A 71,736-nucleotide genomic window follows, 5' to 3' on the forward strand; every position below is an offset into this window, starting at 1 on the left:
CATTGAACATCAAGGGGCGATGGTTGGATTCTCTCTTGCTGGAGATGTTCATTGCCTGGCACTTGTGTAGCAAGAATGTTACTTGCCACTGGTCAGCCCAAGCCTGGATATTGTCCAGGTCTTGCTGCATTTGGACATGGACTGCTTCAGTTTCTGAGGAGTCACGAATGGTGCTGAACATTGTGCAATCATCAGTGAACATCCCCACTTCTGACCTTATGATGGAAGGAAGGTCATTGATGAAGCAGCTGAAGATGGTTGGGCTGAGGACACTACCCTGAGGAACTCCTGCAGTGATGTCCTGGAGCTGAGATGACTGACCTCCACCAATCATGACCAGCTTCTTTGTGCTAGGTATGACTCTAACCAACGGAGAGTTTACCCCCTGATTCCCATTGACTCCAGTCTTGCTAGGGCTCCTTGATGCCACACTCAGTCAAATGTTGCCTTGATGTCAAGGGCAGTCACTCTCACCTCACCTCTGGAACTCAGCTCTTTTGTCCATGTTTGAACCAAGGCTGTAATGCGGTCAGGAGCTGAGTGGCCCTGGCAGAACCCAAACTGGGCATCAGTGAGCAGGTTATTGCTAAGCAAGTGCTGCTTGATAGCACTGTTGATGACCCCTTTCATTACTTTACAGATGATGGAGAGGAGACTGATGGGGCGGTAATTGGCCATGTTGGATTTGTCCTGCTTTGTGTATACAGGACATACCTGGGCAATTTTCCACATACCTGGGTAGATGCCAGTGTTGTAGCTGTACTGGAACAGCTTGGCTAGGGGCACGGCATGTTCTGGAGCACAATTCTTCAGTACTATTGCTGGAATATTGTCAGGGTCCATAGCCTTTGCAGGATACAGTGCCTTCAGCCGTTTCTTGATATCACGTGGAGTGAATCAAATTGGCTGAAGACTGGCATCTGTGATGCTGGGTCCTCCGGAGGAGGCCGAGATGGATCATCCACTCGGCACTTCTGGCTGAAGATTGTTGTGAATGCTTCAGCCTTATCTTTTGCACTGATGTGCTGGGCTCCCCCATCATTCAGGATGGGGATATTTGTGGAGCCTCCTCCTCCAGTGAGTTGTTTAATTGACCACCACCATTTATGACTGGATGTGGCAGGACTGCTAAGCTTAGATTTGATTTGTTGGTTGTGGGATTGCTTAGCTCTGTTTATCACTTGCTGTTTGGCACGCAAATAGTCCTGTGTTATAGCTTCACCAGGCTGCCACCTCATTTTTAGGTGTGCCTGGTGCTGCTCCTGACATGCCCTCCTGCACTCTTCATTGAACCAGGGTTGATCCCCTGGCTTGATGGTAATGGTAGAGTGGGGGCTATGCTGGGCTATGAGGTTACAGATTGTGTTCGAGTACAATTCTGCTGCTGCTGATGGCCCACAGTGCTTCATGGATGCCCAGTCTTGAGTTGTTAGATCTGTTTGAAATGTACTCTATTTAGCACAGTGATAGTGCCACACAATATGATGGAGGGTATCCTCAAAGTGAAGACAGCTCTTTGTCTCCACCAGGACTGTGCTGTGGTCACTCCTACTGATACTGTCAAGGACAGATGCATCTGCAGCAGGCAGCTTGGTGAGGATGAGGTCAAGTATGTTTTTCCCTCACCAGCTGCCGCAGACCCTGTCTAGCAGCTATGTTCTTTAGGACTTGGCCAGCTTCGTCAGTAGTGGTGCCACTGAGCCACATTTGGCGATGGGCATTGAAATCCCTTGTCCAGGGACCATTCTGCACCCTTGCCACCCTCAGTGCTTCCTCCAACTGATGTTCAACGTGGAGGAGCACTGATTCATCAGCAGGAGGAAGTTTCCTTACCCAGACAGAGAGGTCCAGAGTCAATGTTGAGGGCAACTCCCTCCCGACTGTATACCACTGTGCCGCCACCTCTGCTGGGTCTGTCCTACTGGTGGGACAGGACATACCCAGGGATGGTGATAGTGGTGTCTGGGACATTATCTGTAAGATATGATTATGTCAGACTGTTGCTTGACTAGTCTGTCAGACAGCTCTCCCAATTTTGGCACTAGTCCCCAGATGTTAGTAAGGAGGACTTTGCAGGGACGATAAGAACTGCAATTGCCATTATTGTTTCTGGTGCCTAGACTGATGCCAGGTGGCCCATCTGATTTCAGAGTCAACCACATTGCTGCTGAGGAAGGGCAGTAAATGGTAATCTGCAGGCAGTTCCCACATATAGACCAGACCAGTTAAGGACGATAGATTCCCTTCCCTAGGGCATTAGTGAACCAGATGAGTTTTTAAACAATCGGCAATGGTTTTATAGTCATCATTGGACTTTTAATTCCAGATGTTTATTAAATTCAAATTCCACCATCTGCTGTGGTGAGGTTTGAACTCAGGCTTCCCAAAGCATTACTCTAGGTTGCTGGATCACTAGTCCAGTGACAATACCACTACGCCATCACCTCCCCAAGCGGCAAGCGGTCTTCGTGTCACTCAGATGTGAATCCTTTCTGCACAAGATAAAGGCAGGTGTCTCAGTCCAGGGCCTCTTCCCTATGTCTGTGCAGCCTTCAGACCAAAGTGATGGTCCAGCCTCACACTCCCTGGACACATTACTGATCCTTGCACTTTGGTGGTGCTTGTCATTGCTGCCAGAATATAGTGGGCAGGCATCACAGAGTCCTCTCGTACTCTCTGTGTGGTCTCAGCACCTTTAAGGTGGGGCTGGCCTCCATCTCTTCAACATCTGTGACCAGTGATGTTGTGCTCCTGAAGGGGTCAGATGCTGAAGGCTGACAAAGGATCAGGTGCATTAAAAGTTTCATGGTTGCATCTTCATGATATGACCGTGATCACAGAGCACAAGCGAGCTGCCCTCAGCCAAACAGGAGTCAGACATTCACAGAGGCTATGCGAAGGTCTAGGAGTGTCCTCTCTGCATGTCACAGAATCATAGAATTGTCACAGTGTAGAAAGAGGCCATTCGGCCCATTGTGTCTGCACCGGCTTTCTGAGCATTTTAACTTAGTGCCAATCTCCTGCCTTTTCCCCGTAACCCTGCACATTGTTTCTGTTTAAATAATCATCCAATACCCTCTTGAATGCCTTAATTGAACCTGCCTCCACCACACTTCCAGACAGTGCATTCCAAATCCTAACTATTCGCTGTGTGAAAAAGTTTTTTCTCATCTTGCATTTGCTTCTTTTGTTAAACACTTTAAACTTGTGCTCCCTAGTTCTTGATGCATTTATGTGCAGGAACAGCTTCTCCCTATCTACTCTATCCAGACCCCTCATAGTATTTAAAACTTCTATCAAGTCTCCTCTTAGCCTCCTCCTCTCCAAGGAAAACAGTCCTAACTTCTCCAATCTTTCCTCATAGCTGAAGTGTCTCATCCCTGGAACCTTTCTTGTAAACCTCTTCTGCACCCTCTCCAATGCGTTCACATCCTTCCTATAGTGTGGTGTCCAGAACTGTACACAATACTCCAGCTGAGGTCTAACCAGTGTCTTTTTTAAGTTCATCATAACCTCCCTGCTCTTGTACTCTATGCCCCCATTAATGAAGCCTAGGATGCTATATGCTTTAGAAACAGCTCTCTCTACCTGTCCTGCCACCTTTAATGACTTATGTATATATACACCTAGGCCTCTCTGCTCCTGCACACCCTTTAGAATAGTACTCTTTATTTTATATTGTCTCCCTATGTTCTTTGTACCAAAGTGTATCACCTCACACTTCTCCGAATTGAACTTCATCTGCCAACTATTTGCCCACTCCATCAATGTGCCAATGTCATTTTGAAGTTCTACACTATCCTCCTCACAGTTTACAATTCTCCCAAGTTTTGTGCCATTCACAAACTTTGAAATTGTCCCCTGCACACCAAGATCTAGATCATTTATATATATCAGGAAAAGCAATGGTTCCAGTACCAGCCCCTGGGGAATTCCACCACAAACTTTCTTCCAGCCTGAAAAATACCATTAACCATTACCCTGTTTCCTATCCCTCGGCCAATTTTGTCCCCATATTGCTACTGTCCCTTTCATTCCATGACCTATAATTTTCCTCACAAGCCTGTTGTGTGGCATTGTATCGAACACCTTTTAGAAGTCCATGTACACCACATCGATGGCCTTTCCCTCATCAATCATCTCCGTTACCTCTTCAAAAAACTCCAACAAGTTAGTTAGACACAATTTTTAAAAAAAAATCCATAAGACCATTAGACATAGGAGCAGAAATGAGGCTATTCGGCCAATCAAGTCTGCTCCGCTATTCAATCATGGCTGATAAGTTTCTCAACCCCATTCTCCCACCTTCTCCCCGTTACCTTTGATCCCCTTACCAATCAAGAATCCATGCTGACTCTTCCGAATCAATCCACGTTTTTCCATGTGGCTATTAATTCGACCCAAATAATTGTTTCTGGAAGTTTCCCCACCAGTTAAACTGACTGGTCTGTAATTGCAGGGCAGATCTTTACAACATTTTTTGAACAAGGGCGTAATGTTTGCAATTCTCCAGTCCTCACCTGAATCCAGGGAATATTGAAAGGTTATTGCCAGTGCCTCTACAATTTCCACTCTCACTTCGTTCAATATTCTTGGATGGATCTCATCCGGTCCCGGTGCCTGGTCAACTTTAAGTACCGATAGCTTATCCTGTACTTCCTCCTTATCAATTCTAGTGACTGAGTTTCCTCCTCTGTTGGACTGGATACATACTGCTGTAGGAAATTCTCCTGAACACAATTTAGGAAAGCTTCTCATTGCCCCTTATGCTATCACTATCCCAGTCTATATACGGGTAATTAAAGTTCCCCCATTATAACTACTCTATGATGTTTACACCTCGCTGTAATTCCCTTGCAGATTTGTTCCTCTATATCCTTCCCACTAGCTGATGGTCTACATACTACACCAAGCAATGTAACTGCACCCTTCTCATTCCTTAGCTCTAGCCCAATTGATTCTTCCTTGAATCCTCTGACACATCCTCTTTCTCCAGCACTGCAATACTCTCCTTCACCAAAAAAACCACCTTCCTCCTTATTTCCCTTTCCTTTCTTTTCTGAACACCTTGTACCCAGGAACATTTAACACCCAGATCTGCACTTCCTTAAGCCCGGTCTCTGTTATCACCACAACACCATAATCCCACAAGGCAATCTGTGCCTGTAACTCCCCAATTTTACTAACTATACTCCGTACATTCACATGCATGCAAAGTAACCCTGATTCAGACTTCATTACTTGCTCCCTTACTCCGACTCACCTATTAACTTACTATTCCCTATTTTAGTGCTATCTGCCTCTCCCAGCATTCCGTGCACCTTGGTATTACTCTCTAATATTCTCTCCTGGTCCCCACACCCCTGCTGAGTTAGTTTAAACCCTCCCCAACAGCACGAGCAAAATGACCCACAAGGAACTCATTCCCAGCTATGTTCAGATGCAACCTGTCTGGCTTGTACAGGTGCCATCTCCCCCAGAGCCAGTCCCAGTGTCCCAGGAATCTAAATCCCTTCCTCCTGCACCATCTTTCCAGCCACACATTCATCTGCCTTATCCTCCTATTTCCGTACTCACTGGCACATGGCACTGGGAGCTATCTGGAAATTACTACATTAGAGGTTCTGCTTGCTAATTTTCTACCTACCTCCCTAAGTTCTGACTGTAGGACCATATCCCCCTTCCTACCTAAGTCACTGGTCCCAGTGTGGACCACAACCTGTAGCTGATCACCCTCCCCCACAAGAATGTCCTGCAGCTGCTCTGTGACATCCTTGACCCTAGCACCAGGGAAGCAATATACCATCCCGGAGTCACTTATACAGCCACACCCCTAACTAAAGAATCCTCTATCAATACTGCCCTTCGGCTCTTCTTCTTCCCCTCCTGTGCAGCTGGGCCACTCGTAGTGCCACAGGCTTGCACTCCTCCAAGGATCCATCACCCTCAACAACATCCAGAAAAACCGGTTAGTGAGCGGGACCTCTGGGGGCTCCTGCACTACCTGCCTGAGTCTCTTGGACTGCCTGGTGGTCACCCATTCCCTATTTGCCTGCTTGCCCCTGACTTGTGGTGTGACCACCTCTCCGAATGTGCTACCCATGTAGTTCTCTGCCCTATGGATGCACCTCAGTGACTCCAGCCGATGCTCCAGCTCTGAAACGCGGAACTCAAGCTGGTGCAGCCGGTGACACTTCCTGCACATGAGCTCCTCTGGGTCAGGATCAGTGTCCACGACTCCCCACATGTCACAAGACGGGCATTCCGCTTGGCTGAGCTGTCCTGCAGGGCTTTAACCTTAAACTTTTAAAACACTTTCATGCTTAAACTTTAGTTACTTTTACTTACTTTAACTTTACCGTTGTACTATTAACTATAAGCAGGAGATTAGTAGAAAGTAGAAATTCTTTGCCTTTACTCACAACACCGCTTCCTCTCCTGTGCCTATAAATTCTTACTTTCCCTGTGCTTGTTTAGAAATTTATGTTTCTGTACTCGCGCCGCTTTCAATCCCCCGAATGTCTCTCCACTCAGCTGTTCTATCTCCCAAACTCCCGCTGTTTTAACTCCTGAACTTTCGCTGTTTTAACTCCTGAACTTTTGCTGTTTTAACTCCTGAACTTTCGCTGATTTAACTCCTGAACTTTCGCTGTTTTAACTCCTGAACTTTCGCTGTTTTAACTCCTGAACTTTCGCTGTTTTAACTCCTGAACTTTCACTGATTTAACTCCTGAACTTTCGCTGTTTTATCCCCTGAACTCTAACTGTTTTATCCCCTAAACTCTCGCTGTTTTATCCTGTGAACTTTCGCTGTTTTATCCCCTGAACTCTCGCTGTTTAATCCCCTGGACTCTCGCTGTTTAATCCCCGGGACTCTTGCTGTTTTATCCCCTGAACTCTCGCTGTTTTATCCTCTGAACTCTCGCTGTTTAATCCCCTGGACCCTTGCTGTTTAATCCCCTGGACTCTCGCTGTTTTATCCCCTGAACTCTCACTGTTTTATCCCCCGAACTCTCGCTGTTTTATCTCCTGTCTTCATCATCCTCCTGCAATCGAGCGAATATTATGGTCTCCACTGCTTCTCCATGACAGGAGCATTATCACAGAGGGTGTGTGCACTGCCATAAGCCAGACTAGAGTCAAACGTTCACAGATGCAATATGAGGATCTATGGTGCCTCCTCACTGCACGTCATCATCATACTTCACAAACCTAGCAGCTGTGAGGGCCTCCTGAGCATGCCTGCTTTGCCTGGCCAGTGCGAGGGCCTCATTGTGCTCCTCCTCAACCAGCTCACCTCCCTGTTGCAGCACTAGGATATAAAGGGCACAGCAGGCGATGATGATGTGTGACACCCTCTGTGGACTGTATTGCAGGGCTCCACCAGACCGGTCCAGGCACCGGAACCTCATCTTCAGCATCCCGATGGTCTGCTCCACCAAGTTGTGATCTGCTGCATGAGCCTCATTATAGCGTCGCTCTGCTGCAGTCTGAGGCCTCCGCACGGGTGTCATCAGCCACGGCCTCTGTGGGTAGCCCTTGTCCCCGAGGAGCCATCCCTGCAGCCTCTATGGACCCTGGAGGACATCAGGGATCTGACACTTGCTATGGAGGTAGGCATCGTGCACATTTCCTAGAAACGGTGCACAGGCCTGCAGGATGCGCTTGTGGTGGTCGCACACCAGCTGCACATTCAGCAAGTGGAATGCCTTGTGGTTGATGTAGTTGACCGGTAGTTGCCATGGAGATCTGAGCCCCACGTGAGTGCACCCTGCACCGGTGGGAAACCTGAGATCTGGGCATATCCCAGCGCTCTTGTATCCTGGCTGCCCTGGTCCCGGGCAAAACGCACAAAGCTGTGTTCCTTCGTGAAGGTGGCATCCATGACCTCATGGAAGCATTTGTGGGTGGAGGCTTGTGATACCCCACAGAGGTCACCTGTGGAGCCCTGAAAGGAGCCACTGGGTAAACATTGAGCGCTGCGGTCACTTTCACAGCCACTGGCAGTGAATGGCCTCCATGTCCTTGTGATGCCAAATCCTCCAGCAGTTGGCAGATGTGACCGACCAGTTCCCTAGACATGTGCAGTCTTTGGCACCATTGGTTCTTGGTCATTTGCAGGGGCAAAAAGCTGGGTCTGTACACCCTGTGTCTAGCCAGGCACCAACCAGCCACAGCTTGCTTTTCAGCAGCGAGTGCAGGAGCTCCAGCCGTTCCTTCTTCCTGAGGGTGCTGCTCCTCCCTCTGCGCAGCCAGGTGCTTCCTTCACTCTATCCTCTTTAGTCTATGCTCTTTGTGAGCCACAGGGCATACAGCCAGGTCATCAGGCCCCACGATCCTGATGTACCCCTCCTGCAGCATGAAAGACAGAGATGTGTGGGTTAGCACGGCTGTACTAAGAATTTCTCTTGGTTATGTCTGAAGGACCGTTAATGTACCCGGAGAGTGCTGACTACCACTGGGATGGCCCGAGGTTAGTGCTCTGCACGGCTGCCCGAAACCCTGCTTTCCTCTACCCCACTCCACCCGACCAATTGGCAGCAGCTTTGCCCATTGGACTGCACACTGTGCTCTCAGCTCAGGCACAGGCATTCTCCTAACCCGCACTTCAAGGCTGCATTGTTGGCTTGAACCATAGGGAAGACTGGTCCAAACCAGGATGATGACATTGCAAGAGGCTGTGAGCACCTCCACCAGAGGCCTGACTCCACCCATGTCAAACAAAAACAGGAAACGCTGAAAAAACTCAGCAGGTCTGACAGCATCTGTGAGGGGGAGAGCAAAAAAACAGAGTTAACGTTTCGAGTCCTTATGACCCTTCTTCAGAGCATGTCCACCCATGTCAACGTGGCTGCGGCTGAACGGTCTCAGCTGCAGAGGGAATGCTCACTTTAGACAAGGTTTCTTTAATGCTTCCCTCCACTCCCACCAGCCCACACCCACCCTACATGTACTTCTGCGCTACCTTCAACTTGCCCCATCCCACCAAGTCACCTTCACCATGAAGTCCAACAGGTGACCCTGCTGAGCGCTGCACAATGTTACTGTGCGCTCACTTCCCAGCCCCCCTCAAAGTGCAGCCCTGCCAAGTCCACGTCTTATATATGCTGCTGTGAAACATGTTGGTGTGCAATCACATCGACGTGGGTGGATGACCCGGGGGGGCCTTGTAAAGATGTGCAGATACAATGAGGTTCCCGATGCCCGGCAGTGGGAAATGCCATTGGTGGGCGGAGCAGGCGATCGCCAACTGGTTTCGCAACATCATGAACCGGATTTCTGGCCTTCTCACCATATTGTCCGCTCACCTCGCCGGGCACCCCGATGCCAGTGGGCACGGAAAATTCCGCCCAGTGTCTCGATGCAAGTTCACATGATAACAGCGCACTCTGTTGCCATGTGATATCACATCACTGATGTAAACTGTCAATCTACATATTTAACATTAACACTTTAAACTACATCTCCCCCAAGTCTCTGACTCTCTTAGATACATTATATACATTATCCTACAGCTCTCTCCACAGCCTCTGCCTTCATCTATAGCTCACAGCGATAACCGCTGTGGTGGTTCCACCAATCTCCCCAACCTTGTTCTCCACTCGCTCAGAGGAGCTATAGAATTCAGCTTTTCCATGGGCAGAATTTGTTCCCAGTCACGAGGGAAGTTCAGGAGTGGGCGCGTGTAGGCGCCCCTCCGATTGGAGCCCCTGATCGGGGAGCGTGCCACCATTTTACGTGGGTGGGCCAACTAAGGCCCGCCCAGCGCGATGTCCGCCAGGAAGCGCTATGTGCGGGCGGAGGGGGATTCCCGAAATCGAGAGAGCACTCTTTCACGCATGTGCACGAAAGAATTCACTCACCTCCCTGTGGCTAAGAGAGCTGCCTCAGGGAGATCGGCTCCACAATAAAAAATGTTCACAGCAGAAACAAAACATTTCCCTGGCAGGTCCCCTCCTGTGACACTGTCACATGGAGTTGGGACATGTCCATCACTTTTGGTTACACTTTTAGTCACCTTTTAAAAACCTACATGAAATCTCATCCCAGTCCTGGATGAGCCTTCATGCTTTTTCTGAAGCCCGCCAGGGCTCCTGGCCTTAAGGTTGGACGGGCAGGTCCACCAATTACGTTAATGACTTTGCCAATGGCCTGAAGGGGTTCGGGGGCAGGAAGGATTGCAGAGCGGGGAGGGTGTCCGGGGGAGGAAGGAGTACAGGGAGGGGAGGGAGTAAGGCTGGAGGAAGAAGTAAGGATGGAGGAAAGAGGAATGGGGGAGAGGACTAAGGTTGGTGGAGGAAGTAAGAGTGTCTGAGGGAGTCAGGAAGGGGGAGGGACTAATCGGGGCAGAGTATGGGGTGGGGTTGGGGGAGGACCATGGGGGGAAGGGATCCAGAGTGGGGGAGGGGCCCAGACGAGGGAAGGGGTCTGGATGGGAGGAAAGGGTCTGGAGGTGGGGATGTTCAGGTGAACGTGCAAGGGAGGGATCTGGTGAATCCACGACTGCCTCATGGGGAGTGAACTGAAGGCGGCGTGGTGCGAGGGAATGGTGAGAATGGCCGAGGACAGAGTGAGGCGGTAGGGTGGGAGGGTGAGGGTGCGACAGTAATGGTAGGAGGGATGGCGAGAGTGGCTGGTGGGGACTTGGAGGCCGACACAGACTCTGGGGGTAGGAAGGAGAAAGCTGGGGACGTGAATGTGGATGGGGGTGAGATTTTCAGGAAGGCAAGGACCTCACCCATGTGAGGATCCTGCACCACATCTTCCCTCTCTCAATGTAACTGTGAGTCTGTCTCTCTTGCTTTTGACTCTGCTGCCTTCTGCTAATTATCTCTACTTTGGTTTAGACCATAAGACCATAAGACATAGCAGCAGAAATTAGGCCAATCGACCCATCGAGTCTGCTCTGCCATTCAATCATGGCTGATAAGTTTCTCAACCCCATTCTCCCGCCTTCTCCCCGTAACCTTTGATCCCCTGACCAATCAAGAACTTATCTATCTCGGTATTAAATACACTCAGTGACCTGGCCTCCACAGCCTTCTGTGACAATGAATTCCATAGATTCACCACTCTCTGGCTAAAGAAGTTTCTCCTCAAGTTTACAGGGAGTTCCACCAAGTGACCAACACCCTTAGGCAACCGGTCCCTCAGCTCCATCCAGGTTCAGCAAAGAACATCCCCAAAGGGAAAGGGATGTGGCTGGTAGGTCACAGAGGGGAGGTGGAAGGTAATGCCGGGGGTGGAGGGGGTGGTGGTTAACAGTGATAGGGGAGGAGAAAAGAAGAGGGAGCACACACAAAAGTGAATCCAGGCCATGCTGTCCAAATCGAAAGTGAAACGACAGTCGTGGTGGGAGAGATCAGGCTCTGCATAGGAGTGTGATCATTGGATGAGCAGAGGTGCAGGTCAGGCTCAGACGGACAACTGGAAGCGAACCCCAGCAGGCAGCATTCAGAATGCTCGGGACCGTGAGGTGAGTGTGATACGTGAAGGATCTACGAGGCTTGTACGAGGCTCCAAAAGGCCCTGTCACACACACGCTTCTCCCTCCAGAATCACTCACAGAGGACGAGGCTGAGGGGCTCACAGGCAAAGGGGACTCGGAGGGAGAGGGCGGCCTCTGAGATTCCTGAGTGGATGACCCAGGGGTGTCCAGCTGCTGCTCCTTCTCCCATTGGGCAGCCGGGGACCCCGGCCTGATTCTTTGAGGAGAAAGAGCACTTAGAGGGATGTCGAGGTGCCCCATTTCCCTCTCACGTTGCCACTGCAGGAACTCACCCATGATTACCACGATGGAGTGCAGGTCTGCACACATATTCGTGTTCTGCTGGACCAGGGTCTCCATGGTGTCCACTATCCTCCCCATGGAGACCTCCATACGCGCACATGTGAGCACCACTTCATCATAGAACAGGCGGACTCACTCCGCTGACTTGCATGCCAATCTGTTGACGGTTTCCAACAGCTCTGAGTGATGTTCCCCTGCCTTCTGCTGACTCTTCAGGATGAGTCGCAGGCCAAATCCAGAGGCTCATCATCTGACTTGGACCTTATAGATGCCTCTTCCCCAGCAGCCCTCCGAGTGCCGGGGAGCTCACACGAACCTGCCTCCTCCTGCTGCAGACATGTGTCCGTGTGGTGACCACCAGATTGTGAGCCTGCTCTAGATCTAGGTCCCACCGCAGTGTCTGTCTCTGCGCTGGTGGAGGGTGTGGGTAAGGCTGCTTATTTCCAGCTCTTCAATGGAGGAGGTGTCCTCTTGGCTGGAGGTGAGGACCTGGATGGATCTGAGGGACTGGCTGGCTGAGGGTGTCGGTCACTTGGCAGAGCTCCCTGTGAACCAAAGTAGAGATAATTAGTGCCTGGCAGCAGAGTCAGAAACAGGAGAGACAGACTCACAGTTACATTGAGAGAGGGATGATGTGGTGCAGGATCCTCACGAGGGTGTTCACCGCTGACTTCACCGTCACCACAGGCACGGTCCACACCCTCACCAGTCAGCGCGATGGCACACTCCTCAAAGTGAGTGAGGGGCCTAATGTGGGCCACTCTACCCCCCGGGTCTGGGACCTCTCCCTGCTGATGTGAGCCAGCTTCTCCTGCATGAAAACAGATGGAGAGAGTGTGAGCAGGACGCATGGCACTGAGGGGATGTTTGTGTGGTCAGCAGAGACATGGGCAGGATGGGTACCCGAACTCCAGAGGTTATGAGCCTGGTGGAGATGAGAGGGTGTGGGTAAGTGAGAGTTAGTGGTATCTTGAGTTGTGAGATCCCTGTGGGTGTGTGATGGGATTGTGAGTGTGTGAGTTGAGAGTGATGAGAAGAGTGAGTTACCCTGGTGGAACAGATGAGACCATTCATCCTGTAGCGGCACTGGGTGGCTGTCCTCTTTTGCGGGGCATTGGCACTGACCACCGCTGTCACCGCCTCCCCTGGTGGATTGGTGATGCTGCTGCCCCTCCTGCAGCCAGAGCGGGGGCAGAGGACATCACGATGGGACTCAATGGTGATCAAACGGCGCTCGGGGGGCGTGTCACTAAAGTGGGAGGCTGTAGCCTTTTCACCTTGCTGGGCCATCCTATCCTCCCTGTGACAGTCCTGTGCTAGAAGCACTGAGATGTGTGCAGGCGGCTGCACTTTAAATGTGACGCCTGGCATGATGAAGCGGCGAGGTGATGCCTCCTGGACCGTGGAGCTGTACGGTCGATGGCTGGAGGAAGTCTTGCTTTAGCCACTGTTCTGCTCCCGAAAGAACTGAAACTCCTGTGCCGGTGTTTAATTTGAAGTTTGATTTTTGCTTATTGACCATAATATCTGTGCTCCAATAGTTCCCATTAGCTACTGTAATTTCTCCCAAGAATGGCACTTCACTGTCTTTATCATCTTCGATTTCTTGAATGCTACTTACTTTAATTGGTTTCTCTTTAAATTTCTGAGCTGGGAGCTTTTTGTCGTGGCAAACATACAATTTTAAAATGTCCTCTCATCTTACAGGAATGGAGCCTGGCATTTTTGGCAAGGCATTTTTTTGTGTTGGTACAGCCTTCTACCACCACAGCAAGAACACTGAGTAAAGGCAACGACCACAGCCTCTTTACTCTTTCTCTATTTCTGAGTAGGTGCACTGCTTCTTCTGTGGCCTGCAAACTGCACCATGTCAGTTGTTTTCCTCTATGAAATCTCCCTGTCACCTTGGATACATTTACCATTTTGCTTCCCCATTTCTGCCTGCCTTATTCACTGCACAGCCATCGATAGTGTTAAATCCTCCCCCGACTGCAGAAAATCTGATCAAGTTTCCTCTAAGAATCCTATAGCAAAATGATCCTGGGTTAAATTGTCTTTCAGAGCTCTATATTCGCAATCTCCAGCTAGCTGATATAAGTCACTGGTGAAGGTGTCTATGCTCTCTCTCCAGTTTTTGTGTTCGTCTATTGAATGTCACCCTTTCTACGCTGGTGTTCTTTCTAAGGCTGAAATAAATATCAAGGGCTTTTACACCCTCTTCATATATTGCCATCTCTTCTTTTATGCCCTGACTATTACATTGTCTGCACTACTGCTTATGGTGTAGAGAAGGGTACTGACCTGTTCCTTGCTAGGCTTCTTTGCTAGTCCTGAAGTTGCTCTGTACCTGATAAAGTGAGGCACCAGTTCTGCCACTTGTCGGCTTGATCCAGGCCTTCTGTGTGTTTGAAGCACCCTGGTAGAGGAAAGATTTCCTCAGTGGCTTTTCTTCACTCTAGCCTTTCTTTGAGTCCTGTTGGAATTTTTCCCGCACTGTCCTTGTCCCGCAGTCTTTTCTTCTGCTGTTTTTTCCGCCCTTTGGTTCTTAACTTGGTGCTTTCTCTGTCATCTTTTCCACTGTCACCATTCATTATCCTCATTGTGGGTCTTAGATGAGATAGTCCTTAGTCAGGATTGACAGGCAAGGCTGTTGGTAAACTTTACCTTTTATTGGACATTCTACTGACTATATACAGGACAAGGCTTAGCACGAGGCTTCACATAGAACTATCTCTCATCATACTCTGTTGCCATGTGATATTACATCACTGATGATGAAGACTGTCTATTACACATTTAACATTAACCCTTTAAACTACAGGACTTGAACCCATGAGCTACTGATGTGACAGCAAGAACCCTGCCATAAGAGCCATGGTGACGCTTAGCAGATGGCACTGCTTAGTTCCACTATTCCGCAATACTGCTCTTTCTCACTAATTCTCAGTCGTCTACTGATACCAATCCAACGTCACATACATTTCATTTTCCCAGTTTCCTCTTTTGCTTGACGGACTGATTGTTGCTGAGGTATAGGATTTACCTCACTGCGGCCCTGCACCAGGCTCACCTTGACCATTCTTCATGGGTGAGCCTCAGAAATGAAGGGTGAAATATTATCAGACTCTCAGTTCTGCTGAAGGATCATGAGGACTCGAAACGTCAACTCTTTTCTTCTCCGCCGATGCTGCCAGACCTGCTGAGCTTTTCCAGGTATTTCTGTTTTTGTATCAGACTCTCCTCCCTGTGTGGAACCTGTTCGGAATTATAGAAAGCCATTAAGGCACAGAAGAAGGCCATTAGGCCCATTGAGTCCATGCCAGCTCTCCATGGAGCAATCCAGTCAGTCCCATTGCCCACTTTTCTCGGTAGCCCTATAGGTTTATTTCCTTCAAGTTCCCATCTGATTTCTTTTTGAAATCATTGATTGTCTCCACTTCCACCACCCTGGCAGGCAGTGTATTCCAATTCATCACCATTCGCTGTGTAAAACAATTCTTCCTCATATTCTGCCGGCACCCCAGAACCTTAAATCTGTGCCTCCAAGTCCTTTTACCATCCGCCAGCAGGAAGAGTTTTTCCCTTTGTCTACGTTATCCAAACCTCCCACAATTGCCTTTGCTCCAAGAGCAACCCCAGCTTCTCCAACTTAACCTTGGAGCTAAACTTACTCATCCCCGGAACCATTCTGGTAAATCTTCTCTTCCCCCTCTCGAGGGGCTTGATGACCGGCGCGGATATGATGGGCTAAAGGGCCTCCTTCTGTGCTGTAAGACTCGATGACTCTATGACTGTCAAAGACCCTCAGTCTTCCCTAAATTGTAGTGACCAGAACTGAATGCAATTCTCTAGCTGTGGTCCAGCCAGAACTTTATAAAGATTCATCATAACGGCCCTGCTTTTAGACCCTATACCTCCATTTATGAAACCCCAAAGTCCCATATGCTTTTCAAACTACTCTTTTCAATATGTCCAGCCACCATCAAGGATCTATGCCCATGAACCTGCGGTCCCTGCACATTCTTCAGGACTGTGCCATTAAATCTATATTACCTCTCCCTTCTGCCAAAATGCATCCATTTACACTTTGATGCACTAAATCCCGACTGCCCTTTTGCCTGCCTATTCTGCTAGCTTAACTGTGCCTTGTTACAGTTTGTCGGTAGCATTCTCACTGCCTGCCACACATCCAGATTCGGCATTTTTAAAAATAACTCTTTTTCCATGGGATGCTGGCCAGGCCAGCGTTTATTCCCCATCACTAATTGCACTGAGCAGCTTGCTGGGCTATTTCAGAGGGCATTTAAGAGTCAACCACATTGCTGTGGGTCTGCAGTCACATGTAGTCCAGACCAGGTAAGGATGGCAGGTTTCCTTCCCTAAAGGACATTAGTGAACCAGATGGGTTTTTACAACAATCGACGATAGCTTCACGGTCACCATTAATGAGACTAGCTTAATATTCCAGATTTATTAATTGAATTTAAGTTCCACCAGCTGGCGTGATGGGATTTGAACCCGTGTGTCCCAGAGCATTAGCGTGGATTACTCGCCCAGTGACAGTACCCTTGTGTCACCCCGTTTGGCAAATTTTGAAATTTAATTTCTAATTTCCAGTGTCCAAGTCATTTATAAAAATATATAAAAAGCAGTGGCTCGAGCACTGATCCTTGTGGAACATCACTGACCACCATTGACCAGTCTGAAAAACAGCCATTTATCACAACTCGCTTTCCCTGCCCTTAAAAACAATTTTGTCAAAGAAGGAAGCACAGGTCAGGGATCCAGTTGGTGGAGTTACAATCCTCCCATCGTCTCTGCCCTCCATATCTCTGTAACCTCTTCCAGCCCTGCTACGCTTCAAGATATCTGCACTCCTCCAATTTCAACTTCATAAGTATTCCCGATTTTAATCTCTCCCCCATTGGCAGCCGTGCCTTCAGCTGCCTGGGCCAGAAGCTCTGGAATTTCCTCCCTAAATCTCTGCTCCTCTCCACTTCTCTTTCCTCCTTTAAAACACTGCTTAATACCTATCTCTTTGACCAAGCTTTTGGGCATTGCCCTAATAAGCTCTTATGAGCCTTGGTCTCAAATTCTCTCCGATAACCCTACTGTGAAGCACCTTGGGACATTTTACTATGATAATGACATGAGATAAATGCAAGTTGTTATTGTTGCAACACTATAGGAGTCATTCTGCAACCCATATTCTCATCGAACAAGGTTTCATTGATAGCTTATAATGTAGATTAATAATAGTACCCAATTTCCCTCCTAATTTTTAATTCTATCGATTTGTGTTCCCTAGGGCACTCTGATCACTGAATGTAGTGTTGTCCAATAAGCTCAACACATGTGGCTAACTGGGTACCTTGATGTGGCAAACTGAATTTCAGATTATGAAATAAAAATTCAGAGTTTGATGCCAGATTCATATTAAGACTGTGTGTGGGAGTTTGTGTGTATACATGTGCATGTGCATTTGAGAGTGTGTGAGTGAGTGTCTGACAGTGTGAGCAAGTGTGTGTGAGTGTCTACACGTTTGTGTGCATGTGTGTGTGTGTGAATGTGTGTGTGAATATGAGTGTGTGCATATGTGTGCGTCTATGTGTGAGAGTGTGTGTATGTGTATGCGTGGATATGGTTGTGCATGTCTGTTTACAAGATAAAACTCCCTCTACACTGTCCCCATCAAACACTCCCAGGACAGGTACAGCACGGGGTTAGATACAGAGTAAAGCTCCCTCTACACCGTCCCATCAAACACTCCCAGGACAGGTACAGCACGGGGTTAGATACAGAGTAAAGCTCCCTCTACACCGTCCCATCAAACACTGCCAGGACAGGTACAGCATGGGGTTAGATACAGAGTAAAGCTCCCTCTACACTGTCCCCATCTAACACTCTCAGGACAGGTACAGCACGGGGTTTGATACAGAGTTAATCTCCCTCTACACTGTCCCTTCAAACACTCCCAAGACAGGTACAGCACAGGGTTAGATACAGGGTAAAGCTCCCTCTCCGCTGTCCTCATGAAACACGCTCAGGACAGGTACAGCACGGGGTTAGATACAGAGTAAAGCTCCCTCTACGCTCTCCCATCAAACACTCTCAAGACAGGTACAGCACAGGTTAGACATAAAGATAAACCCCTTCTACTTTGTGCTGTCAAACATGGAAATGTCTACTTCCAGTTAAATGGGGATTAAAAATCCTCTTCCCTGTTCAAATAATACCTTAAACTCAGGAACCACTACAGGAATTCCCCAAGGCTCCTTCGGCAGCACCTTCCAAACCCAAGACCACTACCATCTAGAAGGTCAAGAACAGCTGATAGATGGGAACACCACCATCTGGAAGTTTCCCTCCAAGACACATACCATCCTGACTTGGAAATATATCACCGTTCCTTCACTGTCGCTGGGTCAAAATCCTGGAACTCCCTAACAGCACTGTGTGTGTACCTACACCACATGGACTGCAGCGGTTCAAGAAGGCAACTCACCACGACCTTCTCAAGGGCAATTAGGGATGGGCAATAAATGCTGGCCCAGCCAGTGAAGCCCACATCCTGTGAATAAATAATGAAAAGGATGGCGTCCCCAGCTGAATCACAGTGACAATTCCGTTACAAACACCAGAAATTGTGGTCTTTCTAATTGTTCCTGGTGACTTAATTCCCTCAACAACAGCCCAGTGTTGCGGATTTGCCCATTTTGAGAGGATGGTTCCCCTAACACAATCTCACAAGCAGCACACGGGGACAAAGCCTTGGGTCTGGGTCTAAGGATGCATGCGCAGGGGTCTCAGTGGTGAAGGAACAGCCCGTGGGACGCAGAGCCAAGTTACACAAGACTGACGAGCCCATTCTCCAGTCTGGCTGCAAGATTCCAGGAGTTAATCTTTCTACCGGGTCGCAGCCATCTCACACTGTGAAACCAGCCCCAGCCCAAACCAAGCAAGGGATAAAATGCGACTGCGGAGGATGATTACAGAGGCCCTGAGAAGGAAGCTGTAATAAATAGCCTCCTGCTTCCTCGCAATATTCCGGACTTTGCCACTTCTAAAGGTTATTTGTGAATGGCATAGATCTCTTCTTTCTGAGTCTAGTATTTTGCTGAAACCACTTCCCCCATTTGATAATTCTATTTTAACCCTTTGATGTGTTACGGGGTTAAATTAATTTCTTTTCTTCCCTCTTTCTGCAAGTTTTTGACATTGGGCCTGCATCAGTTGGAGTTTAGAAGAGTGAGAGGTGACCTTATTGAAGCATATAAGATCCTGAGGGGACTTGACAGGGTGGATACTGAGAGGGTGTTTCCCCTTGTGGGAGAGACTAGAACTCAGAGCACAATTTAATAATGAGGTCTCCCTTTTAAGATGAAGACGAGGAGAAATATTTTCTCTCAGAGGGTGATTAGTCTGTAGAAGTCTGTTCCACAGAGAGGGGTGGAGGCAGGGTCATTGAATATCTTTAAGGCTGAGTTATATAGATTCTTGATTGACAAGGGAGTTAAAGGTTATTAAGGTTAGGTGGGAATGTGGAGTTGAGGCGGAGCTTGCTTGAGGGGCTGAAAGGCCGACTCCTGCTCCTAATTTATATGTCTGTCTGTATGTCTCCCCTCCCTCCTCAGCCACACTCACCCCCACCACTCCTGCACATCCCCAAATGAGCAGCCACTTAGTTGGACATTTTCCTGGAGGTTTCTTCACATGCCCTCCTGTCCTTGCCCCCCTCACCACCACCTGCACCGCACCACCTCCCCCCCACCCCCGCCCCACCCCAATCTGCCCAGCCACCTCTACCTGTGTCCTAAGTCACACCAAGTTCTGCTCAATAAAAACCCTTTGCGCACACTGGGCGATGCTGGCTCCTGGTTCCATCATTTGGGGCATTCTTCCCTCTGAATCATAAAGATCGGGGTTCAAATTCTGCCCCAGGGCTTGAGCACAAAAATCAAGGCAGACACCCCAGTGCAGTACTGAGGGAGTGCTGTACTGTCAGAAACGCTATCTGTTAGATGAGGTAAGTTTGTTAAAGAACCTATGGCACTATTTCAAAGGAGAATAGGGAGGGGAGTTATTCCCAGTGCCCTGGCCAATATTTATTCCTCAATCTGCATCAGAAAGATGGAGTATCGGATAATTATCACATTGTTCTTTGTGGGATCTTGCTGTGCACAAAGTTGCTGCTGGATTCTCTACATTACAACAATGGCTACACTTCATATGTACTTCATTAGCTGTAAGTGCTTTGAAACATCTACTGGTTGTGAAAAGCACACTATAAATTCAAATCTTTCTATTTTCTGGTTAAGCATTACCTGAATTTGAAAATTCTCATCCCTGTTTTCAAATCGCTCCCTAGCTCTGTAATTCCTTCCAACCCCCTGTAACAGCCCTTGTTACAAATGCGAGAGTTCATATGACAGTTATGTTTTAAAATGTCTCTTTTAATTTAAGACGAAATAGAATTTCCTGAATAGGGGGACAGGGATTATGCAAATTCTGCCCAGAGACAGGCCCAAGTGATCTGTAACCGAAATCTATTGAAAATCAAATTTCACACCTTGACACAAAAGAAGGGCAGTTGTTTTTGGACGCATAGAGACTCAGGGAGAGAGAGCCCTGTGGGAAGCAGGTAGCAGCCACTGCTGTGAAGAGAATGATGAACTGTATTTGTTTTAAAAATGAAGCAAAAAGCCTGGCTAATTTGGTTCTCTGTTTGAACAGATGAGACTTGAGAAGATTTAAAGGACAAAGAGTCACATGAGTGGGCTTTGCTGCTCAAAATCAGTTCAGGGATATCCAGAAGACTGAGTAGAATGATCTTTAGAGGACATTGGAAGACTTGCCCTAGTCTGGTAGGGAGAAGGGAGTCAGTTGAAAAGGTGGAAGGAGTTTGCCAATTAATCATTCAGGTTACATGTCTGCTGCTAGCATGGTGTAAAGTAAAAACAGGTCATAAAGAACATTGCTGATGTGTTAGTATTTTTTATTTGTTCATGGGCTGAAGGCATCGCTGTCAAGGGCAGCATTTGTTGCCGATCCCTAATTGCCCTTGAACTGAGTGGCCATTTCAGAGGGCAGTTAAGAGTTAATCCCATTGCTGTGGGTCTGGAGTCACATGTAGGCCAGATGAGGTAAGGACGGCAGATTTCCATCCCTAAAAAGATATTAGTGAACCAGATGGGTTTTTACAACAGTCAATAATAGCTACCATGGTTACCAGTTTTATTAACTGAATTAGTAGGATTTGAGCTTATGTCCACAGAGTATTAGCCAGGGTTTCTGGATTACTAGTCTAGTGGTGCTACCACTACATCAACATTGTCCCGTTATCAGGCAATGCTTTGCCTGTAGTTTGGTGTATTAGATGCCTGTTAAGTAATGTTCAGCTGATTTTGATTTGAGTTTGTTTGCTGCAGTGAAAGTCTTAAAATGTGAAATCTGTCATTTAGTCATTTCTGTTGGTCGCTGGGGAATTCATCCCTTTTTAAAGGTCATTGGTCTGTTCAGGGATTATAAGACTCTTGTGACCTTTTTTATTTATTTATGGGACGTGGATGTCGCTGTCTGTGCCAGCATTTATTGTCCATCCCTAGTTGCCCTTGAGAAGGTGGTGGTGAGCTGCCTTCTTGAATTGCTGCAGTCCATGTGGTGTAGGTACACCCACAGTGCTGTTAGGGAGGGAGTTCCAGGATTTTGACCCAGCGAAAGTGAAGGAACAGTGCTATATTTCCAAGTCAGGATGGTGAGTGGCTTGGAGGGGAACTTCCAGGTGGTGTTCCCATCTATCTGCAGCCGTTGTCCTTCTAGATGGTAGTGGCCATGGGTTTGAAAGGTGCTGTCTAAGAAGCCTTGATAAATCCTGGCACTGCATTTGTAGATGGTGAACATTACTGTTACTGTGCGTCGGTGGTGGAGGGAGTGAATGTTGTGCCAATGAAGTGGGCTGCTTTGTTGTGGATGAAATCAAGCTTCTTGAGTGTTGTGGGAGCTGCACTCATCCAGGCAAGTGGAGAGTATTCCATCACACTCCTGACTTGTGCCTTGTAGATGGTGGACAGGCTTTGGGGAGTCAGGGGGTGAGTTACCCAATGCAGGATTCCTAGCCTCTGACCTGCTCTTGTAGCCACAGCATTTATATGGCTAGTCCAATTCAGTTTCTGGTCAATGGTAACCCCCAGGATGTTGATAGTGGGGGATTCAGTGATGGTAATGCTATTGAACGTCAAGGGCCGATGGTAAGGTTCTCTCTTGTTGGAGATGGTCATTGCCTGGTACTTGTGTGGTGCGAATGTTACTTGCGACTTGTCAGCCCAAGCCTGGATATTGTCCAGGTCTTGCTGCAAATGGACATGGACTGCTTCAGTATCTGAGGAGTCACGAATGGTGCTGAACATTGTGCAATCATCAGCAAACATCCCCAATTCTGACCTTATGGTGGAAGGAAGGTCATTGATGAAGTAGCTGAAGATGGTAGGGCCTAGGACACTACCCTGAGGAACTCCTGCAGTGATGTCATGGAGCTGATGTGATTGACCTCCAAAAACCACAACCAGCTTCCTTTGTGCTAGGTATGAATCCAATTCTGCCTTCTTGAGCCTCCACAGTTATAATTATTTTTCCATTGGCAGCCACACCTTCAGTTACCTGGGCTCAGGAATTCCCTCCCAAAACCTCTTTGCTTCTCTTTACCTCTCTATCTTCCACCAAGCTTTTGTTCCGTTGTCCTGATATGTGTAGTCAAGTTGATGTCAGATCTATTTGAGAATGCTTGTGCTAAGCAACAGCCTGACATAGTCATCCTCATGGAATCATATCTTACAGATAGTGTCCCAGACACCACTATCACCATCCCTGGGTATGTCCTGTCTGCTGGCAAGACAGAGCCAGCAGAGGTGGCAGCACAGTGGCATACAGTCAGGAGGGAGTTGCCCTGGGAGTCCTTAAAATCGACTCTGGACCCTATGAAGTCTCATGGCATCAGGTCAAACATGGGCAAGGAAACCTCCTGCTGATTACCACGTACCGCTCTCCCTCAGCTGATGAATCAGTCCTCTGTGCTGAACACCACATGGAGGATGGCAACACCACTGAGGGTGGCAAGAGTGCAGAATGTACTCTGGGTGGGGGAGTTCAATGTCCATCACCAAGATGGACACCTGGCTCAATGAAGAGTACAGGAGGACATGCCAGGAGCAGCACCAGGCATACCTAAAAATGAGGTGTGCCAAACAGCATAAGCAGCAAGTGATTGACAGAGCTAAGCCATCCCATGACCAATGGATCAGATCTAACCTTTGCAGTCCTGTCACATCCAGTTGTGAGTGGTGATGGACAATTAAACAAAGCACTGGAGGAAGAGGTTCCTCAAATATCCCCACTCTCAATGAAGAAGAAACCCAGCACATCAGTGTAAAAGATAAGGCTGAAGCATTTGCTACAATCTTCAGCCAGAAGTGCCAAGTGGATGATCCATCTCGGCCTCCTCCAGAGGTCCCCAATATCATAGATGCCAGTTTCCAGCCAATTCGATTCACTCCACGTGATAACAAGAACGGGCTGAAGGCACTGGACACTGCAAAGGCTATGGGCCCTGACAACATTCCAGCAATAGTACTGAAGACTTGTGCTCCTGAACTTGCTGCGCCCCTACCCAAGCTGTTCCAGTGCAGCTACAACACTGGCATCTACCCGGCTATGTGGAAAATTGCCCAGGTATGTCCTGTACACAAAAAGCAAAACAAATCCAACCCGGCCAATTACCGACCCATCAGTCTAATCTCGATCATCAGTAAACTGCTGGAAGGGGTCATCAACAGTGCTATCAAGTGGCACTTGCTTAGCAATAAGCTGCTCATCGATATAAAGGCAAAATACTGCAGACGTTGGAAATCTGAAACAAAAACTAAAATGCTGGAAAAGCTCAGCAGGCCTGACAGCATCTGTGGAGAGAGAGACAGCATTAACACTTTGAGTCCATATGACCCTTCTTCAGAGCTAAAGGGGAGTAGAAATGTGGTGAAATTTATACAGTTTAAGGGGGGTAGGACAGGTGGAGCTGGAAAGAGGGTCAGTGTTAGGTGGAGGCAAAGGAGAGATTGCAAAAGATGTCATAGATAAAAGAGTTGTTAAAAGTGCCTTAAAGATATTCAAAGGCACTGCTTCCACTGTCTTTTGAGGAAGAGGTTTCAAAAGGCTTGGAGAGAAAAAAATTTCTCCTCATCTCTGTCTTAAATGAGCGACCCCTTACTTTAAAACAATGGCCCCCAGTTCTAGATTCTCCCACAAGAGGAAACATCCTCTCCACATCCACCCTGTCAAGACCCCTCTGGATCTTATATGTATCAAATCAAGTCGCCTCTCACTAAACTCCAGTGGATACAAGCCTCACCTGTCCAACCTTTCATCATAAGACAACCCACCCATTCCTGGTATTAGTCTGATAAACCTTCTCTGAACTGCTTCCAGCATGAGCGGTATAAGAATCTGAGGGGATTTGATAGGGTGGATACTGGGAGGATGTTTCCACTTGTTGGGTGGACCGGAACTAGGAGGGGGGGGGGGTACAGTATAAAAATAGGAGGCCTCCTTGTTCAGGTGGAGATGAGGAGGATTTTTTTTTCTCTCCGAGGGCCATTGGTTTGTGCTATTCCCTTCCCCTAAAAGCAGTGGAGGCTGGATTGTTGAATTTATTCAAGGTTATGTTAGACAGATTTTTGATAGACAAGGGTTATGGGGCCTACACAGGGAAGTGCAGTTGAGACCACAATCAGATTAGCTGTGATCTTATCGAACGGTAGAACAGGCTCGAGGGGCCGAATGACATGCTCCTGCTCCCATGTCCTTAAATTCCTATGTTAATCTCACCATGGTAGCCGGTGCAATATAAATTCATCTAATTAAAAAATAGTCTGGAATTGAAAGCTAGCCTCAGTAATGACTAGTTTTAGTTATTGCTAAATGGCTAGTTAAAAACCCATCTGGTTCACAAATGTCCTTTAGCAGAGGAAATTGGCCCATTCTTACCCAGTCTGGACTACACGTGACTCCAGGCCCACAGCAATGCGATTGACTCTTAACTGCCCCCTGAAATGACCTAGCAAGTCTTTCAATTCAAGGGGCAATTAGGAACAGGCGGCAAATGCTGGCCTTGGCAGCGCTGCCCACCTTTCATGAAAGAATTTTTAAAAAATGTGTACAATGTTTTAAAAATGAAGGGGTGTTTAAGCAGTGTTTGGAGCTGGCTTTGGTTTCAGGACTGACATTGACCCAGTCATTAGCTGTGAAAAGAGTTACCTTCCGCATTGAGGGGGTCTGGTGACGGGAAGCCATTGTCTAAGCAGAAACTCTGACTCTTCTAGAAGGGTGAGCTTATCAGATAGAAATAATGCTTCATGGGCACTTTTACTGGTCGCAGCATTTTGCTGTCAGGTTTATTTTTTGACCGAATTCCAATTCTCAAACTGTCCTGGCCGGACTGAAACTCCCATTCCAGAAGGATTATTAGCCCAGACCTCTGGAGACAAAGTTATATCACACCTCCAGCCTTCGAAACATAGTGAAAAAAACATCCTGCACCCCCGCATGCACATGTCAGCTTCTTGAGGCAGAATCATTGAATGTTCTGAGTGGGCACTATAGAGCCTCCAAAATTAAATATAGACCAGCAGCAATAGTTTATATGCTGAGAAACCATCCCTTTAATATAAATATATTCTCCTTTTCATATTTTAATACCTGTTGGGTTTCTACAACATGAAAAGAAATCCAAAGTTGAATGTTCAAAACTTTATTCTTTTTGTTATGTTTTAAGTGAATTTTCTGCTGAATGGAAAACGATGGCTGCTACAAATCACATGAGCACAGGGTCTGAGAATGACCACCAAGAGTTACAGGAACAAACTAATTCTTTTCTCAGCCAGTGGAACCTCACACCTCATTGTACAGACTTCTTATAATCACAAAAATCAGGCCACATCAAAATTTGTTATGCCTGATGAGCTGCTAACAGACTCATCTCACACCTGGGACTGTCCAGGTCCATTTCAAAAGGAGACCAAGGGACATTATTTATATCTGATAAGCTCATCCTTCTAGAAGAGTCAGATTGTCTGCTTAGACAATGGCTGTCAATGTCAGTCCTGAAATCAAAGCCAGCTCCAAACACTGCTTAAACATCCCTTATGAAGTCATTGTGGTGAAGGAAGGTCACATGACACGAGTGGCCATTTTGAAATCTCAATATGGCTTTGAGAAGTGAGGAATCCTCAGTCTGCTGTTTAATATGCAACCAGCGAGCCACCAAGAAGCAGACCTCCAGGTAGAACAACAAGTCTGTTCCAAGCGCCTGCCTCTGCTGGAAGGTTTCCTGCAGAGCTGTTCCAGTTTCTGTGTAGTTACTTCACCTGCGGTATCAGCACCGACGCTACAGCTTGGAATTTGAGTTCTCCATGAAAGAACTCCTCACTGGACTCTGACTCTGGAAATCACGTGAACTAATATTCATTTCTGTGGTTCTTGTACTGTTATTGTCCAAAGTTGGAAAACTCCTTTTTTTAAATCCACCACCGCTCCCCACCCCGTGACTGTGTCCGCATGTGTGTGGAGCGAAGTGTGGAGTCGGAATTTGTGAGTACTCCTCCTCCGGGTTTTGAATGTGAAATAACCTCCTGAGTTAATCATATTGTGAGCTTGCTGCAGGTTATTAGTAAATTGGATCACACACCGAAGGTTTGGGAAATCACGCCACTCCATATTTTAAAAATAATTCAAAACACCTTCTCCTTTCGGACAGCTAGTGAGAGGAATTAAGTACAGTTTGCGTGTCTCCCCTGCCCGTAACATACTCCTTTAATAAGGATCCTATACCATTATTGCAAGGCAGTGCATCTTCAATCCACTGACCCTACTCCTGTCTTTCAGTGAGACCATTTTTGACACAGTAGCTCTGCCCCTTTATTATCAACAACGGGCAGACACCATCCAGGAAAAGGCAGTTCACTTGATCGGCACCCTATCCACCACCCTCTGCCACCGACCGCAAAGTAGCAGCAGCGTGTACCATCTACAAGATGCACTGCAACAATTCGCCAAAGGTCCTTCAACAGCACCTTCCAAACACATGATTTCCACCATCTAGAAGGACAAGGGCAGCGAACAGATGGGAACACCAACACCTGGAACCTCCCCTCCAAGTCATTCACCATCCTGACTGGCGCTGGGCCGGGATCCTGGAACTCCCTTCCCAGCGCTTTGGGTGGACTGCGGCAGTCCAAGGAGAAGAACAGTCACCACCTTCTCAAGGGGACAATGAGGATGGGCGATAAATGCCAGCCTTGTCAGTGACACCCACATCCTGATATTGAATATTAAAATCTTCCCCCTATACAAGGGAGGCTGCCTTTAAGTCCCTGACATTGCCTTTTAACTGTGTTTAAAAATGATTTTTTTTTCCAATTTTCCAACATTCCCCAAGCGAAGATAATGATAAAAAAAGGGTTCGGATTTAATTTGCTGAGTAGAGCTGTTCAGCTATATTTTTTTTAACTGGGCTGAATTCCTAACAGTTAGTATGGTAGGCCCTAGAGGCTAAGAAATTACTTTCGTTCACAATGTGATAATAAAACAGTGGCTCCCAGTGGAGCTTGTACATGACTTCCTCACCTGAGGTCAGGACTGAGAGTTGAGGGCCAAGTAAACAGACAAGGACTTTGAGGGGGGCGGGGGGGGGGGGGGGGGGGGGGAGCGGGGAGAAAGGGCGAGGGATTTGGAAATACAGCAGGGCCCCAGCCAACTCCAGAGGCTGTAAATTTAGTCACGCACTCCACTAAACCGTGAGCGCTAGCTGTCTGCTTGAGAAAGTCAGGCCCAGTGATACCCTACTCTCCACCCCCAAGGGGAGAACGTATAATAACAGCAGTAAGAGTAGAGTCAGGCCCAGCTGTTGCACTCCAGCATAAAAGTCAGACCCCCACGCCACGGCTCAGCGAGCTCTTCACTGCACGCCCCTGTGTATTTCCCATATCTGACAGGTGGTGAAGGAGTCCGACACTGTGAGACAAATCTTTTGCAATGGCGATTCCAGACCTCTGCCTCAACAATCTGCTTTACCCATTAATTTTATTCTGCTGCCTCTCCCGTGACAGCCGTTTTTGGGCAGAATATTGCTCGATATATAAAACTCTGGTGAGGCCCCTGCTGGGGTGCAGCGTCTAAATTTTAGCTGCCGCGCTTTAGGAAGGAGGCCGAGGTCGCGACCTCAAGGTGCAGTGGTGATTGGTTGGGATCGTATCCGAGGACATGGGGCTTCAGTTACATGGAGGAACCGGAGAAGCTGGGGTTCCTCTCCTTACCACCCCCGCAACAAAGAGCAGATTGAATAGAGGTGCTCAAAATAATGAGACGATTTAATAGAGGGTGAATAAGGAGAAACTGTTTCCAGTGGTAACTAGAGACAGGATTCAGATAGTTGGCAAGAGGACCAGGGCAGACATGAAGACAAGGTTTTTAATGTCGTGAGTTAGTGTGATCTCGAATCAGCTGACTAGAAAAGTGGTGGAAGCAGGTTCAATAGTAACTTTCAAAAGGGATTTGGATAAATACTTGGAAAGAGAAAAAAAAATCAGGGCTATGGAGGAAGAGCGTGAAGTGGAATTAATTTGACAGCTCTTTCAAAGAGCCAGTTCAGGCATAATGGGCTGAATGGCCACCTTCTGTACTTTACAATTTCATGAATGTCCCATCATTCAGCTCATACTAATATTCATAGAATCACACAGTGCAAAAGAGGCTCTTCAGTCCATCGAGTCTGCACCGACAAGTGAGAAACACTTGACCTATCTACCTAATCCCATTTACCAGCACTTGGCCCATAGCCTTGAGTGTTAAACATTATCCTGTGCATTCCATATAATTGTTAGATATAATTCACACAAACACAAACACACACATACATACTCACACATGCACACACTCATACTCACACACACACACTCACACACAAACACGTTCACAAACACACACACAGACACACACATACACATACTCACACACACGCACACACACGGACAATCACACACATACATACACACACACACGTACACACAAACACACACACACACACACACACAGACAAACACACACATACTCACAGTCACACACACATCCACACAAACCCACACACACACACACACACCCACACAACCCACACACACCCACACTCACACACACCCACACACACACACTCACACACACAACAGACAAACATACACATACTCACACACACACCCACCCACACAAACACACACACCCACCCACACAAACTCACACACACACACTCACACAGACCCACACAAACCTACACACACACACACACAAATCCACACACAAACACACACACCCACCCACACAAACTCACACACACACACTCACACACACACACATACAAATCCACACACAAACACACACACACACACACACAAACCCACACACACACACACACACACACACACACACACACACACAAACCCATACAAACCCACACACACACACACACACACACACACACAAACCCACATGCACACACATGCACACACGCACACACACACAAACCCACACACAAACATACTCACACACACACAAACCCACACACACAAACTCACACACACACACACACACACAAACCCACACACACAAACCCACACACAAACCCACACACACATACTCACACACACACACACACACACACACAAACCCACATACACAAACCCACACAACAAACCCACACACACATACTCACACACGCACACACATACACATGCACACACACACACACACACACACACACACACACACAAGCATATTAAACTGCCAGCTGACATTCATGTCATGTCTAAAAATTCTTATATCTATATATAAAAACAAAAAAACTGCAGATGCTGGAAATCCAAAACAAAAACAAAAACAGAATTACCTGGAAAAACTCAGCAGGTCTGGCAGCATCGGCGGAGAAGAAAAGAGTTGACGTTTCGAGTCCTCATGACCCTTCGACAGAACTTGAGTTCGAGTCCAAGAAAGAGTTGAAATATAAGCTGGTTTAAGACACACACCTTAAACCAGCTTATATTTCAATTCTTTCTTGGACTCGAACTCAAGTTCTGTTGAAGGGTCATGAGGACTCGAAACGTCAACTCTTTTCTTCTCCGCCGATGCTGCTAAAAATTCTTATTCCTTGAGTAACAATTTTCACTCGAATGTTTGTTTGTTTTTTTATTCATTCATGGGATGCGAGTGTCTCTGGCTAGACCAGCATTTATTGCCCATCCCTAGTTGCCCTTGAGAAGGTGGTGGTGAGCCGCCTTCTTGAACCGCTGCAGTCCATGGGAGAATCGACTGTGCCCGCTGGCATCAGGCGTGTTGGGTGACGTGGGTGGACAATATGGTGGAAAGGCCAAAAATTGGTTTTGCGACATCGTTAAAACAGTTTGGAATTGTTCCCCCACAGTTGGATGTCAGGAACCTCACTGTAATACATCTGCATATCCTTATAAGCCCAGCCCACTGGACTCATCCCGTCCCTGCTGGGTTGTCCACCCACGTCAGCGTGATTGCACACCGACATGTTTCACAACAGCATTTAAACAGTGTGCACCAGAGGTCTGTGCACAGTAACGTTGTGGAGCGCTCGTCTGGGTTGCCCGTTGGGCTCCAAGGTTGAGGCCCGTTGAGGGGGAGGGGCAGGGGGCAAAGGCTGCCTTGGGGTCGAGGTGTGTTGAGGGTGGGTGGAGCTGGGCTGCCTTGCGTTTGATGGTAGTGTACAAGCACGGGCAGGGTGGGGGAGTGTGGGTGAGGGAAGCGGCCACGCATTAGGGGAACCTTGTATAAAGTGACCATTCCTCTGCAGAGCGTTCAGAGAGAGACAGAGGTGCCTGGCTGTGCAGAGGGAGGAGCAGTACCCTCTGGAATAAGGAGCGGCTGGGACTCCTGCACACATCGCCGAAGAGCCACAGCAAGCCATCACTGATCGGCGGTGCCGAGCTAGACCCAGGGTCTACAGACGCTGCCTTTCATCCCTGCAGATGATGAGGAACCAAAGTCACCAAAGACTGCGCGTGTCTAGGGAACTGGTCAGTCCCATCTACCTCTTACTGCAGGACTTGGCACCTTGGGGACATGGAGGGCATCCACTGCCAGCGGCTGTGAAAGTGACCGCGGTGCTCAATTTCTATGTCAGTGGATCCTTTCAGGGCTCCACAGGTGACCCCTGTGGGGTATCACAACCTCCACCCACAAGTGCACCCATGAGGTCACGGATGCCACCTTCACAAAGGAACACAACTTTATGCATTTTGCCTGGGACCAGGACAACCAGGATACAAGAGCGATTGGATTTTCCCAGATCTCAGGTTTCCCACAGGTGCAGGGTGTGAATGACTGCGCTCACGTGGCGCTCAGGTCTCTATCGCTATGCGCGGTCAACCGCAAAGGAGTCCATTGGCTGGATGTGCAGCTGGTGTGCAACCACCACAAACACATCCTGCAGGTATACGCACAGTTTCCAGGGAGTGTGCACGACACCTACATCCTGAGTCGGTCACAGATCCCTGCAGTCTCCCAGGGTCCACAGAGGCTGCAGGGTAGGCTCCTCGGGGACTAGGGCTACCTGCAGAGGCCGTGGCTGATGACACCCGTGTGGAGGCCTCAGACTGCAGCAGAGCGACGCTATAATGAGGCTCATGCAGCAGCTCACAACTTGGTGGAGCAGACCATCGGGATGCTGAAGATGAGGTTCCGGTGCCTGGACCGGTCTGGTGGAGCCCTGCAGTATAGTCCGCTTCATTGGCGTCTGCTGTGCCCTTTACAGCCTGGTCCTCCAATGGGGTGAGGAGCTGCCTGGGGAGGAGATGGAGCAGCTGCACGTCTCCTCCGATGAGGAGGATGTCGATGGGGATGAGGGTGAGGGGGTCCTCGGTGGTGACGATGTCGGGGATGAGGCCCTCGCACTGGTCAGACGAGGCAGGTGCCCTCGGGAGACCCTCATAGCTGCTAGATTTGTGGAGGATGATGACGACATGCAGTGAGGTGTCCCCATAGATCCTCACATCACAGTTGTGAACGTTTGACTCCAGTTTGGCTTATGGCAGCTCCAGTACCCTCTGTGTGAATGCTCCTGTTGTGGAGATGCAGTAGAAGCTCAATTGCAGGAGGATGATGACAACACGCAGTGAGGACACTCCATAGACCTTCACACAGCCTCTGAGAATATCTGACTCCTGTCTGGCTGAGGGCACCTCACTTAGGCTCCGTGATCAAGGTTATATCGTAGAGACACAGCCATGAAACTTTAGATGCATCTGATGTTGTGTCCACCTTCAGATCGTCAGCCCTTCACTGGTCACAGATGCTGGTGTGAAGGGGGCCAGCCCCACCTTCAAGGTGCTGAGAGCACACAGAGAGTATGAGAGAAATCTGTGGTGCCTGCCCACTACATTCTGGCAGCAATGACCAGCACTGCTGAGCTGCAGGTATCAGTAATGTGTCCAGGGAGTGCGAGGCTGGACCATCACTGAGATCTGAAGGCCACACAGACACAGGGAAGAGGCTCTGGACTGAGACACCTGCCTTTATCTTGTGAAGGAAGGTTTCACATCCGAGTGACAGGAACACTGCTCACCAGCACAAGGAGACACAGGCAGGGAGACATTGTTGGGGGTTTATTTACAATAGTGAACATTATGTACAAGTGATTAACACCCCTGCCCAGGCTGTACAGCTACATCTTCTTAACTTTCCTAACGCTGCCGCTACATCTTGGTGCTCCCCGGACACCCACAGCGGAGGTGGAGACAGCCTGCTGACTGTGACGTCCTATCTGTGCTGACCTTGACGGGCGTCCTCTGGAGGGCCGAAACCTGTAGAGCCCCGGCCTGCTTTCAGGGTCCTGCTGTGTGGCAGTGGCACCTTCCTTGGCCTGTGGAGCTGGAGCTGCCGAGGGCACAGGAAGAGGGAACTCAGATGGGCCGGACACTCCTGGAATCCCCTGGATGGATGGCCCAGGGGGATAAACTGGCTGATCCTCCTCCCTATGTGTGCCCAAAGGCCCCTGGCTGACTCCATTAGGCGAAGGGAGAGCTAGAGAGAGATCGTGATGCCCCACACCCCTCTCGTGTGCACACTTTGGGAGGCCAACTATGCCCTCAGCGATGGAGTTGAGCCCGTGAGGCTGTGCAGGACTGATGTCCTGGACCAAGATCTCCATGACGGCTGCCATCCCACCAGTGTTGGCCTTGGTGTGTTGGCATGACGATCCTACCACGTCAGCCTGAAGGTGGACAGACCCCTTCATTGTGCCTTGCAATCTGAAGAGTGCAGCAGACGTGCAATGTGCTCACCAGGTTGTGATGTCTCCAGGGAGCGTGAGGCTGGAGCATCACTTTGGTCCGAAGGCCGCACAGAGCATAGGGAAGAGGCCCTGGACTGAGACACCTGCCTTTATCTTGTGCAGAAAGGGCTCACATCCGAGTGACAAGAACACTGCTCATCAGAGAGAGTGAATGGTGATGTCCCTTGCACTGGCAGTGAGTGAGGGCCCTGTGTTTGTGAGTGTGTGAGTTGAGGGTTGAGAGTTGAAGTTGAGGAGAGTTGAGTTGAGAAGAGTGACTTACCCTGGCGGAATGGAGGAGATCATTCATCCTCTTGCGGCACTGGGTGGCTGTCCTCCTTTGCAGGGCATTGGCACTGACCACTGCTGCCACTGACTCCCAAGCCGGATTGATGATGCTCCTGCCCCGAAAGGCACCCCAAAAGAACCTGGGGGCTGCAGTATTTTTGCCCATCAGGGCAATGTTCTCTGTGCAGCAGTCCTGGGCTGGAAGCACTGAGAGGTGTGCGTGTGGCTGGACTTTAAACATGGCGCCTCGTGTGCTGAAGCGGTGAGGTGACGGTGTGGTGGGTGTTTCCTGGGAATTCATAATTAATGTGGCGTGTCTGGGATGATATGGAGTGAAAAGCTGTCATTGCAGCCGGTGGATTAAAAAGCCACTTTACCCGCCTGCTACCGCAAATCTGGGACGATTCCACTCCATGTGGTGTAGGTACACCCACAGTGCTGTTAGGGAGGGAGTTCCAGGATTTTGACCCAGTGACAGTGAAGGAACGGCGATATATTTCCAAGTCAGGATGGTGAGTGACTTGGAGGGGAACTTCCATGTGGTGGTGTTCCCATCTATCTGCTGCCCTTGTCCTTCTAGATGGTAGTGGTCGTGGGTTTGGAAGGTGCTGTCAAAGGGGACTTGGTGAATTCCTGTAGTGCATTTTGTAGATGGTACACACTGCTGCTACTGTGTGTAGGTGGAGGAGGGAGTGAATGTTTTTGGGTGTGGTACCAATCAAGCGGGCTGCTTTGTCCTGGACAGTGTCAAGCTTCTTGAGTGTTGTGGGGGCTGAACTCATCCAGGCAAGTGGAGAGTATTCCATCGCACTCCTGATTTGTACCTTGTAGATAGTGGACAGACATTGGGGGGGTCAGGCAGTGAGTTACTCTCTGCAGGATTCCTAGCCTCTGACCTGCTCTTGTAGCCAGAGTATTTATTTGGCTAGTCCAGTTCAGTTTCTGATCAATGGTAACCCCCAGGATGTTGATAGTGGGGGATTCAGTGATGGTAACGCCATTGAATATCATGGGGCGATAGTTAGATTCTCTCTTGTTGGAGATGATCATTGCCTGGCACTTGTGTAGTGTAAATGTTACTTTCCATTTGTCAACTCATGCCTGGATATTGTCCAGGTCTTGCTGCATTTAAACATGGACTGTTTCAGTATCTGAGGAGTTGCGAATGGTGCAGAACATTGTGCAATCATCAGTGACCATCCCCACTTCTGACCTTATGATGGAAGGAAGGTCATTGATGAAGCAGCTGAAGATAGTTGGGCCTAGGACACTACCCTGAAGAACTCCTGCAGTGATGTCCTGGAGCTGAGATGACTGACATCCAACAACCACAACCATCTTCCTTTGCGCTGGGTATGACTCCAATTCTGCCTTCTTGACCCTCCCCAGTTATAATTATTTTTCCATTGGCAGCCATGCCTTCAGTTGCCTGGGCTCAGGAATTCCCTCCCAAAACCTCTTTCCTTCCCTTTACCTATCTTCAAATAAGACAGTTCTTAAAATCTCTAAGTTCTACCAAGTTTTTATTCGGTTGTCCTGATATGTGGAGTCAAGTTGATGTCAGATCTATTTGAGAATGCTTGTGCGAAGCGTTTTGGAACATTTTATGTTGTCAAAGGCTCTATAAAAACGCAAATTATAGCAGTCCATGCAGTGATGACCTGGAGCTGAGATGACTGACCTCCAGCAACAACAACCATCTTCCTTTGTGCTAGGTATGACTCCAACCAGCGGAAGGTTTTCCCCATGATTCCCATTGACTCCAGTTTTGCCAGGGCTCCTTGATGCCACACCTGATCCAATGTTGACTTGGTGTCGAGGGCAGTCACCCTCACCTCACCTGTTGAGTTCAGCTCTTTTGTCCATGTTTGAACCAAGGCTGTGATGAGACCAGGAGCTGAGTGACCCTGGCAGAACCAAAACTGAGCGTCAGTGAGCAGCATATTGCTGACCAAGCGCTGCTGGATAGCACTGTCGACATCCCCTCCATCACTTTACTGATGATTGAGAGTAGCCTCACACCTGGAGCAGAGATTTTACTCGGGAGGGTTTAAACCAGTATGGCAGGGGGGGTGGGAACCAGAGCAATGGGTCAGCAGGTGAAATAAAAGACTGGGAACCAGCGAATATGGCCAGTAGGACTAAGAGGAAGGGCAGGCAGGGAGAAATTACTGAACAAAGTAGGTCTGGGGGTCTGAAATGCATTTGTTTCAATGCGAGAAGTATAACAGGCAAGGCAGATGAGCTTAGAGCTTGAATTAGTACTTGGAACTATGATGTTATTGCTATTACAGAGACTTGGTTGAAGGATGGACAGGATTGGCAGATAAACGTTCCAGGATTTAGATGTTTCAGGCAGGGTAGAGAGAAATGTAGAAGAGGTGGGGGAGTTGCACTGCTGGTTAAGGGGAATATCACAGCTGTACGACAGGAGGGCACCTCGGTGGGCTCATGCAGCGAGGCAATATGGGTAGAGCTCCGGAATAGGAAGAGTGCAGTCACAATGTTGGGGGTTTACTATAGGCCTCCCAATTGCCGGCGGGAGATGAAGGAACAGTTATATAGGCAGATTTGGAAAGATGTAAAAGCAATTGGGTTGTTGTGGTGGGTGATTTTAACTTTCCCTATATTGACTGGGAATCACTAAGTGCTAGGGGTTTGGATGGTGCAGAATTTGTAAGATGCATCCAGGAGGGTTTCCTGAGACAATGTGTAGATAGTCCAACTAGGGAAGGGGCAATACTGGACCTGGTATTAGGGAATGAACCCGGCCAGGTGGTCGAAGTTTCAGTAGGGGAGCATTTTGGGAAAAGTGACCATACTTCAGTAAGTTTCAAGGTACTGGTGGATTAGGATAACAGTTGGGTTCTGTTGAAGGGTCATGAGGACTCGAAACGTCAACTCTTTTCTTCTCCGCCGATGCTGCCGGACCTGCTGAGTTTTTCCAGGTAATTCTGTTTCTGTTAAGGATAACAGGAGACCTGGGGTTAAGGTGCTTAATTGGGGGAAAGCTAATTATAACAATATTAGGCAGGAACTGAAGAATCTAGACTGGAGATGGATGTTTGAGGGCAAATCAACAACTGACATGTGGGGGGCTTTCAAACGTCAGTTGATAAGAATTCAGGACTGGCATGTTCCTGCTAGGATGAAGGATAAGTATGGCAAGTTTCAGGAACCTTGGATACCGAAGGATATTGTGATATTAGTCAAAAAGAAAAGGGAAGCATTCGTAAGGGCTAGAAGGATGGGAACAGATGAAGCCCATGGAAAATATAAAGAAAGTAGGAAGAAATTTAAACAAGGAGTCAGGAGGGCTAAAAGGGGTCATGAAAAGTCACTGGTAACCGGGATTAAGGAAAATCCCAAGGCCTTTTATACATATGTAAAAAGCAAGAGGGTAGCCAGGGAAATGGTAGGCCCACTCAGGGACAGAGGTGGGAATCTGTGTGTGGAGCCAGAAGAAATGGGAGAGATACTGAATGAATACTTCTCATCAGTATTCACCAAAGAGAAGGACTTAGCACTTGATTTGTCTAGGGAAGAGTGTGTAGATAGCCTGCATCATGTTGAGATCAAAAAAGAGGAGGTGTTAGGCATCTTGAAGAATATTAAGGTGGATAAGTCCCCAGGGCCAGATGAGATCTACCCCAGAGTACTGAGGGAGGCAAAGGAGGAGATTGCTGGGGCCTTGACAGAAATCTTTATATCCTCACTGGCTATGGGTGAGGTCCCAGAGGACTGGAGAATGGCCAATGTTGTTCCATTGTTTAAGAAGGGTAGCAGGGATAATCCAGGAAATTATAGGCTGGTGACCCTTACGACAGTGGTAGGGAAATTATTGGAGAAGATTCTTTGTGACAGGATTTACTACCATTTGGAAGCAAATGGGTGTATTAGTGAGAGGCAGCATGGTTTTGTGAAGGGGTGGTCGTGCCTCACCAACTTGATCGAGTTTTTCGAAGAAGTGACAAAGATGATCGACGATGGAAGGGCAGTGGATGTTATATACATGGATTTCAGTAAGGCCTTTGACAAGGTCCCTCATGGCAGACTGGTACAGAAGGTAAAGTCGCACGGGATCAGATGTGAACTGGCAAGATGGATACAGAATTGGCTTGGTCATAGAAGACAGAGGGTAGCAGTGGAAGGGTGCTTTTTTGAATGGAAAGCTGTGACTAGTGGTGTTCTGCAGGGATCAGTGCTGGGACCTTTGCATTTTGTAGTATACATAAATGATTTGGAGGAAAATGTAACTGGGCTAATTAGTAAGTTTGCAGATGACACTAAGTTTGGAGGAGTTGCAGATAGTGAAGAGGATTGTCAAAGGATACAACGGGATGTAGGTCGGTTGGAGACTTGGGCGGAGAAATGGCAGATGGAGTTTAATCTGGACAAATGCGAGGTAATGCATTTTGGAATATAGGCTGGAATTATACAGTAAATGGCAGAACCCTTAAGTGCATCGACGGGCAGAGGGATCTGGGTGTACAGGTCCACAGGACACTGAAAGTGGCAATGCAGGTGGATAAGGTAGTCAGGAAGGCATATGGCATGCTTGCCTTCATCGGCAGGGGTATTGAGTGTAAAAGCTGGGAAGTCATGCTGCAGCTGTATAGAACTTTGGTTAGGCTACACTTGGAATATTGCGTGCAATTCTGGTCACCACGTTACCAGAAGGATATGGAGGCGTTGGAGAGGGTACAGAGGAGGTTTACCAGGATGCTGCCTGGTCTGGAGGTTATTTCCTATGAGGAGAGGTTGGAGAAACTTGGATTGTTCTCACTAGCGTGAAGGAGATGGAGGGGCAACTTGATAGAAGTTTACAAAATTATGAGTGGCATGGACAGAGTAGATAGTCAGAAGCTTTTTCCCAGGGTGGAAGAGTCCATTACTAGGGGACATAGATTTAAGGTGAGAGGAGAAAACTATAGAGGAGAAGTGCAGGGCAAATCTTTTACACAGGGGGTAGTGAGTGTCTGGAATTCGCTGCCAGAGGAGGTGGTGGAAGCAGGTACGATCGTGGTATTTAAGAGGCAGCTTGACATGATTAGGATGGAAATAGAGGGATATGGACCCCGGAAGTGCAAAATGTTTTAGTTGACAGGCAATATGATCGGCGCAGGCTTGGAGGGCCGAAGGGCCTGTTTCTGTGCTGTACTTTTCTTTGTTCTTTGTTCTTTGTTGTTCTAGTCTGATGGGGTGGTAATTGGCCAGGTTGGATTTGCCCTGCTTTTTGTGTGCAGGACATACCTGGGCAATTTTCCACTTAGCTGGGTAGATGCCAGTGTTGTAGCTGTGCTGGAACAGCTTGGCTAGGGGCACGGCATGTTCTGGAGCACAAGTCTTCAGCAGTACTGTTAACTCCCCACAAATGCACCAATGAAAGTCATAGCAGATGCTGGTCCAGTAGGATTTGGAGCAGCGCTGGTGCAAGCACATGATGAAAGCCCAAGAATCATCGCCTGTATGAGCAGCTCTCTAACAGATGTGGACTGAGGGAGGATCAAACACTTAGAACCTCACTAGAGAAGGGAGTTAAATCGTTCGCACAGTTTGTAGTGGTTGGTGCTACACTCAGAGCGATGACAACTAGACAGATTGAAAGAGAGTCAGGCAAAGATCCAGAATTGAGCGATATCAAACAGAAAATCCAAGCTGGGAACTGGAGAATTTCCCATTCAATGCACACATTGCTCTACGATATGAACTGTGTGTAATGGGGATGTGAGCTCTCAGAGGCAGCAGACATGTAGACCCCCAGTACTTTAGCCCATGCCCTCAGTACTTTAGCCCGTGCCTCCAGTACTTTACCCGTGCCCCCAGTACTTTACCCGTGCCCCCAGTACTTTACCCGTGCCCCCAGTACTTTAGCCCATGCCTCCAGTACTTTAGCCCATGCCCCCAGTACTTTACCCGTGGCCCCAGTACTTTACCCGTGCCCCCAGTACTTTACCCGTGCCCCCAGTACTTTACCCGTGCCTCTAGTACTTTACCCATGCCCCCAGTACTTTACCCATGCCTCCAGTACTTTACCCATGCCCCCAGTACTTTAGCCCGTGCCCCCAGTACTTTACCCGTGCCCCCAGTACTTTACCCGTGCCCCCAGTACTTTACCCGTGCCCCCAGTACTTTAGCCCATGCCCCCAGTACTTTAGCCCATGCCCCCAGTACTTTCACCCATGCCCCCAGTACTTTAGCCCATGCCCCCAGTACTTTACCCGTGCCCCCAGTACTTTAGCCCATGCCCCGGTACTTTTTTCTCTGAAAAAACTTGCTTTGACTTTGACCTTCAATTGAATTTTCTGTTTCATCAGACATGCCTGTCTGACTCGAAATCGGGTTTCAGACACAAATTGTGTTGGGGTAACCATTGTTATTCTACTTGTATTCCTATCCAATTCACCAGGCTCACTTTATCCTTACCAACTCTTGTCTTCTTCTTGAACCTCTGAAAGTATATGATCTATATGCACAAGTCTAACCTTTCCTCTACCAAACATCTTGACCAAATAGATGTGAGGACCACACATTTTCCCGACTCTTCCTTGTAACCACCCCAACCACTTATGATAAAGATCTTTCCCCTTAAACTTCTGGTTCAACTTCAGACTTCTTTCTCTCACTCTACCCCCGACCACGACTTGCTTTCTGCCTGGATTGTTGATCTTCTACTGACTGTGCTAAATGAGGCTTTCAGCAATGAAACCTCGTTCTTGGCTGTCTGCTAAGAACCAATTCGTCTGGCATTCTGCCTGCAGCAGTGTGAGGTGTGTTAAAGTAAATAAACAAAAACTTCGCCAGTTTATGATTCAATGGCATCTGATGTTTCTTTCAATTTCTATCTAGCATTTTCTCAAAAAGAGCACGCCTAAATGATTTAGGGGAGATGACGATGTAGTGCAAATGTCACTCAGCTAGTAATCCAGAGGCCCAGGCTAATGCCTTTGGGGCACAGGTTCAAATCTCGCTGCAGCAGCCGGTGAAATTTAAATCCAATTAATAAAATCTGGAATATGAAACTAGCCTCAGTAATAGTGACCATGAAAATATCATCGGTTGTTGTAAAACCCCACCTGCTTCCCTAAAGTTGTTTGCTACTTATTTCTATATCCCAGAGGAAATTGTGTCCGACAGCAGACCTAAACTTTGTTCAGAAGCATTTGTAAAATCAAGAGAACAAACGGAGTTCATCATATCATTCTGCTTCCAATAGAGCAGCAAGGACATTTTTTTCATTTCTTCCTTCCTGGGATCCAGGTATTACTGGTAAGGCCCAGCATTTACTACCCATCCCTAATTACCCTTGCTTTTGCTAGGTCAATGCAATTAGGAGTCAACCACATTGCTGTGTGGTCTGGAGTCACATGTAGGCCAGACCAAGTAAGGACAGCAGATATCCTTCCTTAAAGGACATTAGTGAACCAGATGGGTTTTTACATCAACTGTTACACAGTCATCATTAGGCTTTTAATTCCAGATTTTTATTGGATTTAAATTTCCTCTGTCTACTGTAGTGGGATTTGAACCCCGGTGCCTAGAAAATTACCCTAGAGCTCTGGATTACTCATCCGGTAACAATACCACTACACTATCACCTCCCTATCAAGCTATTGCATTGACTATGGGAGATAGTTCAGGTATAATATAAGTATTGATCTTTTCAGACAGAAGCCCAGAATGTATTTATTTATTTCTTTCAACTCGCCCTGTTTTACTTTAGTGCAAAATTCAATTCAAAATTCTTTATCTCACTTTTAAAACTTTGAGGAAATTGCTTTTTTGTAATATAAAACTGTGCAAACTTGTAAGCCCTTTCTGAGATCATTTTTATTTGCTCAGAAAGTCTCTAATAGAGGTACTGGATCTTGCAGGAATGCGGGATCAAGAAAACGTACATCTGCAGCTGGTGATAGTCTGCCTAAGTAATTTACTAAGTGGAAAACTGAAGGTTAGAAACGTGACAGTCTACATTGTTCTCAAACGGAAAGTGGCAAGAGTCTCAGGATAAGAAGCCGATCATTTCGGACTGAGATGAGGAGAAATTACGTTGCTCACAGGTCTGTGAATCTCTGGAGTCCTCTCGCCCCAGAAGGTGGTGGATGCTCTAACGTTGAATGTATTTCAGGCTGGGACAGACAGATTTTGGGTCTTTCAGGGAATGAAGGGATATGGGGAGTGGGTGTAAAATGGAGTTGAAGCCCAAGATCGGCCCTGATCGTACTGAATAGCAGAGCGGGCTTGACGGGCCGAATGGCCTACTCCTGTTTTTATTTATTGAATAGCAAATGTGGTGATTGGTGGGCAGGTAACCAAGATTGCACAAAGGGCTGAAGATCATACCATCAACAACGGTACAGGACAGAGCAAAGATATTTGGTCCATCATACCTCTGCCAGCCCTTTCTAAGGGTTCTCCAACCATTCCCACTTCCTCTGCTCTTTCCCCGGAGCTCTGTAATTTTTTTCTCATTTTTATTCACGTTCATTTTTTTCATTCCTTCCTGAATGCTACTGTTGAATCACCAGCCAGGTGAGGTGGTTAATGAGCAGAAGCGCAATGGGACTGTAAGGCTAAAAATCAGAAAGATGCCAGGAACTGCTTGGGCCTAGTTCCCCTGCCTGTTCTTTCCAAAATGACTACCTGGATCTTCAATCCCAAGGATCCCAAATAAAACCACATCCCACAAACCCAGTATGATCAGACCCCACAATCCCAAGATAAAAGCAAAATACTGCGGATGCTGGAAATCTAGAACAAAAATAAAGATACCTGGAAAAACTCAGCAGGTCTGGCAGCATCTGCGGAGGGGAACACAGTTGATGTTTCGAGTCCTCATGACCCTGATGAGACCCTGATGAAATGATCATACAGACTCGAAACGTCAACTGTGCTCCTCTCCCCAGATGCTGCCAGACCTGCTGAGTTTTTCCAGGTATTTTTGTTTGTGTCCCACAATCCCAATACTGTCAGACTTCACATTCCCACCGTGATCAGAACCCCTCCACTCCCAATATTATCAGACTCCACACTCCCGACATTAACAGACTTCACATTCCAAATATTACCAGAACCCACATTCCCAATTGTATCAGGTTCCACATTCCCAATACTATTGATTGTAACATTCCGAATATTATCAGGCTCCATATTCTCAATACTATCAGACCCCACATCCACAATATTATCAGACCCCACATTCCCAACATCATCAGTCTCCACATTTCCAATGTTATCAGGCTCCACATCCCTACTAATCGTCACATTCCCAATATTACCAGACCCCACATCCACAATAGTATCAGGCTCCACATTCCCAATATTATCGCGTCCCACATTCCAACGTTATCAGACCCCACAATCCAAATGCTATCAGATCCCACATTCCGAATATTATCAAGCCTCACAATCTCAATCCTATCACATCCCATAATCTCGATACCAGCCGTACTCTTAATCATCCACCTTCCGAATCGCCAGACTGTTTCTTTGTGCTCACTGTCCATTCTTTCTCATTCCCTGTGACCTCTGGGCCTACGTTAGTTGAGTTGTTGTGTTGCTGGATTAGTAATGCCAGAAAGCTGTTGGATTCTCATTAACAAAAAACCCAACGGGTACATTGACATTGAATGAAGCACTTCCTCAAGGATTCGAATTTTTCAGGTCAGTGGGCGGGCTTGGCGGGGGCAGGGACGGTTGCAGAGCTGATCGCCACCCGGGATCGGCTCCGTGCTGTCATTTTACGCGGGTGGGCCAGTTAAGGCCCAGCATAAGACATGAGCCGTAGCGCTCAGCGCTACCTGTGCGAGCAGTGGGGGGGAGGAGGGAGAGTCGGGGCCAGTGCTATTTCATGCAGGTGCGCGAAAGAGCGCTTCGATCGCTATTGTGATTAATGAACAAATGGTTGAAAAATGTATTTAAACATGTCCCCTCATCTGACTGTGTCGCATGAGATGGGGCATGTTTTTATATTTAGTAAAAGTATTTTATTTAATCGATCAAAGAATTAGGAAACCTCGTCCCGCTCGTGGATGAAGTTTCCTAAAAGATGTGTAGGCCAAGCCTGCCTGCCCGTCCAACTTAAGCTTGGACGGGCAGTGTTAACAATGACCTTAATCACTTCCTTAGCGGCCTTAATACGTATCGGCGGGCATCCAGCCAACACCAGCGCGTGCCCGCTGAAAGAAACATCGCGAGACAGCGCCGTGACGCCGGGACAGAAGCCTGACATCATCACGCACCATGTTATGTGTGGGTGTGTCGGGCCGGTGCCCCCACTGCAGGCCGACTGAAAAATTCTACCCGTAAGGGCAGTCTTTACAGAATAGCAGCTGAAGGAATAATAATTGCTCTTTCCAAGAGGCAGCAGAGGTATAATGGGCCAAATCGCCTCCTTCCATGCTGGATCATACTCAATTGTTTGATCTGCAGCGCTTTAGGTAAGAACAGCTGGAGAGGCCTAGTGGGTCACTCAGGCCTAGGAAAACCACACGTGATAGTTCAAGAAGAAGGCTGATTACCTCCTTTTGAGGACAACTAAGAGACGGGCAAAAAATGCTGGCCTTGCCATTTTGATGCCCGCACCCTGAGAATTGATCATACCTGATTCAGACAGACCAGCGCTAAACTCTGGGGAAAGGCTGTCAGATGCAGGGTGAGAAGAAGGGCATGAGAGAATTGGGGTATTCAAAACTGGAGGCAACAAAGATTCTTAAAAGGTCTTAAACGGAGCCTTGCCTCGACTGGTTCTGCTGACCATGAGAGTATAGTAGGATCTCCTCACATCCTGCCTTTTCCACACTAAGGATGGATGGTGCCTTTGGGGGACATTCGCAGAGCTGGTCTGAGGAGCCATTTGGGGCTTCTCTCCATGATCCATCTGCAGTACGGCACCCCTGCCGCTGTTTTATTGCAAGTACATCATGCTCCTAAACATCTGTTGAACCCATCACTAGGAAATAAGAGGCAGTGAGCTTGTGTGGTCTCACTTAACATCATAACATAGATCACACACTGAAGGCTCTCTGGGTAACACTGTGTACAGGATGGTGTCCTGTCCATTAAGTTAATTGCAGGTTCTCAAGGGCAATTAGGGTTGGGCGATAAATGCAGGCCTAGTCAGCAATGCCCACATCCCATCAAACAATTAAAAAAAAGATTGAAGGCACTCAACTATGGTGCACTACATCCTGGTTCAGAACTGCACAAACCCCACTTAGCTCAGTCATCCATTTCGACCTGCAGACTCTGAAAATCTGAAGTTATCATTGCCAAATTGCTAATGTTCTCATTGGCTTCATTTTCTCTCCAACTCAATTGAATCAGGCAAGTGTTGGTCTCTGAGATTTGAGTCTGTAACTCGCTCCTGGGCATTTGTTATTCTATACATCAACCACTCAAATCATTCAGTTAGAGTCCTGTCTGTAACTCACTCCTGGGTTTCTATACATAAACCACCCGAAGCCCTCGATTAAATTCCAGCCTGTAACTCACTCCGAGTATCTGTTATTCTATATATAAACCACACTGAACCCCTTGTTTAGATTCCAGTCTGTAACTCACTCCTGGCTATCTGGTAATCTATATATAAACCCCCGAATCCCTCGATCAGATTCCAGCCTATAACTCACTCCCGAGTATCTGTTATTCCATATATAAACCATCCCGAACCCCTTGATTAGATTCCAGTTTGTAACTTGCTCCTGGCTAACTGATAATCTATATATAAACTCCCAACCCCCTCGATTAGATTCCAGCCTGTAACTCACTCCTGAGTATCTGTTATTCTATATATAAACCACCCTGAACCCCTTGATTAGATTCCAGCCTGTAACACATTCCCAAATGTCTGTTATGCTACATATAAACCACCCTGAACCCCTCGATTAGATTCCAGCCTGTAACTCACTCCTGGGTATCTGTTATTCTATATATAAACCCCTAAATCATTTGATTAGATTCCAGCCTGCAGCTCACTCCTGGGGGTATCTGTTATTCTATATATAAACCCCAGAATCCCTCGATTAGATTCCAGCCTGTAACTCACTCCCGGATATCTGTTATTCTATATATAAACCCCAGAATCATTCGATTAGGTTCCAGCCTGTAGCTCACTCCTGAGTATCTGTTATTCTATATATAAACACCAGAATCATTCGATTAGATTCCAGTCTGTAGCTCACTCCTGGGGGTATCTGTTATTCTATATATAAACCCCCGAATCCCTTGATTAGATTCCTGCCTGTAACTCACTCCTGGGGGTATCTGTTATTCTATATATAAACCCCTAAATCATTCAATTAAATTCCAGCCTGTAGCTCACTCCTGGGGCTATCTGTTATTCTATATATAAAAACCCCCGAATCCCTCGATTAGATTCCAGCCTGTAACTCACTCCTGGGGGTATCTGTTATTCTATATATAAACCCCTAAATCATTCAATTAGATTCCAGCCTGCAGCTCACTCCTGGGGGTATCTGTTATTCTATATATAAACTTCTGCATATAAATAATCACCAACAACTGCTGACCAAATACTAAAATGGGGAAGAGTTTAGAACCTGAATGGTTGAACTCTAGTTGCAGACATCTGGCTTTGTTCCTGGACAATATTATGTTCTTCCCAATCTGTTATCTATAAGTGCCTGGTTCTTATTTGTTCCCAAACAAAACTTAACAAGCTCAGCGAGTATGTCAAGAGCTAGCACGTTACAAGAACATTTTAACTCGCTTGCACTTGGGCATGCTCTGCTGGGAAAATGGTTAATTAGGTCAATCAATGGTCAATGACACTGCACGATGATTTAAAAGAAAATTCTCCCCTGGCCACGATGGTGGGCAGTTGGAAACGTCCACACAATTCCTCCTGGCATATTGGGCGCTTACCAAGCTGTTTGCCACCTGAAATACAAGAACTGCCTGGCCAAGTGTATAGGCCAAATGGCCTGAAACCCTTCCCCCACTTGTGATTCAAGATTCAAAGCCACTCTCCACTCTTCTGGAAGACTTGATTGGACAGGAATTTGTGTTGAATCTTTAAACTGCTGTTATATTTTCCCTGGCAGAGAGTGGGACTGTTGCTGCTTTGCACGTAAATGGCACTATTTGTATCATTCATCAAGATTATTAACAAGTGTGGTTAAAATTGTTAAATTCATCCATATGGCATCAATCATCTGATTCCCTGAAGAGAGAGGGATAGAGACAGGCAAAGAGAGCCAAACAACTACATCAAGTTACTTATCCTCTTCATTGACATGGCCATCTAATTCCACCGTCACACTCACCCTTATCTCAGCTGCTGAAAGCCTCATCCATTGCCTTCTTTACCTCTACGTTTTATTATTTCAACGTGCTTCTGGACTGGCCTCCTATTTTCCACTTTCTATAAACTTTAGTTCATCCAAAAGTCTGCTGTTAGATTCAAAACGAGCACCAAGTCCCATCCACCCATCACCCTTGTGCTCACTGACCTACATTGGTGAGCCTCGATTTGAAAATTCTCATACTGCTGTTCCAATCCCTCGCTGGCCTCTCTTCTCCCAATCTCTGTAATCTGCTCCAGCTCTGTAACCCTCTGAGATATCTGAGCTTATCCAATTCTGGCCTCTTGAGTATCCTGCATTTTAATCCCCCCCACCACTGGCAGCTGTTCCTTTGGCTATCAGGGTCCTGAGCTCTGGGACTCATTCCCAGAGCCTCTCCACCTCTCTACTTCTCTCTTCTCCTTATTAAAACTCCTTATTATTTTTGACAAGCTTTTGGTCATCTGTCCTAATACCCCCTCATGTGGCTTAGTGTCAGATCTTAGTTGGTAATGTTCCTGTGAAGTGCCTTGGAGCATTAAAGGCAAGTAGGTGTTGAGTGAGGTAAAGGAGGTCAGGGACAGCCAGATCGATAGAGAGGAGTCTTCCACACAGCGAGTAATAGCAGGACAAACAATAAATACACAGAGAAGGACAGGGAGACAGGGTTAATAAGAGAAAGACAGAATTAGTGAGAGAGGCAGGCTGATAATGATAAAGAGAAACAGAGGCACAGATCGTGATAGAGGCAAGGAGAGCACACAATGGAGAGGTATGAGTGTAGCACCATTAATGTTTACCACCAACCTGCCCACTTGTTGTAAAACCCCATCTGGTTCGCTAATTTGCTTGGAAATCTGCTGTCCTTGGCCAGTCTGGCCGACACGTGACTCCAGACCCATTGCAAAGTGATTGACCCTTAACTGTCCTCTGAAATGGTCTAGCAAGCTATTCAGTGGTAGAGGGATGATTAACAAATGCTGGCCTTGCTGGTGACGCCTACATCCTGTCAATGAGTTATAAAGTCATACGGCAGGGCTTTTCAGAAGGCAGGGGGGTTTGTGCCCCAACTTTCGAAGGGTTGGTGGAGAGCACCTTCTGCTCAATCATGGCAGCTCCGCGGTCATTTAGCAGTGGCCGAGCCAGAGCTTTATGAATGTTCAGCAAATTTCCTTGATCTTTTGGGGAGGCGCTGGCATAGTATTATTGTCACTGGACTAGTATTCCAGAGACCCAGGGTAATGCTCTGGGGACCTGGGTTCGAATCCCCACAAAAGCAGGTGGTGAAATTTGAACTCAATAAAAAAAAATCTGGAATTAAATGTCGAATGGTAACCACGGAACCATTGCTAATGTCCCTTTAGGGAAGGAAATCTGCTGTCCTTACCTGGTCTGCCCTACATGTGACTCCAGACCCACAGCAATGTGGTTGACTCTTAAATGCCCTCTGAAATGGCAATTCGGGATGAGCAATAAATGCTGGTCTAGCCAGCAATGCCCAAACCCCATGAATGAATTAAAAAAAGTGCCTCTATTTATGAAGTCCACAATAACACGTGCTTTGCTAACCACTCTCACACCATGTCCTGTCGCCTTCACAGAGCAATGCCCAAGAATGCCCAGGTCCCTCTGTCTCTGCACATTCTTTTGAACTGTGCCAAGAAGTCTATATTACCTCTTCCTATCCCTTCTGCTAAAATGTATCACCGCACACTTCTCAATATTAAATTCCATCTGCCACTTGTCTGCCTATTCTGTTAGACTGTCTACGTCGCGTGGCTGGTGACAGATATCATCCCTACTGTTTGCAACTCCTCCAAGTTTTGGTATATGCGAATATACTCTAGCTGGTGCTTAACCAAAGCTTGATACAGATTCATCTAATCTTCCCTGCAGGCCTTCAATCAGATGGGTTGGTAGAAGTCTAGCTTTATGAGTCTTCAGCTGGCTGGCTCATGGAGTGCCAGTTTCTGACTAATCCTGGGTAAACGTCCAACACAGTAGTTCACACTTACGCCTCACAGACGAATTTCTGACAATTAACAAGTCAGCACCAGAGAGTGTTTGGGTCTTCACAGATGTTCCAGTCTGAGAGAAACAGTCTGCTACTATTAAACAGGCGCTTCCTCAGGACGTCAATAGTTATTCAGCTCAGAGTACCCACACCGGACGCTGGGGTCAAAGTGGAAAGCATTCATCCTCCACGAGCTGAAATGCAAAAGGAGCTGAGAGAGCACATGGGACACTTGGCCTGACAGCATTGAGCAGTGGGTGGCCTAATATTTTTTATTCTTTCATAGGAAATGGACAACACTGGCATGGTTAGTATTTGTTGCCCATCACTAAATGCTGTTGGGATGTTGTTCTGAGGTTGGAAGTGAGGCACAATGTTAGGATAGTGTAGAGGGAGCTTTACTCTGTATCTAACCCCGTGCTGTACCTGCCCTGGGAGTGTTTGATGGGGACAGTGTAGAGGGAGCTTTACTCTGTATCTAGCCCCGTGCTGTACCTGTCCTGGGAGTGTTTGAGGGGGACAGTGTAGAGGGAGCTTTACTCTGTATCTAACCCCGTGCTGTACCTGTTCTGGGAGTGTTTGATGGGGACAGTGTAGAGGGAGCTTTACTCTGTATCTAACCCCGTGCCGAACCTGTCCTGGGAGTGTTTAATGGGGACAGTGTAGAGAGAGCTTTACCCTGTATCTAACCCAGTGCTGTACCTATCCTGGGAATGTTTGATGGGAACATGTAAAGGGGGCTTAACACTATATCTAATCCTATGTTGCACCTGCAGTCCATGTGGTGTGGGTACACCCACTGTTCTGTTAGGGTGTGAATTCCAGGATTTTGACCCAGCAACAGTGAAGGAACAGGGATATATTTCCAAGTCAAAATGATGAGTGGTTTGGGGGGGGCGAGGTCTTGCAGGTGGTGTTCCCATGTATCTGCTGCCCTTGTCTATCCAGGCGGTAGAGGTCATGGGCTAGGAAGATGCTGTTGAAGAAGCTTTGGTGAGTTGCTGCAGTGCATCTTGTAGATGGTACACACTGCTGCTACTGTGCGTTAGTGGTGGAGGGAGTGAATGTTTGTGGATGTGGTGCCAATCAAGTGGGCTGCTTGTCCTGGATGATGTGAAGCTTCTTGGGAGCTGCACTCCTCCAGGCAAGTGGAGAATATTCCCTCACACCCCTGACTTGTGCCTTGTAGATGGTGGACAGGCTTTGGGGAGTCAGGAGGTGAGTAACTCTCCGCAGGATTCCCTGCCTCTGACCTGCTCTTATAGACGCAGCATTTATATGACTAGTCCAGTTCAGTTTTTGGTTCAGAAATGGTGTTTCCCTTTAAATAGCTGTCCCTCCCAGAAGTACTAGCCAATTCCTGACTGTGTGGATAATGCAGTTTTGGGATGAAAACCATCGTTGTTGTTGCTGTTGTGTTCACCGTGGCAGGAATGAAGAACGAACATGTCAAGGGGAGGACGATCCAGCCTGGAGTTTTGTTTGGTTTCTAGAACCTGGCAGCAAATCAGCAACTTCCCATTTTGTACATTCCAAATAGTAAAAGCAATCAGAGAAAATAAAAAAAAAGAGATGGACAGAGAGACAGAGTCGCACGAAGGGATGGAAACAGAGAGGAAGATACAGGTAGACACACACACAAAGAGGGAGAGATGGAGAGAGAGAAAAAGTGAGTGAGTGAGACAGAGAGAGACACATAGATGAGATAAGGAAAAATACAGAGAGCAATAGAGTAGGAGTGAGAAGGAATGAGAGAGAATGGTTGACATCAGAGAGAGGTACAGAGCAACAGAAACAGGTGGAGGGTGTGTAGGTGGACATACGGACCAAGAGAGAGATAGAGTGAGAAACAGAGAAAATCAGAAAAAAAACACAGGCGAAGGGATTCAGAGAAACAGAGAGAAGACAAGACAGGGAATCAGGCAGCCAGAGACAGACAGAGAGAGTAGGAATGAGATATAAAGAGTGAATGAGAGGGAGAAGCAGAGATACACACGAAGGAAAAGGGCTGGTTCGTGAGTGAGAGAGAAAGGCAGAGAGAGACTGATGGACATTAACTGTGAGAGAGAATTTGGAGTGATTCCAGCTGTTTTTTTTGAACTCTCTGGATTGTCCATCTGAGCCCGTCCAACTCCCACATCTGGAAATGTACCTGCCAACTCCGATTACAGTTTTAGTACAATGGTGCTTCTGTTTAGCTTTTCTCATTGTAGAATTCAACCAGCTCAACAGTCAGATGGCCTTAATAATTCACACAGGTTTGACACTGGCTGTTATATCACCAGCGTCAGCTTTAGCCTTGAAACAATTGCTTAAAATCCTCAAATATCCTCATGAAAACAATTCTGCTCGACCCTAAATCCAGCACATTCCTTAGTCTTTAGGCACTGTCACTGCAACCTCATTCTCAGTGTCCATTATACTGAATGTAACTCAGCACCTACCATCCTCCAGGGACCTCACTCACATTGTAATTCACTCAGTTACTATTCCACACTGTTTAACTTACTCTTAGAATCCATGGTCCTCAATATCTCCTCCCCTCTTTAGACAGTCCTTTGGGATCGAGGATGACGTTCTGATTTGGTGGGGTCTGAGGTGGCTGACAAGACCGATGTGTGACACGCAGATCCTGACACCTGGGGAGCGGGTGGTGCTTGAAGGGTTTGGGTAGGTGGGCTGTTTGCACACTCCATTCGATGCCTCGACTTCACCTCTATACGTTCTCGACAAAGCCTCTCCACGAGGTCAGTGCTTCCCCCATTTGAACCTCCTCTACTTTGGTCGGTCACAAGCCGGGGTCTCCTGTGAGCTAGCGGGGATGTTCAGCCTCTTCCGGGATGCTTTGAGGGAACTCCTAAAGTGTTTCCGCTGTCCTCCTGGGGGTATCCTGCAGCAACCGGGTAGAACAGCTGTTTTGGGAGTCTGGTGTTAGACGTACGAGCGACATGTCCCCCCCAGCGGAGCTGCTATTGAGTGATAAGCGTCTCAATGCTGGCCATGTTGGTATGGGAGAAGCCGCTGCTGTTAGGCCACATTACCAGATGTGGAGGATCTTGTAAAGGGCACTGTTGGTGATACTTCAGCAGTGCTTTGACGTGACTGGTGTAGGTTGTCCAAGTCTCTGAAGCGTATAGGGGCATGGTGGTCACTGCTGTCTGGTAAACCATGACCTGGGTCTCCAGATTGATATCCTGGTTCTCAAATACTCACGTATTGAAAGGAGTATTTGGAGTCCTCAGTATACTGACTCACGTCATGTTAACATTATAACAGAACTGATGCTGTAATGAAGCCTTACAGGCCTGAAATGTTGCCCGGGACTTGTGGGTGCGATGGGGGTCTTGGCTGCTCGTTGGAGAGCTAGTGAGAGGCCCTCATCGCCTGCTTCAGGGAAGGCTCACCAGATCCTGTCCCACTCAGGCATGTGACAGGTCAGTGACTGGCCTTCCCTGGGATCAAGGACCCTGCGGTCCAAAGTCCTGCCCTGTGAGAACAGCAGGCCAGTCAGAGGTGGGTAGCTCTATCCAATGGCAGCAGCCACCTCCTCCCTCCTGCTGGCTGCTGCTGGTACAACACCCTCCCGAGGCCTACGGACATCACTGGAAATCGGGCCACAAGTGATTAATGGCAGGAGGTGGTGGTGGGGGGTGTGGAGTTCCTCAGGTGGGTTTCACTGGGGCGGAAGAAGAGTCAGCAGCAAGTGCAGGAGAGCTGGCTCTTGGCAGGACTCCCCTACCAATGCTGGATCCCTCAGTCAGGCACTGAGTGCCTTTGAATGAGGGACCCTTGGCCCAATTCTGGTTGCCTGCAGGTAAACCCGCATGGCTTTGCTTGGTGTGTTCCCCACTGGGTGAGCCCTCCCACCCACAGCTGGGTTAATGCCAGCGGAAGCATTAATTGCCCAAATATGGGGCTCGACTGACAGTGGGCTAGGAAGGTCACCACGAGCCTTCATGACACAAACTTAGTTGGGATGGAGGTGGGAAGGTGACTGGATCCCAAAGGGGCTAGCCTCCCACCCGAGTAAATATCTGTCCAACAGCACCACCAAACTCCCGAAGGGGAAGGGTAATAGATTGCACCCCTTGATTCTCTTTCTGGCTCTAAAGATGCTACCTGGCCAGATGAATATTTCCAGCAGTCTCTCTATTTTAGTTTAGAACCTGCAGCATCTCAGGGTATTTTGATTTTATACGATAATCTGTAAACGCACTTTGCTTCCTGTTACGCTCACAATATTAATAATACTCTAGGTAACACATTATCTCAATGCTCTACCAAACGTCATCCCACTGTGGCCACAATTTAATGCATCACATGAAGTGCGACCAGAGTGAAAATTGCAGCAGGAGAATACCTGATAGGGTTGAAGGTGGGAGAATTGCTGAGCAGGAGGAATGTGTGAGAATTGCTGAGCAGGAGGAAGGTGGGAGTGTTGCTGAGCAGGAGGAATGTGGGAGAGTTGTTGAGCAGGAGGAAGGTGGGAGAGTTGCTGAGCAGGAGGAAGGTGGGAGAGTTGTTGAGCAGGAGGAAGGTGGGAGAGTTTCTGAGCAGGAGGAAGGTGGGAGATTTGTTGTGCAGAAAGAAGGTGTGAGAGTTTTTGAGCGGGATGAATGTGGGTGTTGCTGAGGAAGAGGAAGATGTGAGAATTTTTGAAAAGGAAGAAGGTGGGAGAGTTGTTGAGCAGGAGGAAGGTGGGAGAGGTGCTGAGGAAGAGGAAGGTGGGAGAATTGTTGAAAAGGAGGAAGGTGGGAGAGTTGTTGAGCAGGAGGAAGGTGGGAGAGTTGTTGAGCAGGAGGCAGGTGGGAGAGTTGTTGAGCAGAAGGAAGGTGGGAGAGTTTCTGAGCAGGAGGAAGGTGGGAGATTTGTTGTGCAGAAAGAAGGTGTGAGAGTTTTTGAGCGGGATGAATGTGGGTGTTGCTGAGGAAGAGGAAGGTGGGAGAATTGTTAAAAAGGAAGAAGGTGGGAGAGTTGTTGAGCAGGAGGAAGGTGGGAGAGGTGCCGAGCTGGAGGAAGTTCTGATAGATGCTGAGCAGGAGGCAAGTTGAAGAGTTGTTGAGCAGGAAGAAGCTGGGAGAGTTTCTTAGCAGGCGGAAGGTGGGAGATGTATTGAGCAGGAGGGAGGTGGGAGAGTTGCTGAGCAGCAGGAAGATGGGAGTGATGCTGAGGACGAGGAAGGTGGGAGAGTTGTTGCGAAGGAGGAAGGTGGGATAGTTGTTGAGCTCGAGGAAGGTGTGAGAATTGCTGAGCAGGAGGAAGGTGTGAGAGTTGTTGAGCAGGAGGAAGGTCGGAGAGTTGCTGAGCAGGACAAAGGTGGGAGACTTGATGACGAGTAGGAAGGTGGGAGAGTTGTTGAGACGGAGGAAGGTGTGAGAGTTGTTGAGCATGAGGAAGTTGGGAGAGTTGTTGAGCTGGAGCAAGGTGGGAGAGTAGCTGAGCAGGAGGAATATGGGAGACGAGCTGAGCAGGAGGAATTTGGGAGAATTGTTGAGCATCAGGAAGGTGGGAGAGTTGTTGAGCAGGATGAAGGTGGGAGAAATGTTGAGCAGGAGAAAGGTGGGAGAGTGTTTAGCAAGATGAAGGTGGGAGAGCTGCTGAGCAGGTGGAAGGTTGGAGAGTTGCTGAGCAAGAAGGAGGTGAGAGATGTGCTGAGCAGGAGGAAGGTGGTAGAGTTGCTGAGCAGGAGGAAGGTGGTAGAGTTGCTGAGCAGGAGGAAGGTGGTAGAGTTGCTGAGCAGGAGGAAGGTGGTAGAGTTGCTGAGCAGGAGGAAGGTGGTAGAGTTGCTGAGCAGGAGGAAGGTGGGAGAGTTGCTGAGCAGGAGGAAGGTGGGAGAGTTGCTGAGCAGGAGGAAGGTGGTAGAGTTGCTGAGCAGGAGGAAGGTGGGAGAGTTGTTGAGCAGGAGGAAGGTGGAAGAGTTGTTGAGCAGGAGGAAGGTGGGAGAGTTTCTGAGCAGGAGGAAGGTGGGAGAGTTGCTGAGCAGGAGGAAGGTGGGAGAGTTTCTGAGCAGGAGGAAGGTGGGAGATTTAAAAACAAAAAAACTGCGGATGCTGGAAATCCAAAACAAAAACAAAAACAGAATTACCTGGAAAAACTCAGCAGGTCTGGCAGCATCGGCGGAGAAGAAAAGAGTTGACCTTTCGAGTCCTCATGACCCTTCGACAGAACTGAGATTTGTGGGAGATTTGTTGTGCAGAAAGAAGATGTGAGAGTTTTTGAGCGGGATGAATGTGGGTGTTGCTGAGCAGGAGGAAGGTGGGAGAGATGCTGAGGAAGAGGAAGTGGGAGAATTGTTGAAAAGGAGGAAGGTGGGAGAGTTGTGGAACTGGAGTAAAGTGTGAGAGTTGTTGAGCAGGAGGAAGGTGGGAGAGGTGCTGAGCAGGAGGAAGGTGGGAGAGTTGTGGAACTGGAGGAAGGTGTGAGAGTTGTTGAGCAGGAGGAAGGTGGGAGAGGTGCTGAGCAGGAGGAAGGTGGGAGAGGTGTTGAGCAGGAGGAAGGTGGGAGAGGTGCTGAGCAGGAGGAAGGTGGGAGAGTTGTGGAATTGGAGGAAGGTGTGAGAGTTGTTGAGCAGGAGGAAGGTGGGAGAGGTGCTGAGCAGGAGGGAGGTGGGAGAGTTGCTGAGCAGGAGGAAGATGGGAGTGATGCTGGGCAGTTTGAAGGTGGGAGAGTTGTTGAGCAAGAAGAAGGTGTTAGGGTTTTTGAGCAGGAGGAAGCTGGCAGAGTTGCTGAGCAAGAGGAAGGTGGGAGAATTGTTGAGAAGGAGGAAGGTGGGAGAGTTGCTGAGCAGGAGGAAGATGGGAGTGATGCTGAGCAGGAGGCATGTTGAAGAGTTGTTGAGCAGGAAGAAGCTGGGAGAGTTTCTTAGCAGGCGGAAGGTGGGAGAGGTATTGAGCAGGAGGGAGGTGGGAGAGTTGCTGAGCAGGAGGAAGATGGGAGTGATGCTGAGCAAGAGGAAGGTGGGAGAATTGTTGAGAAGGAGGAAGGTGGGAGATTGCTGAGCAGGACAAAGGTGGGAGACTTGATGATGAGTAGGAAAGTGGGAGATTGCTGAGCAGCAGGAAGATGGGAGAGTTGCTGAGCAGGAGGCAGTTGGAAGTGTTGTTGAGCTGGAGCAAGGCGGGAGAATAGCTGAGCAGGAGGAATATGGAAGACGAGCTGAGCAGGAGCAATTTGGGAGAATTGTTGAGCATCAGGAAGGTGGGAGAGTTGCTGAGCAGGATGAAGGTGGGAGAGTTGCTGAGCAGGATGAGGGTGGGAGAGTTGCTGAGCAGGAGGAAGTTGGGAGAATTGTTGAGCTGGAGGAAGGTGGGAGAGTAGCTGAGCAGGAGGAATGTGGGAGAATTGCTGACCATCAGGAAGGTTGGAGAATTGTTGAGCAGGTGGAAGGTGGGAGAGTAGCTGAGCAGGAGGAATGTGGGAGAATTGCTGACCATCAGGAAGGTTGGAGAATTGTTGAGCAGGTGGAAGGTGGGAGAGTGTTTAGCAAGATGAAGGTGGGAGAGCTGCTGAGCAGGTGGAAGGTTGGAGAGTTGCAGAGCAAGAAGGAGGTGAGAGAGTTGCTGAGCAGGAGGAAGGTGGGAATGTTGTTGAGCAGGAGGAAGGTGGGAGAGATGCTGAGCAAGAGCAAGGTGGGGGAGTTACTGAGCAGGAGGGAGGTGGGAGAATTGCTGAGCAGGAAGAAGATGGAAGTGATGCTGAGCAGGTTGAAGGTAGGAGAGTTGTTGAGCAGGAGGAAGCTGGCAGAGCTGCTGAGGAAAATGAAGGTGGGAGAATTGTTGAGAAGGAGGAAGTTGGGAGAGTTGTTGAGCTGGAGGCAGGTGGGTGAGTAGCTGAGCAGCAGGAATGTGGGAGATTAGCTGATCAGGAGGAATTTAGGAGAATTGTTGAGCAGGATGAAGGTGGGAGAGCTGCTGAGCAGGAGGAAGGCGGGAGAATTGTTGAGCAGGTGGATGGTGGGAGAATTGTTGAGCAGGAGGAAGTTGTGAGAGTTTCTTAGCAGGAGGAAGGTGGGAGAGTTGTTGAGCAGGTAGATGGTGGGAGAATCGTTGCACTGGAGGAAGGAAGGAGTGTTGTTGTGCAGGAGGAAGGTCGGTGAGTAGCTGAGAAGTAGGTAATTGGGAATGTTGCTGAGCAGGAGGAAGGTGGGAGAGTTGCTGAGCAGGAGGAAGGTGGGAGAGTTGCTGAGTTGGAGGAAGGTGGGAGAGTGTTTCAGGAGGAGGAAGTTGGGAGAGTTTCCGAGCAGCAGGAAGGCATCAGATTTGTTGAGCAGGAGGAAGGTAGGATAGTATCTGAGCAGGAGGAAGTTGGCTGAGTTGCTGAGCAGGAGGAAGGTGGGAGAGTTGCTGAGCAGGAGGAAGGTGTGAGAGTTCTTGAGCAGGAGGAAGTTTGGAGAATAGCTGAGCTGGAGGAAAGTGGGAGAGTAGCTGAGCAGGAGGAATATGGGAGACGAGCTGAGCAGGAGGAATTTGGGAGAATTGTTGAGCATCAGGAAGGTGGGAGGGTTGTTGAGCAGGAGGAAGGTGGGAGAGTTGTTGAGCAGGATGAAGGTGGGAGAGTTGTTGAGTACGAGGAATGTGGGACCATTTCTGTGGAGGAGCAAGGCGTGAGGGTTGTTGAGCAGGAGGATGGTGGGTGAGTTGCTGAGCAGGAGGAAGGTGGAAGAGTTGCTGAGCAGGAGGAAATTGTGAGAGTTGTTGAGCATGAGGAAGGTGGGAGATTGGTTGGGCAGCAGGAATGTGGGACAATTGCTGATGTGGATGATGTTTTGAGAATTCTTGAGCAGCAGGAACGTGGGAGAGTTGTTAGCAGGAGGAAAGAGGGAGAGTTGTCGAGCAGGAGGATGGTTAGAGAGTTGCTGAGCTAGAGGAAAGTGGGAGAGTTGCTGAGCGGGCGGATGGGGGATTTGCTGAGCAGGAGGAAGGTGTACGAATTGCTGAGCAGGAGGAATGTGAGAGAGTTGTTGAGCTGCAGGAAGGTGGGAGAGTTGGTGAGCACGAGGACGGTGGGAGAGTTGTTGAGCAGGTGTTGGGAGCTTATTTAAGCAGGAAGAACGTGGGAGTGTTGTAGAGCAGGAGGAAGATGAGAGACTTGCTGAGCAGGTGGAAGGTCGGTGAGTAGCTGGGCAGGAGGATGATGGAGAGTTGCTGTCCAGCAGAAAGGTGGGAGATTTGTTGAGCAGGAGGAAGGTGGGAGAATATTTGAGCAGGAGCAAGCTGGTAGAATTGTAGAGCAGGATGAAGTTGGGAGAATAGATGTGCAGGAGGAAGGAGAGTTGCTGTCCAGCAGAAATGTGGGAGATTTGTCGGGCTGGAAGAAGGTGGGAGTGTTGCTAATCTGGGGGAAGGTGAGAGAGTTGTTGAGCAGGAGCAATGTGGGAGAGTTGCTGAGCAAGAGGAAGGTCAGAGAATAACTAAGCAGAAGGAAGGTGGGAGAGTTGCTGAGCAGAAGGAAGGCGGGAGAGATGCTGTGCAGGAGGAAGGTGGGAGAGTTGTTGAGACGGAGGAAGGTGGGAGAGTTGTTGAGCAGGAGGAAGGTGGGAGAGTTGTTGAGCTGGAAGAAGGTGGGAGAGTTGAGATGGAGGAAGGTGGGAGAGTTGTTGAGACGGAGGAAGGTGGGAGAGTTGTTGAGACGGAGGAAGGTGGGAGAGTTGTTGAGCAGGAGGAAGGTGGGAGAGTTGTTGAGACGGAGGAAGGTGGGAGAGCTGTTGAGCAGGAGGAAGGTGGGAGAGTTGTTGAGCAGGAGGAAGGTGGGAGAGTTGTTGAGCAGGAGGAAGGTGGGAGAGTTGTTGAGCTGGAAGAAGGTGGGAGAGTTGTTGAGACGGAGGAAGGTGGGAGAGTTGTTGAGCAGGAGGAAGGTGGGAGAGTTGTTGAGCAGGAGGAAGGTGGGAGAGTTGTTGAGCAGGAGGAAGGTGGGAGAGTTGCTGAGCAGGAGGAAGGTGGGAGAGTTGTTGAGACAGAGGAAGGTGGGAGAGTTGTTGAGCAGGAGGAAGGTGGGAGAGTTGTTGAGCAGGAGGAAGGTGGGAGAATGATTGAGACAGAGGAAGGTGGGAGAGTTGTTGAGCAGGAAGAAGGTGGGAGAGTTGTTGAGCAGGAGGAAGGTGGGAGAGTTGTTGAGACAGAGGAAGGTGGGAGAGTTGTTGAGCAGGAGGAAGGTGGGAGAGTTGTTGAGACGGAGGAAGGTGGGAGAGTTGTTGAGCAGGAGGAAGGTGGGAGAGTTGTTGAGCAGGAGGAAGGTGGGAGAGTTGTTGAGACGGAGGAAGATGGGAGAGTTGTTGAGACGGAGGAAGGTGGGAGAGTTGTTGAGCTGGAAGAAGGTGTGAGATTTGCTGAGCAGGAGGAAGGTGGGAGAGTTGTTGAGCTGGAAGAAGGTGTGAGATTTGCTGAGCAGGAGGAAGGTGGGAGAGTTGTTGAGCTGGAAGAAGGTGTGAGATTTGCTGAGCAGGAGGAAGGTGGGAGAGTTGTTGAGCCGGAGGAAGGTGTGAGAGTTGCTGAGCAGGAGGAAGGTGGTAGAGTTGCTGAGCAGGAGGAAGGTGGGAGAGTTGTTGAGCCGGAGGAAGGTGGGAGAGTTGTTGAGCCGGAGGAAGGTGTGAGAGTTGTTGAGCAGGAGGAAGGTGGGACAGTTGTTGAGCCGGAGGAAGGTGGGACAGTTGTTGAGCCGGAGGAAGGTGTGAGAGTTGCTGTGCAGGAGAAAGGTGGGAGAGCTGCTGAGCAGGAGGAAGGTGGGAGTTTCGTTGAGCATGAGGAAGGTAGGAGAGATGTTGAGCAGGAGGAAGCTGGTTGAGTTGTTTATTAGGGGGAAGGTGGGACAGTTTCTGAGCAGGAGGAATGTTGGAGACTTGCTGCGCAGGAGGAATGTTGGAGAGTTGTAGAGCAGGAGGGAGGTAGGAGAGATGCTGAGCGGGAAGAAGGTTGGGGAATTGTTGAGCAGGAGGAAGGTGGTAGAGTTGTTAAACAGGATGAAGGTCGGGGAGTTGCTTACCAGGAGGAAGTTTGGAGAATTGCTGAGCAGATGGAAGGTGGGTTAATTGCTGAGGAGGAGGAATGTGGGAGAGTATTTGAGCAGGAAGAAGATGGGAGAGTTTTTGAGCTGGAGGAATATGCGAGTGTTGCTGAGCAGGAGGAAAGTGGGTGAGTTGTTGAGCAGGAGAAAATATGGAGCGTTGCTGAGCAGGACGAAGGTCGGAGAATTGCTGAGCAGGATGTAGTCGGGAGATTTGCTGAGTAGATGGAAGCTGGGATAATTGTTGAGCATGAGGAAGGTGGGAGATTTGTTGAACAGGAGGAAGGTGGGAGATTTGTTGAGCAGGAGGAAGGTGGGAGACTTGCTGAGCAGGAGGAAGGTTTGTGAGTAGCTGAGCAGGAGGAAGATGGGAGAGTTGCTTTCCAGAATAAAGGTGGGAGATTTGTTGAGCAGGAGGAAGGTGGGTGAGTATTTGAGCAGGAGGAAGATGGGAGAGTTGTAGAGCATCAGGAAGGTGGGAGTGTAGCTGAGCAGGAGGATGATGGGAGACTTGCTGTCCAGGAGAAAGTTGTGCAATTTGTTGACCAGGAGGAAGGTGGGAGTGGTGCTGAGCTGGGGGAAGGTGGGAGAATAGTTGAGCAGGAGGAAGGTGGGAGAGATGCTGAGCAAGAGAAAAGTGGGATTGTTGCTGAGCAGGAAAAGTGGCGAGATTTGCTGAGCAGGAGTAAGGTGGTAGAGTTTCTGAGAAGGAGGAAGGAATGAGAGCTGCTGAGCGGAAGCAATCTGTGAGAGTTGTTGAGCAGGATGATGGTGGGAGAGTTGCTGTGCAGGAGGAAGGTGGGAGATTTGCTGACCAGGATGGAGGTGGGAGAGTTGCTGAGCAGTAGGAAGGTGGGAGAGTTGCTGAGCAGGAGGAATGTGGGAGAGTGGCTGAGCAGGAGGAATGTGGGAGTATTGTTGAGCAGGAGGAAGGTGGGAGAGTTGCTGAGCAGGAGGAAGGTGGGAGAGTTGCTGAGCAGGAAGAATGTGGGAGAGTTGCTGAGCAGGAGGAATGTGGGAGAGTTGCTGAGCAGGAGGAATGTGGGAGTATTGTTGAGCAGGAGGAAGGTGGGAGAGTTGCTGAGCAGTAGGAAGGTGGGAGAGTTGCTGAGCAGGAGGAATGTGGGAGTATTGTTGAGCAGGAGGAAGGTGGGAGATTCGTTGAGCATGAGGAAGATGTGAGAGTTGCTGAGCAGGAGATAGGCGGGAGACTTATTGAGCAGGAGGAAGGTGGGATTGTTTTGAGCAGGAGGATGGTAGCAGAGTTGTTGAGCAGGTGGGAGGTGGGTGAATTGCTGATTACGGGGAATGTGGCAAGTTTCTGAACAGAAGGAATGTTGGAGAGTTGCTGAGCAGGAGGAAGGATGTAGAGTTGTAGATCAGGAGCGAGGTAAGAGAGTTCCTGAGCGGGAAGAAGGTTGGAGAATTGTTGAGCAGGAGAAAAGTGGTAGAGATTTCGTGCAGGAGGAAGGTGGGAGAGTTGTTGAACAGGAGGGATGTTGGGCACTTGCTTACCAGGTGGAAGGTTGGAGAATTGCTGAGCAGGGGAAGGTGGTTTAATTGTTGAGGAGAAGGAACGTGGGAGAGTTTAGAGCAGGAGGAAGGTGCAAGAGTTGTTGAGCAGGAGGAAGGTGTGAGAGTTGTTGAGCAGGAGGTAGAGTTTTAGAGCAGTTGAGATGCTGAGCGGGAAGAAGTTTGGAGAATTGTTGAGCAGGAGGAAGGTGGTAGAGTTTTCGAGCAGGCTGAAGGTGGGAGAGTCGTTAAACAGTCGGAAGGTCCAGGTGTTGCTTACCAGGAGGAAGGTGGGAGAATTGCTGAGCAGGAGGAAAATTGGTTAATTGCTGAGGAGTTGGAATATTGGAGAGTTGTTGAGCAGGAGGAAGGCAGGAGAGTTGTTGAGTACGAGGAACGTGGGACCATTTCTGTGGAGGAGGAAGGCGTGAGGGTTGTTGAGCAGGAGGATGGTGGGTGAGTTGTAGAGCAGGAGGAAGGTGGAAGAGTTGCTGAGCAGGAGGAAATTGTGAGAGTTGTTGAACAGGAGGAAATTGTGAGAGTTGTGCATGAGGAAGGTGTGAGATTTGCTGAACAGGAAGAAGGTGGGACAGTTGCTGTGAGAGTTGTTGAGCATCAGGAACGTGGGAGAGTTGTTAGCAGGAGGAAATTGGGAGAGTTGCTGAGCAGGAGCAAGGGGGATTTTCCGAGCAGGAGGAAGGTTTAAGAATTGCTGAGCAGGAGGAAGGTGGGGGAGTTGCTGAGCAGGAAGAAGGTGGGAGAGTTGTTGAGCTGCAGGAAGGTGGGAGAGTTGGTGAGCACGAGGACGGTGGGAGAGTTGTTGAGCAGGAGTAATTTGGGAGATTAGTTAAGCAGGAGGAACGTGGGAGTATTGTAGAGCAGGAGAAAGATTAGAGTTTGCTGAGCAGGTGGAAGGTCGGTGAGTAGCTGGGCAGGAGGAAGATGGAGAGTTGCTGTCCAGGAGAAAGTTGGGAGATTTGTTGAGCAGGAGGAAGGTGGGAGAATATTTGAGCAGGAGCAAACTGGTAGAATTGTAGAGCAGGATGAAGTTGGGAGAATAGATGTGGAGGAGGAAACTGGGAGAGTTGCTGTCCAGGAGAAATGTGCAAGATTAGTTGAGTAGGAAGAAGGTGGGAGTGGTGCCAATCTGGGGGAAGGTGGGAGAGTTGCTGAGCAAGAGGAAGGTCAGAGAATAACTGAGCAGGAGGAAGGCGGGAGAGTTGCTGAGCAGGAGTAAGTTGGTACGGTTTCTGAGCATGAGGAAAGCGTGAGAGTTGCTGAGCAGAAGGAAGGTGGGAGAGTTGTTGAGCAGGAGGAAGGTGGGAGAGTTGTTGAGCAGTAGGAAGGTGGGAGAGTTGTTGAGCAGGAGGAAGGTGGGAGAGTGGCTAAGCAGGAGGAAGGAGGGAGAGTGGCTGAGCAGGAGGAAGGTGGGAGTTTCGTTGAGCATGAGGATGGTAGGAGAGATGTTGAGCAGGAGGAAGCTGGGTGAGTTGTTTATTAGGGGGAAGGTAGGAGAGTTTCCGAGCAGGAGGAATGTGGGAGAGTGGCTGAGCAGCAGGAAGGTAGGAGTTTCGTTGAGCTTGAGGAAGGTAGGAGAGATGTTGAGCAGGAGGAAGCTGGGTGAGTATTTTTTTAGGGGAGGTGGGAGAGTTTCTGAGCAGGAGGAATGTTGGAGTCTTGCTGCGCAGGTGGAATGTTGTAGAGTTGTAGAGCAGGAGGGAGGTAGGAGAGATGCTGAGTGGGAAGAAGCTCGGAGAATTGTTGAGCAGGAGGAAGTTGGTAGAGTTTTCGAGCAGGATGAAGGTGGGAGAGTCGTTGAACAGGATGAAGGTCGGGGAGTTGCTTACCAGGAGGAAGTTTGGAGAATTGCTGAGCGGGGGAAGGTTGGTTAATTGCTGAGGAGGAGGAAGGTGGGAGAGTTTTTGAGCAGGAGGAATGTGGGAGTGTTGCTGAGCAGGAGAAAATGTGGAGCGTTGCTGAGCAGGACGAAGGTCGGAGAGTTGCTGAGCCGGAGGTAGCCAGGAGAGTTGCTGAGCAGATGGAAGCTGGGATATTTGTTGAGCATGAGGAAGGTGGGAGAGTTGTTGAGCAAGAGAAAGGTGGGAGAGTTTCTGTGCAGGAGGAAGGTGTGAGAGTAGCTGAGCAGGAGGGACGTATCAGATTGCTGAGCAGGAGGAAGATGGAAGAGTTGCTGAGCAGGAGGAATGTGAGAGAGTTGTTGAGCCGCAGGAAGGTGGGAGAGTTGGTGAGCATGAGGACGGTGGGAGAGTTGTTGAGCAGGAGTAAGTTGGGAGATTAGTTAAGCAGGAGGAACTTGGGAGTATTGTAGAGCAGGAGAAAGATTAGAGTTTGCTGAGCAGGTGGAAGGTCGGTGAGTAGCTGGGCAGGAGGAAGATGGAGAGTTGCTGTCCAGGAGAAAGTTGGGAGATTTGTTGAGCAGGAGGAAGGTGGGAGAATATTTGAGCAGGAGCAAACTGGTAGAATTGTAGAGCAGGATGAAGTTGGGAGAATAGATGTGGAGGAGGAAACTGGGAGAGTTGCTGTTCAGGAGAAATTTGCAAGATTAGTTGAGCAGGAAGAAGGTGGGAGTGGTGCCAATCTGGGGGAAGGTGGGAGAGTTGCTGAGCAGGAGGAAGGTCAGAGAATAACTGAGCAGGAGGAAGGTGGGAGAGTTGTTGAGCAGGAGGAAGGTGGGAGAGTTGTTGAGCAGGAGAAAGGTGGGAGAGTTGTTGAGCAGGAGGAAGGTGGGAGAGTTGTTGAGCAGGAGGAAGGTGGGAGAGTTGTTGAGCAGGAGGAAGGTGGGAGAGTTGTTGAGCAGGAGGAAGGTGGGAGAGTTGTTGAGCAGGAGGAAGGTGGGAGAATTGTTGAGCAGGAGGAAGGTGGGAGAGTTGCTGAGCAGGAGGAATGTGGGAGAGTGGCTGAGCAGCAGGAAGGTAGGAGTTTCGTTGAGCTTGAGGAAGGTAGGAGAGATGTTGAGCAGGAGGAAGCTGGGTGAGTATTTTTTTAGGGGAGGTGGGAGAGTTTCTGAGCAGGAGGAATGTTGGAGACTTGCTGCGCAGGTGGAATGTTGTAGAGTTGTAGAGCAGGAGGGAGGTAGGAGAGATGCTGAGTGGGAAGAAGCTCGGAGAATTGTTGAGCAGGAGGAAGGTGGTAGAGTTTTAGAGCAGGAGGAAGGTGGGAGAGTTGTTGAACAGGATGAAGGTCGGTGAGTTGCTTACCAGGAGGAAGTTTGGAGAATTGCTGAGCAGGGGGAAGGTGGGTTAATTGCTGAGGAGGAGGAAGGTGGGAGAGTTTTTGAGCAGGAGGAATGTTGGAGTGTTGCTGAGCAGGAGAAAATGTGGAGCCTTGCTGAGCAGGACGAAGGTCGGAGAGTTGCTGAGCCGGAGGTAGCCGGTAGAGTTGCTGAGCAGATGGAAGCTGGGATATTTGTTGAGCATGAGGAAGGTGGGAGAATTGTTGAGCAAGAGAAAGGTGGGAGAGTTTCTGTGCAGGAGGAAGGTGTGAGAGTAGCTGAGCAGGAGGGACGTATCAGATTGCTGAGCAGGAGGAAGGTGGAAGAGATGCTGAGCAGCGGGAAGGTCGCTGAATAGCTGAGCAGGAGGAAGGTGGGAGAATTGTTGAGCAGGAGGAAGGTGGGAGAGTTGGGGAGCATGAGAACAGTGGAAATGTTTTGGAGCAGGAGGAAGGTGGGAGAATAGCGGAGCAGGAAGAGCTTTGGAGAGTAGCTGAGCAGGAGGAAGATGGGGGAGCTGTTGAGCTGGAGGAAGATGCTAGAATTACTGAGCAGGAGGAAGGTTTGTGAGTAGCTGAGCGGGAGGAAGATAGGAGAGTTGCTTTCCAGAATACAGGTGGGAGATTTGTTGACAAGGAGGAAGGTGGGAGTGGTGCTGAGCTGGGGGAAGGTGGGCGAGTATTTGAGCAGGAGGAAGATGGGAGAGTTGTAGTGCAGGTGAAAGGTGGGAGTGTAGATGAGCAGGAGGATGATGGGAGACTTGCTGTCCAGGGGAAAGGTGAGAGATTTGTTGACCAGGAGGAAGGTGGGAGTGCTGCTGAGCTGGGGGAAGGTGGGAGAATAATTGAGCAGGAGGAAGGTGGGAGAGATGCTGAGAAGGAGGAAGGCGTGAGAGTTGTTGAGCAGGAGGGAGGTGGGTGAGTTGTTGATTAGGGGGAATGTGGGAAGTTTCGGAACAGAAGGAATGTTTCGAGAGTTGCTGAGCAGGAGGAAGGATGTAGAGTTGTAGAGCAGGAGGGAGGTAGGAGAGATCCTGAGCGGGAAGAAGGTTGGAGAATTGTTGAGCAGGAGGAAGGTGGTAGAGATTTCGAGCTGGAGGAAGGTGGGAGAGTTGTTGAACAGGATGAAGGTCGGTGAGTTGCTTACCAGGAGGAAGGTTGGAGAATTGCTGAGCAGGGGAAGGTGGTTTAATTGCTGAGGAGAAGGAACGTGGGAGAGTTTAGAGCAGGAGGAAGGTGCGAGAGTTGTTGAGCAGGATGAAGGAGGGGGAGTTTTTGAGCAAAAGAATGTGGGAGAATTGCTAAGGAAGGGAGAGTTGGGAGAGTTGCTGAGTAGGAGGAAGGTGGGATAATAGTTGAGTATGAGGCAGGTGGGAGAGTTGTTGAGGAGGAGAAAATTTGGAGAGTTGCTGAGCAGGATGAAGGTGGGAGAGTTGCCGAGCAGGAGGATTTGAGAGAGTTGCTGAGCAAGAGGAATGTGGGAGAGTCTTTGAGCAGCAGGAAGGTGGGATAATAGTTGAGCATGAGGCAGGTGGGAGAATTGTTGAGGAGGAGAAATTTTGGAGTGTTGTTGAGCAGGTTGAAGGTGGGAGAGTTGCCAAGCAGGAGGAATTGAGAGAGTTGCTGTGCAGGAGGGATGTGGGAGAGTTGTTGAGCAGAAGGAAGGTGGGAGATTCGTTGAGCATGAGTAAGGTGTGAGAGTGGCTTAGCAGGATAAAGGTGGGAGACTTGTTGAGCAGGAGGCAGGTGGGACTGTTGTTGAGCAGGAGGAAAGTGGGAGAGTTGTAGAGCAGGAGGAAGGTCGGAGAAGTGTTGAGCAGGAGGAAAGTGGATGAGTTGTTGATTTGGGGGAAGGTTGGAAGTTTCTGAACAGCAGGAATGTTGGAGAGTTGCTGAGCAGGAGGAAGGATGCAGAGTTGTAGAGCATGAGGGAGGTAGGAGAGATCCTGAGCGGGAAGAAGGTTGGATAATTGTTGAGCAGGAGGAAAGTTGGAGAATTGCTGAGCAGGAGGAAGGTGGGAGAGTTGCTGAGCAGGGAGGACTCGAGAGAGTTGCTGAGCAGGAGGAATGTGGGACAATAGTTGATCATGAGGCAGGTGGGAAAGTTGTTGATGGGAGAAAATTTGGAGTGTTGCTGAGCAGGATGAAGGTGGGAGAATTGCCGAGCAGGAGGATGTTGGGAGAATTGCTGAACTGGAGGAAGGTGGTATATTTGTTGAGCATGGGGAAGGTGGAAGAGTTGTTGAGCAGGAGGGACGTGTGAGAATTGCTGAGACGGAGGAAGGCGCAAGAGCTGATGAGCAGGAGGAAAGTGGGAGAGATGCTGAGCATGGGGAAGGTCGGTCAGTAGCTGAGCATTTGGAAAGTGGGAGATTTGTTGCGCAGGAGGAATTTGGGAGAATAGCAGACCAGGAGGAAGGTGGGAGGGTTTTTGAACAGGAGGAAGATGAGAGACTTGCTGAGCAGCAGGTAGATGTGAGAGTTGATGAGTAGGACGAAGGTGGTAGAGTTGTTGAGCCGGAGGAATGTGGGAATGTTGTTGAGCACGAGGAATGTGGGAGGGTTGCTGAGCAGGAGAAAGGTGGGAGAATTGTTGAGCAGGAGGTAGGTGGGAAAGTTGCTAATGAGGATGAAGGATTGAGAGTTATTGAGAAGCAGGAAGGTGGGACTGTTTTTAGCAGCAGGAAGGTGGGAGAGTTGCTGAGCAGGGGGATGGTCGGCGAGTAGCAGAGCAGGAAGAAGTTGGGAGAGTTGTTGAGCAGGAGGAAGGAGGGAGAGTTGCTGAGCAGGAGAAAGGTGTGAGTGTTGTTGAGCAGGGGGGCCGTGTGTGATTTACTGAGCAGGAGGAAGGAGGGAGAGTTGTTGAGCAGGAGGCAGGTGGGAGAGTTGCAGAGCAGGAGGAAGTTGGGAAAATTGTTGAGCAGGAGAAAGGTGTGAGAGTTGTTGAGCTGGAGTGCCGTGTGAGATTTGCTGAGCAGGAGGAAGGTGGGAGCTTTGTTGAGCAGGAGGAAGGAGGGAGAGTTTTAGAGCAGGAGGAAGTTAGGAGAGTTGTTGGGCAGGCGGAAGGTGGGTGAGTTGTTGATTTGGGGGAAGGCTGGAAGTTTCTGAACAGAAGGAATGTTGGAGTATTGCTGAGCAGGAGGAAGGATGTAGAGCTGTAGAGCAGGAAGGAGGTAGGAGAGATCCTGAGCGGGAAGAAGGTTGGATAATTGTTGAGCAGGAGAAAATTTGGAGCATTGATGAGCAGGATGAAGGTGGGAGAATTGCCGATCAGGAGGATGTTGGGAGAGTTGCTGAACAGGAAGAAGTTGGTATAGTTGTTGAGCATGAGGAAGGTGGAAGAGCTGTTGAGCAGGAGGAAGGTGGGAGAGTTTCTGTGCATGAGGAAGGCGTGGGAGTTGCTAAACAGGAGGGACTTGTGAGATTTGCTGAGACGGAGGAAGGTGCAAGAGCAGCTAAGCAGGAGGAAAGTGGGAGAGATGCTGAGCATGGGGAAGGTCGGTCAGTAGCTGAGCATGAGGAAGGTGGGAGATTTGATGCGCCGCAGGAATTTGGGAGAGTAGCAGACCAGGAGGAAGATGGGAGGGTTTTTGAGCAGGAGGAAGATGAGAGACCTGCTGAGCAGCAGGTAGGTGTGAGAGTTGATGAGTAGAACGGAGGTGGTAAAGTGGTTGAGTCGGAGGAATGTGGGAATGTTGTTGAGCACGAGGAATGTGGGAGGGTTTCTGAGCAGGAGAAAGGCTGGAGAGTTGCTGAGCAGGAGGAAGTTGGGAAAATTGCTAGTGAGGATGAAGGATTGAGAGTTGCTGAGCAGCAGGAAGTTGGGAGCGTTTTTAGCAGCAGGAAGATGGGAGAGTTGCTGAGCAGGGGGAAGGTCGGCGAGTAGCAGAGCAGGGAGAAGGTGGGAGAGTTGTAGCACAGGAGTTAAATGGGAGAGTAGCTGATCAGGAGGAAGATGGGAGAGTTGCTGTTCAGGAGAAAGGTAGGAGATTTGTTGTGCAAGAGGAAGGTGGGAGAGGAGCTGAGCTGCAAGATGGGAGAGTTGCTGAGCAGGAGGATGTTGGGAGAGTTGTTGAGCAGGGGGAAGGTGGGAGAGAATCAGGGCAGGATTAAGTTGGGAGAGTTGTTGTGCACAAGGAAGGTGGGAGATTATTTGAGCAGGAGCAAGGTGGCAGAGTTGTAGAGCAGGAGGAAGGTGAGACTGGTGCTGAGCTGGGGGAAGGTGGGAGAGTTGTTGAGCTGGATGACAGTGGGAGAGGTGTTGCGCTGGAGGAAGGTGGGAGAATTGTTGAATAGGAGGAAGGTGGGAGAGTTGCTGAGCAGGAGGAAGGTGGAAGAGTTGTTGAGCTGGATGAACGTGGGAGATTCGTTGAGCAGGAGGAAGGTGGGAGGGTTGTTGAGAAGCAGGAAGTTGGGAGCTTTTGAAGCAGCAGAAAGATGGGAGAGTTGGTGAGCCGGGGGAAGTTCGGTAAGTAGCAGAGCAGTTTTGTAGAGCAGAAGGAATGTGGGATAGTTGCCCAGCTGGAGGAATGGGTGAGAGTTGCTGATCAGGAGAAATGTGGGAATGTTGTTGAGCAGGAGGAAGGTGGGAGAGTTGTAGCGCAGCAGTAACGTGGAAGAGTAGCTGAGCAGGAGGAACGTGGGGGTGTTGTCGAGCAGGAGGAATGCAGGAGAGTTGCTGAGCAGGAGGAAGGTGGGAGAGTTGATGAGCACGAGGACGGTGGGAGAGTAGTTGAGCAGCAAGAAGTTGGGAGCGTTTTAAGCAGCAGGTAGGTGGGAGAATTGCTGAATAGGGGGAAGTTCGGTAAGTAGCAGAGCAGGAAGAAGGTGGGAGAGTTGTTGAGCAGCAGGAAGGTGAGAGAGCTGGTGAGCATGAGGACGGTGGGAGTGTTGTTGAGCAGGAGGAAGGTGGGAGTGTTGTTGAGCAGCAGGAAGGTGAGAGAGGTGGTGAGCATGAGGACGGTGGGAGAGTTGTTGAGCAGGAGGAAGGTGGGAGAGTTGCTCAGCTGGAGGAAGAGGTGAGAGTTGCTGATCAGGAGGAATGTGGGAATGTTGCTGAGCAGGAGGAAGGTGGTAGAATTGTTGAGCAGGAGGAAGGTGGGACAGTTGTAGCGCAGGAGTAACATGGGAGAATAGCTGAGCAGGAGGGACGTGGGAGTGTTGCTGAGCAGGAGGAAAGTGGGAGAGTTGCTGAGATGGAGGAAGGTGGGAGAGCTGTTGAGCCACAGGAGAGTGGGAGAGTTGGTTAGCACGAGGACGGTGGGAGAGTTGTTGAGCAGGAGGAAGGTGGGAGATTAGTTAAGCCGGAGGAACGTGGTAGTGTTGTCGAACAAGAGGAATGCAGGAGAGTTGCTGAGCTGGGGGAAGTTGGGAGAGTTGTTGAGCATGAGGAAGGTGGGAGAGTATTTGAGCAGGAGCAAGGTGGGAGGGTTGTAGAACAGGAAGAAGATGGGAGTTTTGCTGTCCAGGTGAAAGGTGGGAGATTTGTTGAAGGTTAGAGTGGTGCTGAGCTGGGGGAAGGTGGGAGAGTTGTTGAGCTGGAGAAAGGTGGGAGAGTTGTTGAGCAGGTGGAAGGTGAGAGAGTTGCTGAGCAGGAGGAAGGTGGGAGAGTTGTTGAGCTGGATGAAGGTGGGAGATTCGCTGAGCAGGATAAAGGTGGGTGGCTTGTTGAGCAGGAGACTGGTAGGACTGTTTTGAGCAGGAGGAAGGTGGGAGAGTTGTAGAGCAGGAGGAATGTAGGAGAGTTGTTGAGTAGGCGGAAAGTGGGTGAGTTGTTGATTTGGGGGAAGGTTGGTAGTTGGAGAATTGCTAAGCAGGAGGAAGGATGTAGAGTTGTAGAGCAGGAAGGAGGTAGGAGAGATCCTGATCGGGATAATTGTTGAACAGGAGGAATGTTGGAGTGTTGCAGAGGAGGAGGAAGGTGGGAGAACTGCTGAGCAGGAGGAAGTCGAGAGACCTCCTGAGCAGGAGGAAGGTGGGACAATAGTTGAGCATGAGGCAGGTGGGAGAGTTGTTGAGCAGGACAAAATTTGGAGCGTTGATGTGCAGGATGAAGGTGGGAGAGTTGCTGAGCAGGAGGATGTTGGGAGAGTTGCTGTGCAGGAGGAAGGTGGGAGAGTTGCTGAGCAGGAGGAATAGTGGAAGAGTTGTTGAGCTGGATGAAGGTGGGAGATTCTTTTAGCAGGAGGAAGGTGGGACAGTTGCTGAGCAGGAGTAATGTCGGCGAGTAGCAGAGCAGGGAGAAGGTGGGAGAGTTGTAGAGCAGGAGTAACATGGGAGAGTAGCTGATCAGGAGGAAGATGGGAGAGTTGCTGTTCAGGAGAAAGGTGGGAGATTTGTTGAGCAAGAGGAAGGTGGAAGAGGTGCTGAGCTGGAGGAAGGTGGGAGAGTTGCTGAGCAGGAGGATGTTGGGAGAGTTGCTGAGCAAGGGGAAGGTGGGAGAGCAGCTGAGCAGGAGTAAGGTGGGAGAGATGTTGTGCACAAGGAAGGTGGGAGAGTATTTGAGCAGGAGCAAGGTGGGAGAGCTGTACAACAGGAGGAAGGTGAGAGTGGTGCTGAGCTGGGGGATGGTGGGAGAGTTGTTGAGCAGGAGGAAGTTGGGAGAGTTGCTGAGGAAGAGAAAGTTCAGAGAACAGCTGAGCAGGAGAAAGGTGGGAGAGTTGTTGAGTAGGATGAAGGTGGGCGAGTTGTTGCGCTGGATGAAGGTGGGAGATTCGTTGGGCAGGAGGAAGGTGGGAGTGTTGTTGAGCAGCAGGAAGGTGAGAGAGCTGGTGAGCATGAGGACGGTGGGAGAGTTGTTGAGCAGGAGGAAGGTGGGAGTGTTGTTGAGCAGCAGGAAGGTGAGAGGGGTGGTGAGCATGAGGACGGTGGGAGAGTTGTTGACCAGGAGGAAGGTGGGAGTTTTGTAGAGCAGAAGGAATGCGGGAGAGTTGCCCAGCTGGAGGAAGGGGTGAGAGTTGCTGATCAGGAGGAATGTGGGAATGTTGCTGAGCAGGAGGAAGGTGGTAGAATTGTTGAGCAGGAGGATGGTGGGACAGTTGTAGCGCAGGAGTAACGTGGGAGAATAGTTGAGCAGGAGGGATGTGGGAGTGTTGCCGAGCAGGAGGAAAGTGGGAGAGTTGCTGAGATGGAGGAAGGTGGGAGAGCTGTTGAGCCGCAGGAGAGTGGGAGAGTTGGTTAGCACGAGGATGGTGGGAGAGTTGTTGAGCAG

This window comes from Carcharodon carcharias, chromosome 1 (genome assembly GCF_017639515.1).
Source record: "Carcharodon carcharias isolate sCarCar2 chromosome 1, sCarCar2.pri, whole genome shotgun sequence".
In the NCBI taxonomy this organism is placed as follows: Eukaryota; Metazoa; Chordata; class Chondrichthyes; order Lamniformes; family Lamnidae; genus Carcharodon; species Carcharodon carcharias.